Consider the following 65,789-nt stretch of genomic DNA (forward strand, 5'->3'; position numbering starts at 1 on the left):
GTAAATGTAACTAAGTTAAGGATCTTGAGGCAGGTATTATCCAGGTGGGCCTAATGTAGTCATGAGCGTTCTTATCAAAGAGAGGAAAGAGGGTCAAAGTCAGGAAAAGGCAATGTGATGATGGAAACAGAGAGAGATTGGAAGATAATATGCTGCTGACTCAGTTCATGAGCCAAGGAATGGAGATGGCCTCTGAAGAATAGAAAAAGGCAAAGAAATTGATTTTCCCCTCAAGCCTTCAGAATGAACACAGCCCTGCCAACACTTTGTTTTAGGACTTCCGACCTCCAAACCGTGTGATAATACATTTATGTTTTTTTAAGCCACTGACTTTGTGGTCATTTATTACAGCAGCAATGGGAAACTAGTAAATACTTCACCAAAGAAGATATATATGTGACAAAATAAGCACATGCAAAGACATTCAACATCATTAGTCATTAGGGAAATGCAAATTAAAATCATGAGATGCTATTTTACATCTAAAATTTTGCATAGCTAAAATTTAAAAACTGATAATGCCAAGTACTGGTAAGGATGTGGTACAACTGGAAAACTCATATGTTGCTGGTTAAAATATGAAATGGCACAGCCACTTTAGGAAATAATTTGGTAATTTCTTATCAAGTTAAACATATACTTATCACATTACCCAAGAATTCCAATTCTATGTATTTATCCAAATTAAATGATAAGTAAAGTTAACCTAAAATGCTATGAATAGACATGAATGTTTATAGTGTCTTTATTTATAATTGTCCAAAGCTAGAAACAATTAAAATATAATTCAACTGGTAAATGAATAAACAATGATACATCAGGGGTAGGAGCCAAGATGGCCGAATAGGAACAGCTCCGGTCTACAGCTCCCAGCGTGAGCGACGCAGAAGACCGGTGATTACTGCATTTCCATCTGAGGTATCGTGTTCGTCTCACTAGGGAGTGCCAGACAGTGGGCGCAGGTCAGTGGGTGAGTGCACCGTGCGCCAGCCGAAGCAGGGGTGAGGCATTGCCTCACTCGGGAAGCGCAAGGGGTCAGGGAGTTCCCTTTCCAGGGGTGGCAGACGGCACCTGGAAAATCGGACCACTCCCACCCGAATACTGTGCTTTTCCGATGGGCTTAGGAAACGGTGCCCCAGGAGAGTATAGCCCGCACCTGGCTCAGAGGGTCCTACGCCCACGGAGTCTCGCTGATTGCTAGCACAGCAGCCTGAGATCAAACAGCAAGTCGGCAGCGAGGCTGGGGGAGGGGCGCCCGCCATTGCCCAGGCTCGCTTAGGTAAACAAAGCAGCCGGGAAGCTTGAACTGGGTGGAGCCCACCACAGCTCAAGGAGGCCTGCCTGCCTCTGTAGGCTCCACCTCTGGGGGCAGGGCACAGGCAAACAAAAAGACAGCGGTAACATCTGCAGACTTAAATGTCCCTGTCTGACAGCTTTGAGGAGAGCAGTGGTTCTCCCAGCAGGCAGCTGGAGATCTGAGAACGGGCAGACTGCCTCCTCAAGTGGGTCCCTGACCCCTGACCCCCGAGCAGCCTAACTGGGAGGCACCCCCCAGCAGGGGCAGACTGACACCTCACACGGCCGGCCAGGTACTCCAACAGACCTGCAGCTGAGGGTCCTGTCTGTTAGAAGGAAAACTAACAGAAAGGACATCCACACCAAAAACCCATCTGTACATCACCATCATCAAAGACCAAAAGTAGATAAAACCACAAAGATGGGGAAAAAACGGAGCAGAAAAACTGGAAACTCTAAAAAGCAGAGTACCTCTCCTCCTCCAAAGGAACACAGTTCTTCACCAGCAACGGAACAAAGCTGGACGGAGAATGACTTTGACGAGCTGAGAGAAGAAGGCTTCAGACGATCAAATTACTCTGAGCTACGGGAGGATATTCAAACCAAAGGCAAAGAAGTTGAAAACTTTGAAAAAAATTTAGAAGAATGTATAACTAGAATAACCAATACAGAGAAGTGCTTAAAGGAGCTGATGGAGCTGAAAACCAAGGCTGGAGAACTACGTGAAGAATGCAGAAGCCTCAGGAGCCGATGCAATCAAATGGAAGAAAGGGTATCAGCCCTGGAAGATGAAATGAATGAAATGAAGCGAGAAGGGAAGTTTAGAGAAAAAAGAATAAAAAGAAACGAGCAAAGCCTCCAAGAAATGTGGGACTATGTGAAAAGACCAAATCTACGTCTGATTGGTGTACCTGAAAGTGATGGGGAGAATGGAACCAAGTTGGAAAACACTCTGCAGGATATTATCCAGGAGAACTTCCCCAATCTAGCAAGGCAGGCCAACATTCAGATTCAGGAAATACAGAGAATGCCACAAAGATACTCCTCGAGAAGAGCAACTCCAAGACACATAATTGTCAGATTCACCAAAGTTGAAATGAAGGAAAAAATGTTAAGGGCAGCCAGAGAGAAAGGTCGGGTTACCATCAAAGGGAAGCCCATCAGACTAACAGTGGATCTCTCAGCAGAAACCCTACAAGCCAGAAGAGAGTGGGGGCCAATATTCAACATTCTTAAAGAAAAGAATTTTCAACCCAGAATTTCATATCCAGCCAAACTAAGCTTCATAAGTGAGGGAGAAATAAAATACTTTTCAGACAAACAAATGCTGAGAGATTTTGTCACCACCAGGCCTGACCTAAAAGAGCTCCTGAAGGAAGCGCTAAACATGGAAAGGCACAACCGGTACCAGCCACTGCAAAATCATGCCAAAATGTAAAGACCATTGAGACTGGGAAGAGACTGCATCAACTAACGAGCAAAATAACCAGCTAACATCATAATGACAGGATCAAATTCACACATAACAATATTAACTTTAAATGTAAATGGACTAAATGCTCCAATTAAAAGACACAGACTGGCAAATTGGATAGACTCAAGACCCATCAGTGTGCTGTATTCAGGAAACCCATCTCACGTGCAGAGACACACATAGGCTCAAAATAAAAGGATGGAGGAAGATCTACCAAGCAAATGGAAAACAAGAAAAGGCAGGGGTTGCAATCCTAGTCTCTGATAAAACAGACTTTAAACCAACAAAGATCAAAAGAGACAAAGAAGGCCATTACATAATGGTAAAGGGATTAATTCAACAAGAAGAGCTAACTATCCTAAATAAATATGCACCCAATACAGGAGCACCCAGATTCATAAAGCAAGTCCTGAGTGACCTACAAAGAGACTTAGACTCCCACACATTAATAATGGGAGACTTTAACAACCCACTGTCAACATTAGACAGATCAACGAGACAGAAAGTCAACAAGGATACCCAGGAATTGAACTCAGCTCTGCACCAAGCGGACCTAATAGACATCTACAGAACTCTCCACCCCAAATCAACAGAATATACATTTTTTTCAGCACCACACCACACCTATTCCAAAATTGACCACATACTTGGAAGTAAAGCTCTCCTCAATAAATGTAAAAGAACAGAAATTATAACAAACTATCTCTCAGATCACAGTGCAATCAAGCTAGAACTCAGGATTAAGAATCTCACTCAAAACCGCTCAACTACGTGGAAACTGAACAACCTGCTCCTGAATGACTACTGGGTACATAAGGAAATGAAGGCAGAAATAAAGATGTTCTTTGAAACCAACGAGAACCAAGACACAACATACCAGAATCTCTGGGATGCATTCAAAGCAGTGTGTAGAGGGAAATTTATAGCACTAAATGCCCACAAGAGAAAGCAGGAAAGATCCAAAATTGACACCCTAACATCACAATTAAAAGAACTAGAAAAGCAAGAGCAAACACATTCGAAAGCTAGCAGAAGGCAAGAAATAACTAAAATCAGAGCAGAACTGAAGGAAATAGAGACACAAAAAACCCTTCAAAAAATTAATGAATCCAGGAGCTGGTTTTCTGAAAGGATCAACAAAATTGATAGACTGCTAGCAAGATTAATAAAGAAAAAAAGAGAGAAGAATCAAATAGATGCAATAAAAAATGATAAAGGGGATATCACCACCGATCCCACAGAAATACAAACTACCATCAGAGAATACTACAAACACCTCTACGCAAATAAACTAGAAAATCTAGAAGAAATGGATAAATTCCTCAACACATACACCCTCCCAAGACTAAACCAGGAAGAAGTTGAATCTCTGAATAGACCAATAACAGGAGCTGAAATTGTAGCAATAATCAATAGCTTACCAACCAAAAAAAGTCTAGGACCAGATGGGTTCACAGCCGAATTCTACCAGAGGTACAAGGAGGAACTGGTACCATTCCTTCTGAAATTTTCCAATCAATAGAAAAAGAGGGAATCCTCCCTAACTCATTTTATGAGGCCAGCATCATCCTGATACCAAAGCCTGGCAGAGACACAACCAAAAAAGAGAATTTTAGACCAATATCCTTGATGAACATCGATGCAAAAATCCTCAATAAAATACCGGCAAACTGAATCCAGCAGCATATCCAAAAGCTTATCCACGATGATCAAGTGGGCTTCATCCCTGGGATGCAAGGCTGGTTCAATATACGCAAATCAATAAATGTAATCCAGCATATAAACAGAACCAAAGACAAAAACTACATGATTATCTCAATAGATGCAGAAAAGGCCTTTGACAAAATTCAACAACCCTTCATGCTAAAAACTCTCAATAAATTAGGTATTGATGGGACATATCTCAAAATAATAAGACCTATCTATGACAAACCCACAGCCAATATCATACTGAATGGGCAAAAACTGGAAGCATTCCCTTTGAAAACTGGCACAAGACAGGGATGCCCTCTCTCACCATTTCTCTTCAACATAGTGTTGGAAGTTCTGGCCAGGGCAATTAGGCAGGAGAAGGAAATAAAGGGTATTCAATTAGGAAAAGAGGAAGTCAAATTGTCCGTGTTTGCAGATGACATGATTGTATATCTAGAAAACCCCATTGTCTCAGCCCAAAATCTCCTTAAGCTGATAAGCAACTTCAGCAAAGTCTCAGGATACAAAATCAATGTACAAAAATCACAAGCATTCTTATACATCAATAACAGACAAACAGAGAGCCAAATCATGAGTGAACTCCCATTCACAATTGCTTCAAAGAGAATAAAATACCTAGGAATCCAACTTACAAGGGATGTGAAGGACCTCTTCAGGGAGAACTACAAACCACTGTTCAAGGAAATAAAAGAGGATACAAACAAATGGAAGAACATTCCATGCTCATGGGTAGGAAGAATCAATATCATGAAAATGGCCATCCTTCCCAAGGTAATTTACAGATTCAATGCCATCCCCATCAAGCTACCAATGACTTTCTTCACAGAATTGGAAAAAACTACTTTAAAGTTCATATGGAACCCAAAAAGAGCCCACATCGCCAAGTCAATCCTAAGCCAAAAGAACAAAGCTGGAGGCATCACACTACCTGACTTCAAACTATACTACAAGGCTACAGTAACCAAAACAGCATGGTACTGGTACCAAAACAGAGATATAGATCAATGGAACAGAACAGAGCCATCAGAAATAATGCCACATATCTACAACTATCTGATCTTTGACAAACCTGAGAAAAACAAGCAATGGGGAAAGGATTCCCTATTTAATAAATGGTGCTGGGAAAACTGGCTAGCCATATGTAGAAGGCTGAAACTGGATCCCTTCCTTACACCTTATACAAAAATTAATTCAAGATGGATTAAAGACTTAAATGTTAGACCTAAAACCATAAAAACCCTAGAAGAAAACCTAGGCATTACCATTCAGGACATAGGCATGGGCAAGGACTTCATGTCTAAAACACCAAAAGCAATGGCCACAAAAGCCAAAATTGACAAATGGGATCTAATTAAACTAAAGAGCTTCTGCACAGCAAAAGAAACTACCATCAGAGTGAACAGGCAACCTACAAAATGGGAGAAAATTGTCGCAACCTACTCATCTGACAAAGGGCTAATATCCAGAATCTACAATGAACTCCAACAAATTTACAAGAAAGAAACAAACAAACCCATCAAAAAGTGGGCGAAGGACATGAACAGACACTTCTCAAAAGAAGACGTTTATGCAGCCAAAAAACACATGAAAAAATGCTCACCATCACTGGCCATCAGAGAAATGCAAATCAAAACCACAATGAGATACCATCTCACACCAGTTAGAATGGCAATCATTAAAAAGTCAGGAAACAACAGGTGCTGGAGAGGATGTGGAGAAATAGGAACACTTTTACACTGTTGGTGGGACTGTAAACTAGTTCAACCCTTGTGGAAGTCAGTGTGGCGATTCCTCAGGGATCTAGAACTAGAAATTCCATTCGACCCAGCCATCCCATTACTGGGTATATACCCAAAGGACTATAAATCATGCTGCTATAAAGACACATGCACTCATATGTTTATTGCAGCATTATTCACAATAGCAAAGACTTGGAACCAACCCAATGTCCAACAATGATAGACTGGATTAAGAAAATGTGGCACATATACACCATGGAATACTATGCAGCCATAAAAAATGATGAGTTCATGTCCTTTGTAGGGACATGGATGAAATTGGAAATCATCATTCTCAGTAAACTATCGCAAGAACAAAAAACCAAACACCGCATATTCTCACTCATAGGTGGGAATTGAACAATGAGAACACATGGACACAGGAAGGGGAACATCACACTTCGGGGACTGTTGCGGGGTGAGGGGAGGGGGGAGGGATAGCATTGGCAGATATACCTAATGCTAGATGACGAGTTAGTGGGTGCAGCGCACCAGCATGGCACATGTATACATATGTAAATTACCTGCACATTGCACACATGTACCATAAAACCTAAAGTATAATAATAATAATAAAAAAAAACAATGATACATCCACACTATGGAATACTATCCAGCAATAAAAAAGATACACACTAACATGGGTGACTCTCAATTGCATTATGCAAAGTGAAAAAGTCAGCCTCAAAGGCTCGTACAGTATGATTCCACTTATATGACATTCTGGGTGAGAAAAAATATAGACAGTAAAAATACCAATTGTTATTTGGGCCTGAGAATGGGGGAAACAGTTGGCTACAAGACACGAGGGTATTTGGGGAGATGATAGAGATGCTCTATGTCTCAATTGTGGTGGTAGTTATATAACTGCATGTGTTTGTTAAAACTCACAGAATTGAGCATCTCACAGCAGTATATTTTACTGCTTATAAATTATACCTTATTTTTTAGTGGATAAAAGTGAGATTAAAGCCAACTCCAAATACGTGTAGATCTAAATGTGAAAGGGGGAAAACAAAAGTTTTAATGAATAAACATGGGGAAAGATATTTAAGAACTTAGGTTAAGCAAAAAGAAATATAAAAAATTAAGAAATAGAATTATATTAACATTAGGAACTTCTGTTTATCAAAAGACATCATTGAGAGAATGAAAATACAAGTTACAGACTGGGAACAGGTAGTGGGAATATATTTAGCCAACAAAGGAATCATATCCAGAATATACAAAGAATTCTTACAAATGAATAAGAAAAAATAGACTTTTTTTAATTTGCAAAAGACACAAACAGGTACTTTTTACAAAAGAGAATATTTTAAAGGCCTGTTAAATTTATGAAGGAAAAACTCGATCCCATTAGTCACTATGGAAATGTAATTTAAAACCTAGACATAAATTAAAACCACAATGAGATACCATTACTCACTCACCAAAAATGGCTAACATTTCAAAGATTAGCAATCACAAATGTTGACAAGAATGTAGAGGAACTGGAAATTCTTGTACACTGATGGGGGGGATGTAAATTAGCAAAACAATTTTGGAAAGCTATTTGGCGATATTCGCTAGAGCTGAACATTTGCAAATGCATCCATATGTTCACCCAAAAAAAAATGGTATAGAGTTCATCACTGTAGTGCTAGCTAAAAGGCAGAAACTGCCTACTTTCCCTCAACAGTAAATAAATATACCAAATAAATGATGGTAGTTTTATTCAATGGAAAGTCTATATAACATATGCACAGATAGCTGCCAAACATAGTAACAGGAATGAATCTAACAAATACACTTATCAAAAAAAGCCAGACAAAAGAATTCACACAAATTCCATTCACACAAAGTTCAATAGCAGGTAAAACTAATTCATGGTGTTAGACATCAGGTTGGTGGTTATCTTTGGGAAGGAATATGTGAGTAATGATTAGAGGAGTTTGGGGGACATTATTTTATTTATTGATGTTAGTGACAGTTACATAGTGAGAATTCATCAGCCTATACCCTTACAATTTTTGCACTCTTTGGATGTATTGTATATTTCTATATAAAAGCTAAAAATAATTATAAGGGAATCCTTAAGGACATAGAAATATTGAGAAATACTAAGTTTTAAAACACTGCCTTAAGGCCAGGCACAGTGTCTCACGCCTGTAATCCCAGCACTTTGGGAGGCCGAGGCAGGTGGATCACCTGAGCTCAGGAGTTCGAGACCAGCCTGGCCAACATGGTGAAACCCCATCTCTACTAAAAATACACAAAAAAAAAAAAATTAGCTGGGCATGGTGGCATGCTCCTGTAATCCCAGCTGCTTGGGAAGCTGAGGCAGGAGAATCACTTGAACTTGGGAGGCGAAGGTTGCAGCGAGCAGAAATCATGCCACTACACTCCAGCCTGGGCAACAGAGTGAGATGCTGTCTCAAAAAAATAAAAATAATAAAAAATAAAACACCTCCTTAAAACAATATATAGAGGATGATCTTATGTTTGTTATTTTGGATGGCTCATTATTTCCCCTTGTTTTCGTGGGGAAATAACTGTCCCCTTACAATCTTCCCTCCAAATATACACATACTTCTTTGGTCTGGGTGCCTGCCCTTGTCACATTCCATGTATTTAGGGGGTTTCCTAATACAGTGCTCCATGCCTGCTAATACGCACCTTTGCTGGGATTTTAGATCTGGAGTGTAACCATTCAGGAATAAAAGTTGTTTAAAGATAAAACAACCTGAGGAAGGGTCCTAGGGAAATTGCTCATGATTTTGTTGCTGAAAGCTTGAAAGCTGAGGGCCACCAAGGTTCCTGTGTACTCTGTGGCCTGAGCATTCTGCTTGATTTGCACAAGGCTCTGTAGTACTCTTCTAATAAATAATTTTCATTGTGTGTGTCTGTATGTGTGTGTGTTTTGTTTTGTTTTGTTTTGTTTTTGGCAGAGTTTTGCTCCTGTTGCCCAGGCTGGAGTGCAGTAGCTCGATCTCAGCTCACCATAACCTCCGCCTCCCAGGTTCAAGCGATTCTCCTGCCTCAGCCTCCTGGGTAGCTGGGATTACAGGTACTCAACACCATGCCCGGCTAATTTTTTGCATTTTTAGTAGAGACGGGGTTTCGCCATATTGGGCAGGCTGGTCTCGAACTGCTGACCTCAGGTGATCCGCCCTCCTCGGCCTCCCGAAGAGCTGGGATTTCAGGCGAGAGCCACCACGCCCAGTCTTTTTGTCGTTTAGGTAAGTCGGAGTCAATTTTCCTTACTGGCAACCAAATAACAATAATGAAGTTAGGGCATGGCAGTAGGCTGTAGAATCAGATAATATACACTAAGATTTTAAAAGTAACAGTTGTTTTTCTTTTCATTTTCTTTGTCTATATTTCCTACAACAAATAATGAATATTATTTTTATAATATGAAAGGATAATAAAACTATTTTTACAAGCAGAATTAGAGACAGAGATGGCATCAGGCACCTAGAATGAGGTAGTTACTTACCCCAGCTGAGCTCTTAGTGTATATCTGACTTTACTAGAATTTTTATAAATATCTCCTCACACTCTATAGATTGTCTTTTCTCTCCTTTATGCTGTCTTTGATGAACAAGCATTCTTAATTGTAGTACAATCCATTCTAATAATTTTCTGTACTTTTTCATTTTTTTTTTTTTTGGTTGTTTTTTGTTTTTTTGAGAGGCAGCTCTGATATATTGCTTACTGATGGATGTGGTCAGATGAGAACAACATAATCATCCTCATTGGTGGGAGTGCGGGTCCCTGTCTGGCTTTTTTCTTTGCTTTTATCATGTGATACATATACAGAGTAGTACGTAAAATGTGTAAACACTTTAAAGAAAAATGATGAAATGAATATGTGTGTAACGACTCGTTAAGAAATAGAATAGTTTTAGCGTCCTAGAAACCCCATGTGCCTCTCTCCTTCATACATTCCTCCCTCACTCACTCGCAGTGATGACAGCTACCTTGATTGCAAGATAATCATTTATTGATTTCCTTTATCATTTATGTGCACATATAAACAGACAAATATCTCTAACTGGTATCATAATTTACTTGTTTTTAAAATATATGGGATCCTATTATTTTTATCCTTGAAGATCTTGTTTCTTTAGTTTAGTATTGACAGATGCATTCGTATTATAACATATAGCTCTAATTGGATCGTTTTCAATAATGCACGGTATTCTATTGCCCATAATGTATTCATTCTACTGCTGGTGGATGGTTGATTCTTTCCCCAGCTCTGTAATGTTTGGAAATGGATTGCTGCTACCTGGTCTCATTGAATTTTAAATTATTTTTTATAGCTACCTTAGCATATTTTGTAGTCTCATGACCTAACTCATCTTTGTGGCTTCATCTTGTATCTCTTTGAACATTTCATCCATATTTTATAGCTGGTGCTCTAATAACTGAAGTCATTAATGGTCTAAGTGTGTTGCTTATTGTTTGTGTGTAATCTTATTCTTTTTTCTTCTATATGGTTCTGGTAATCTTTGATCATGAACTGATATTTTGCTGAAATTCATCAGTTGAAAAATGTTTGAGCTTAAATCAAGAATTCTTCCTCCAGAGATGATTTTTATTCACTTGGTCAAAGAGTTGGGGGTGTTACAAACTTGCAACCATTTTTTTTTTTTTTTTTTTGATACGGAGTTTCGCTCTTGTTGCCCAGGCTGGAGTGCAATGGCGAGGCCTCGGCTCAGGGCAACCTCCGCCTCCCAGATTCAAGCACTTCTCCTGCCTCAGCCTCCAGAGTAGCTGGGATTATAGGCTTGCGCCACCATACCTGGCCAATTTTTTTGTGTTTTTAGTAGAGACGGGGTTTCACCATGTTAGTCAGGCTGGTCTCGACCTCCCGACCTCAGGTGATCCGCCCACCTCGGCCTCCCAAAGTGCTGGGTTTATAGGTGTGAGCCACTGCGCCCAGCCTGCAACCGCTTTTAATCCATATTTGGAGCATCTGGGGTTTTCAACGTGTCCCTTCCCCCAACTTCCCTCATCTTACCACTGGCCATCAGCTGAGTTTCTGGATTGCAGGGCTGATCTCTTAATTTTGTTTGCTCCCTCTTTAACTCTACCTTCTCAGAGGCACTTAAGACTCACTGGGTGTCTGTTGTTGTTGTTATTGTTTTCCTTTGGAAAGTTTCCTATTTTCTGTGATACAAGCAATATTATAAAAATTAGGTTTTGTGTTGGTTCAAGTTGTTTGGTAAGAGAAGAGCTCTTTAAGACTATATGGTTCACCATCATGTCAAAAGCAGAAGTCCCAAGATAATATTTTTTGTTAGGTTGGTAAGGCATTAATGGCCTTGTTTGAGAACAATAAATGGAAAGTATTCTACTAACTAAACCATACATTTTTATTAAGTAAGGTAGGCAAAAGCTTGATTGTCCTTAGTTGAGGCCAAGAGGTGAACTTGGATCAGAGAGGATTTATAGAAATTTGGGGATGAGAAAGAGGTGAAAAGAGATAACTGGGAAGAAGACCCAACTCGACTGGATGTGTTTGATTAAATTTCTGCTGTTCAGTGAGGAATGTGCACAAACTAATCTCAAATATATCCACTTGTGAAGAATAATGTTGTGTTGGCCGGGTGCGGCAGCTCACGCCTGTAATTGCACCACTTTGGAAGGCCAAGATGGTCAGATCACGAGGTCAGGAGTTCGAGACCAGCCTGACCAACATGGTGAAATCCCATCTCTACCGATAATACAAAAATTAGCTTGGCGTGGTGACACGCGTCTGTAATCCCAGCTACTCAGGAGGCTGAGGTGGGAGAATCGCTTGAACCCTGGTGGCGAAGGTTGCAGTGAGCCGAGATGGCGCCACTGTATTCCAGCCTGGGCGATAGAGTGAGACTCCATCTCAAAAAAAAAAAAAAAGAAGAAGAAGAATGTTGTGAATTGGACATACATTGCAAGAAGTGAGGCTTTAAGGTAAGTGAAAGTAAGAGCTGGGATTTCCCTGCATTAGGTTGGTACCTGAAGAATGAAATTTATCTGACCTTATTATTTTGGTCTCTTGCATAGACATCTTCATTATGTTAAGATTTACTGTGAGTCTCTTAGTTTTTATACCATACTAATATAAAAATCCATTTGAAGAACACTCTGTCTTTTGTAAAACCACATTTCAAGATAATAGGCGTTAAGTTACTCTATGTATCTTATACAAGAACCCACACATGTACAAGATTTCTCCTTAAATTCAGTGCCAGCAAAAACCTCGCCTCTTTAGCAAAATATGTTTTCTTCTTTTTGTCAGACTAAATAACCCATATGTTTCCTGTCCCAAGTTTTCTCCTTAACTCCCAGGAACCTTAGAGCCAAATTCAAGGCTCAATTGTGGTAATCAACAAATCTCAGATGCCTGGTTTTATCTCTGTCTTCAATCCTGGTAAAAGTAGCTTTATTATCCTTTCATTTGATAGTATAAAAAAATACATATTCATTATTCATTGTAGAAAATATAGACAAGAACAATTTTAGAAAACAACTGCTACTGTTAAAATCTTAGTATATATTTTCTGATTATACTGCACCCCCGACCCCAACTGTATACTGTAATTATTTGATTGCCAGAAAGGAAAATTGACTCTGACTTACCTCAACAATAAAAAGTATTTATTAGAAAGATACTGAGCTGGATAGAATAGCGTGTGCCTGTAGTCCCAGCTACTTGGGAGGCTGGAGGATCACTTGAGCTGGGGAGTTCGAGTCCAGTCTGTGCAACATAGTGAGACCCCATCTCCAAAAAAAAGAAAAAATAAAAAAAGGATATTGGAAAGCTGCCATTATTCAAATAGAATGCCCAGACCTCAGAATGCACAAGAACCTTGACAGCCCACAGCTCCCAGCTCCCCTCATGAAAATCACAGACAATCTCCTTATGACCCTGTCACTGGCTGACTCATCTCCATACTATTTTTTTCCCTGAGTGACAGCCAGCACAAAGCACTGTGTTCAGCATTTCCACTAAGACTGCATGAAATAGGGCAAGACCAGACAGCCAGTACAAATGAGTAAGAGACTGGTTCTGCCACTATAAAAGTGGGTTAATAAAAGGGGGTATTGCAAACTCCCTCTCTGAGCTGGGAAACATCTTGGGCTTGTCATATGCCTATTTTTTCTTCCTCTTTTCTAGTCATGACCAGGGTTAATGAATTTGTATTGCTTCAAGAAAGGACCCAGGGACTCATTGTCTTGGTGGATTTCCTGAGTGGGCCTCAGTTGCTGAGGTCTGTAGCTGTCTGTTGCTTCCATTGTTCTTCCTGCCCTCATCCCACCAAAGATGGCTGGGTCTTCAGAGGAAGGAGAAGAAGAAGGAGTTCACAATGAGCAGAGGTCATGATACCCCTAAGTTTATTACACATAATTACAGCAAGATACAGGTTGATTATGCTTATTTGAAAGATTAATAGTAGATGGTGTGCATCTGTTCTATACTCTCAACAAGTGACACATAACAGGAAATATGTATGGTATGTATCTAATGCAACATATCTCAACACTTATGGGAACAGTAGTTGGTGGAACACAAGTGCCCTCAGTGATATTAACATTAGTTTTGAGGAAAGAGTTTTGGCAGTTGAAAAACATTTAGAAAACATTGCACTGTTTTCTGTATTGTTTACTGTATCAAACTAAAAGCTCTAGAAAGTTCTAGTTGTGTGTGTGTGTACACATACATATGTATACACACATATATGTTAATATTTTTAAATTTTGGATTTCCCACAGTTACTTGACCACAGATCATTTCTCGTGGAACACCTAATAATTCTTGTGAGATCAATGTTCTGTTTAAACAGTTTATGAAACATTGGTTTAATATGTTAGAGATACTTAATATTACAAAATTTGTTCAAAATTTGACTGTGTTCCAATAAAAAATTATTTAGTGGACACTGAAATTTGAACCATGTAGTTTTCCCACGTCATCAGTATAGTTATTGTTTTGACTTTTTACCAACAATTTAAAAATATGAGGCTGGCTGCGGTGGCTCAACCAGGTGTGGCGGCTGACACCTGTAATCCCAGCACTTTGGGAGCCTGAGGCAGGTGGATTGCTTGAGCTCAGGAGTTTGAGACCAGCCTGGGCAACGTAGCAAAAACGTTGTCTCTACTAAAAATACAAAAAAATGAGCCAGACGTGGTGGCACGCTTGTGGTCCCAGCTACTTGTGGGGCTGAGGCTCGAAGCAAGAATGGCTTGAACCTGGGAGGTGGAGGTTGCAGTGAGCTGAGATCGCACCACTGCACTCCAGCCTGGGTGACAGAGTGAGACTCCATCTCAAAAAATAAATAAATAAATAAACAAATACATAAGTAAATAAAAATATGAAACCATTCGTATTTCATGGACCACACAAACATAGGCAGCCTTATTTGGCCCAACGGCTATAGTTTGCTGACCTCTGTTTTAAATATTTGTAGAGCAATGATCGCACGCACACACACACACATACAAAATATTATTTATTCAAACCAAAATATGTCTGTTCTTTTGGGCTTTCTTGTTAGGAATATTTCAGATTTGACCTGGCATTTCTGAGGGAGAACAATCTTAATGGATGCTTTTGTGCCTGTAGTACCCAGGCTCCAACTTGGCCCCCAACAATCCCTGCCTCCTGGTCATCAGTGTAGTTCCTTGGGTAGTCAGTCCTCTCCCACAGTGCAACAGCATACAGTAGAAACTATAACATGTTACTTCCGAGTTGAGGTTATAAAGACTGCAGCTTCTGTCTTGAGTGCATGTTCCTCCTCTCTTTCCATCTCTGCCATGTCATGTGGTGAGGCCCATATGACAAAAAACTGAAGCCTACAGCCAACAGACACAGAGAAACTGAGACCTGCCATCACCTATGTGAGTGAATTTGGCAGCAGATGCACCAGCCCCAGTGGAGCCATCAGAAACTGCTGCCCCAGCTAACAGCTTAAATGCAACCTCATGAAAGACCTTGAGCCAAAACCACCCAACTGAATGCCCCTGGACTCTTGAACACCCAGAAAGTGTAGGATAATAGATGTTTGTTGTTTTAAGCTGCAAAGTTATGGGGTCACTTTTTATGCATCCACTGATAAGTAATAACGCTGCCTACGTTAGAACAAGACCTGTTGGATTCGTAACACTAACTCCTGGCATATTGCTGCTCTCAAGAGCCTTCTGCTCCACCTCATAACCCAGTCCCATGTCTGGACACCCAGTCTGTGAACACTGCTTTACCAGACGGTCCCTGAAACTGACACTTAACTGCCATCTTTGGAATGTCTATGTGTAACCCACGGAACTAGTAAAGGAAGAGGGGGGAATTTCCTGCACATTATTTTCCATAAAACACTGGTCAGATTTTCTGAACCCTATAACATAATAGCATCTTTTCCCCTCAAAAAAAAATGTAAGTTTATTCACTGTTTCCTAGTCTACTTATGGAACTCCCCATACTTTCCTTATTCCCACTTTTTAGGATGTTCTCAAACAGTATATTGCACTTTAAGTGACAATTTGATCTTTGGGAATTGTGCTTTGTTTTTCAATCAGTCATCTGATTTTCCTCTAGAGCACACATTCTATTCCACTGTTTGTTAGTTCTTACTTGTCAGTATTGTAAGTCTTGTGATTATTCAAGAATGATATTTTGTAAAACATAATGCAGGACAAGCAAGAAAATAACGGTCACTCTGCCAAGCCAATCACATGATCCCAACAGCAGCTGGGAGCCAGACCAGTCATCATTAGTAGGAAATCTCATTATATTTTGTAATTTAAGGGCATTGGGATTTCTTAATGTCAACAAATACCTCCTATACATTTAGGCAAGTGATGGGGATTGTGCATGCTACTTCAGTGTGGGGGATTCCCAGCACCTGAGTATGTGGCCACGCACGTGGGTGTTGGGAGGAGAGGTTGGAGGTGGGAAGTGGAAATATCTGGATACCCTAACTTCCCTTATTCAGCTTGTTTCTTAGTTAATCACAGAACTCTAGTTGTAGAAAAAACTTCAAGAGATTGTTAAAAAAAAAAAACAAAAAACTCCCATCTGGTCTTTGAACTCCATAACTATGTCTTCTATAAGATGAGACAGGATTACAGTTATTTGACTAATACAATAAGGTTTATCAGTGATGGTGGGCTTGGCAGGCACTGTGCTTGGAGTTCAGGCACTGGAGTTGGACCATCTCAGCTCAAATCCCACCTCTGTCATTTATTATTGTTTTTATTTTTTCTTTTGGCTTCCCAGAACCTTCACTGGTCCCTTCCTCGGGAAATAGTACCCCCTTTTATAGAGCAATGATTCTCCCTTCCCACTCATTTGGCTCTAAAGTTTCTAGTTCTGGTTATTCCTGAGGTCCAGCTGATCCTTTCTGTCTCTTGTGTATTGCTTCATCACCTCTTCCTTTTGTCACATAATACACCCAGGTAATCATCCCCTAAGCTGGTTAGAACTGAATTTTTATACTTACAACCACTTGCAAAAGAATCCTGACTAATTCAGCTGTGCTAGGTTTTGTGACGTATATAAAAGAAGAGGAAATTATAGTCTGATTGAAACATAAGGCATATGAAAAAGAAAAAAACAGAAAATCATATAAGATAGTATATAAATATAATTGTTATGGTAATCAATTACTAATTATTTGGTGGTATATTAATTGGTTTGCAACATAATTGCATTTAGAAAGCAATATTGCATCTGTGGAAAAATATTAAAATTGCCATAACACCTGCATATTTAAAACATCTGTTAGTTAATACCATCTGCTAAGCATTAAACCCCTCACCAATTAGATACAACCTACTGTGCCACAGCCTGACATTCTGCCACTGTTCTCTGGAAATCTGAGCTATATGCTGTTGTTAAACATTTGAAAGTTTAAGTGTAATTAAAATAACCTCAGTAATCAAAACGTCAGCATCTTAACAATGTTTTAAATATTTGAACAATTAGAAAAATGGGGGGAGGGGCACATGGTAAGCAACCTGAATGATTGTCACTTGCGTTTAACAGAGTAAAAAAAAAAAAGAAAGAAAGAAAGAAAGAAAGCGTTATGGAAAATTGTTTTTCTTGGAAGAGAAAAAGATGTAATGGATTGGATCCATCACAGGAGACTCGGAAAATGGCCCTTGTTTGGTTTGATCTGCACTAAACAAAAAATATTTGCAGCCTTAAGAATAGAAGACAACTTTGGCCGGGCACCGTGGCTCACACCTGTAATCCCAGCACTTTGGGAGGCCGAGGCGGGCAGATCACGAGGTCAGGAGATCGAGACCATCCTGGCTAACACGGTGAAACCCCGTCTGTACTAAAAATATAAAAAATTAGCTGGGCGTGGTGGCGGGCGCCTGTAATCCCAGCTACTTGGGAGGCTGAGGCAGGAGAATGGCGTGAACCTGGGAGGCGGAGCTTGCAGTGAGCCGAGATCGCGCCACTGCACTCCAGCCTGGGCGACAGAGTGAGACTCCATCTCAAAAAAAAAAAAAAGGAATAGAAGATAACTTTAATGTGTTATTTTGCTCAATAACCATATTCACACAATATCATTAGTTTTTCAGAGAACACTCTGAAGAAAATGTCAATGACCAGTGGCTTAGATCCAATGCATGGAAACCTTGTTTGCAAAGACTGAAAAATGACAGCTTTGTGAGTTAGCTCAGTGTGAAGATGGGAAATGATGGTGTTTGGAAAGCAGAGAGCAAAAACAAAATTGAGCTCAATATCTCAGACTATGGCTGGAAAATACAGAACTCTGAAAAGACAGTTTGTTCATTGATATACTCATATGTCATGGACCTCGCTGTATTATTTGAAAACCAAAGAAGACTTTGCTATTTTTTGGTTTAACAATTTATGTAACATTTTGTGTTCCTAAAAGTAGCTGTATCATTTTTACCTTTGAAAGAAATCTATACAGGGAAAATATGCCCTAAAAATTAGGTATGTTATAAATATTATATAAATTTTGTACTGGATTTTTTGCTAATTCTATTTTTATCACAAATTTGGATTATCCATGCCGCCTTGTCTTCTCCCAGCCCTCCATGACCCCCAACATTTTGATTAATTGAAAGTTGCCCATACCATGATTGCTGTAGGACTTCAAAGGAAGTGAGTGTTGGTGAGGGCTGGACAAGTTGGTTATAGCTTCAAGGAGAAGGAAGAATTTGACCTGGGCCTTGGTGAAGGAGAAGAATGACAATCTTGAATAATTAATGTATCTGTACATTCATTGAACCAATATAAGCACCCCTATACAATGGGGTCAGTTCTAAGTACTGGGAATATAGTTATAAACAGAATATAATCTCTGCCCTAAAGGTATTTATACACTGGGGTTGCAGAGGACAGTGGGGGTACAATATACAAGTAGGCAAGTTTCTTTGGTAATTACAATGAGTGACAAGTGCTCTGAAGAAAAATAAAGTGAGTGAGGACCTGGAGTATGATGCAGGCGGGGAAATATTCACAACAGACTGTAAGGGGAAAGAGTGGGAGTGGGACGGACATCAGGATGCCATGTGCAGTGTTCTGCATGGGGGTGATAGTAGCCTGTACCGCAGTGGTTAACAGTAGGAATGGTGAGAAGTGCCTGGAAACAGCTTGCTTGCGAAGAACTGATAGGACTTCCTGATAGATTTGATGCAAAGGGTTAAAAAGACAGGGATCAAGAATAAACCAATATTTTTTTTACCTGAGCAACTGAGTAAACTATGATGCCTCTTACTGAGATAAGAAACCTTTGGCGGGGTGTGGTGGCTCATACCTGTAATCCCAGCACTTTGGGAGGCCGAGGCAGGTGGATCTCTTGAGGTCAGGAGTTCAAGACTAGCCTGGCCGACATAGTGAAACCGCATCTCTACTAAAAATGCAAAAATTAGCCAGCATGGTGGCAGGCGCCCGTAATCCCAGCTACTCAGGAGGCTGAGGCAGGCAGATCACTTGAACCTGAGAGGCAGAGATTGCAGTGAGCCAAGATCACGCCACTGCACTCCAGCCTGGGTGACAGAATGAGTGAGACACTGTCTCCAGAAAAAAAAAAAAAAAAAAAAAAAAAAAAAAGCAACCCTCGGGGAGAATGAATTTGAGGTTAAAAAAAAAATTGAGAATTCACTTTTAGCCATGTTATGCTTGGGACACCTGTTAACCTATTAGACACGCATGTAGAGATATTCTGTCAGGAGTTGGTTATGTGAATCTGGAACTTAGACAAATGTTTGAACCTGGAGACATAAAATTAGAAGTATCAGTGTGGTGGAAATAATACAGATATTTCCACCTAATGTAAGGAGGTTTGTGTTCTTTTTCAATGGAACTCTAGCCAGCCTCACAAAAGGAGTCAAGAACAGGAAAAGTAGAAAACTATCTTCATGGAATCTAGTTTTAATTGAGTATTTACTTTCATTTGTGGAGAAAAAGTGAGTGGAGCTGTCCTGGTTGTTCAGGAAAGATAACATTTATGTCGGGAAACAGCAAAAGTATTATTTGGAACATAAATTGCTATGCTAAATTGGCCCAGAACGAAACACAAAACTGACATTACGATCGCCATCACCTGACCAAGGTGTATGTGACTGTATAAGCAGGTAACCAAATCCCCTAAGAGCCTAGCAGACAAATGAGGCCTATTGCTCATTGCCATGGCTACAAAATCCTTTGGGTCTAAGGGAGGGCCTAGGTTCTTCAGAATTGGTCCAGGAGGATGGCTTTGTCTTTATGTCTGTTAAATCTAGCCAGAAAGAAAGCCCTGATATAAATGTAAAGTGTACCTGGCTGGACACAGTGGCCCACACCTGCAATCCCAACACTTTGGGAGGCTGAGGCAGGTGGATCACTTGAGGTCAGGAGTTCAAGACCAGCCTGACCAATATAGTGAAACCCTGTCTCTGCTTTAAGAAATACAAAAAAATTAGCTGAGCATGGTGACACATACCTATAATCCCAGCTACTCAGAAGGCTGAGGCATAAGAATTGCTTCAACCTGGGAGGTAGAGGTTGCAGTGAGCTGTGATTGCACCACTGCTCTCCAACCTGGGTGACAGAGCTAGACTCCATCTCAAAAATAAAAGTAAAATAAAATAAAATAAAATGTAAAATGTACCAGTTAAGATCTCTAATGCTAAGACATTCTGAGGTAGGCAAAGGGAAGGAGTCAAGCACATCATAAATCATTGACACTAATTTAAAAATAAAAATAAGAAATAACTCCTGCAGATGTTAAACTGTACCTGAATACAAACATGAATAAAAAGGAAAATACATTGGTAAATGTGCTGGTATTATATTGTGTATATGTGTTTGTGCGTGTGTATAACCCAAGCCCAGAACACATTTTGACACATGACATAATTGTGTGTATACATATGTATGTGTATAACCCAGTCCCAGCACTCTTAACTACTTTTTTTAATATACGTGCACACAACTATGTACTGTGTCATAATGCTAACTGTTTTTGAACTCTATAATATGGATTCAGCGGAGACTGGAACAGCGAATATGGAATGGTTGTTAGCACAATGTCTTAGTCTGTTCAGGCTGGATAATTAATAAATACCTTAGCCTGGATAATTTATAAACAACACAAGTTTATTGCTTACAATTCTGGAGGCTTGGAAGTCTAAGGTCAAGGCACCAGCAAATTTGGTATCTGGTAAGGGCTCACTGTCTGCTTTATAGATGGCAACTTCCCGCTGCATCCATACATGGTAGAAGGGGGCAAACGAGCTCCCTGAAGCCTCTTTTACAAGGGTACTACTAATCCCATTCACGTGGGCAGAAGAGCCCTTATGACCTAATCACCTCCAAAAGAACCCACTTCTTAATACTATTGCTTTGTGGATTTGGTTTCAACATAGCCATTTTGGGGGAACACAAGCAGTTGGGAGGCTGAGGCAGGAGGATTGTTTGAACCATAGCTTGTGATTCCTCTGAATGACAACTAAGTCCATCATTCACTTGGGCTCAGTTTCACAATTTTCAAAAGAATGATAATAAGCATTGTCCATTAGACAGACAATGTTTAAGATCACCAATCTGAGGTAATAATCAAAGAATCTACAATAAGACTGAAAGCACTAGATACCTTAAAAATATATAGCAAGAAATGAATTAATGCAGGAAGAAAAAGCCAAATACCGCATGTTCTCGTTTTTAGTGGGTGCTAACCATTGGGTACCCATGGACGTAAAACAGTTTTTCGACCCTTACCCGTCTCCCTCCCTCCCTGGCTAGTAGTCTTCATTCCATTGGTAACAATAGACACTGAGGACTTCCAGCTGGGGAGGGAGGAAGAGGAGCAAGGGTTGAAAAACTAACTGTGGGGTACTATGCTCAGTGCTTGGGTGATGGGATCATTTCTACTCCAAACCTCAGCATCATGCAATACACTCCAGTAACAAACCTGAATCTAAACTAAAAGTTGCTATATATTCAGCAAGTATATTTTTAAATAAAAATAGTTACAATGTATTGAGTGTCTATATGGGCCTGATATTCTTGCATGTTTTACACAATTTCATTTGGTTCTATGAGCATCATCTATGTCACCATCATCACTTTACAAATGAAAAAACTGGGGCTCCAAGAGACTAAAGCAGCTTTGCTCAAGGTCACTCAGCTTGTAATCCACAGATCTGGCAACACAAACACAGATCCATCAGACTCCATATTCATATTCTGTGCACATATGTATCAGTGATGATAAATTTTCCAATTACTTTTACATTTATTAATTTCATTTTAAGACATTACATTGTATGGTCCTGAAAATGCTATTCCTAATGGATATTGCCCAGCATTAGTAACACCTCGTATTTGAAAAGTAATTTTTTTTTTCAAACAATTTCCATTTCCTCATTCAATTCTCACAATGTTGGGAAGGAGGTATTTTAACCCTCATTTTACAAAGGATGAAAATTGAAACATAAAGATGTTAAGTTATTTGCATAAAGAAACTAAAAAGCGGCAGAGTTAGGTTTTTTATTTTATTTTATTTATTTATGAGATGGCAGTCTTACTATGTTGCCCATACTGGCCTCAAACTCGTCGGCTTAACTGATCTTCCCACATTAGCCTCCCAAGTAGTGGGGACTACAAGAGTGCACTACCTAGCCAGGGTAGAACCAGAGTTTTTTGTTTTTGTTTTTGTGTGGGGTTTTTTTTTTTTTTTTAGATGGAGTCTCACTTTGTTGCCCAGGCTACAGTGCAGTGGTGTGATCTCGGCTCACTACAAGCTCTGCTTCCCCAGCTCAAGCGATTCTCATGCCTCAGCCTCCCAAGTAGCTGGGACTACAGGTGCGCGCCACCACGCCTGGCTAACTTTTTGTATTTTTAGTAGAGACAGGTTTTGCCATTTTGGCGAGGCTGGTCTTGAACTCCTGGCCTCAAATGATCTGCCCGCCTTGGTCTCCCAAAGTGCTGGAATTCCAGGCATGAGCCACCATGCTAGCCTTAGAACCAGGTTTTAAAATGGAGTCATCATCCTCTAGGTCCAATGCTCTGTTTGATACACAGGTGGAAGTTGGCTTGAGATTGTGGGGTTGCTAAACGAAAGGTTGAGGAAAAAAGGCAAAATTTCCAAAAAGGCTTTTAAATGACCCCAAAAAGATACTCACCCTCTTTCCACTACTCATACACCACAATAACCAACATTAAGTTTACTGTGTAACTCTCTCATTCTTTTAAAAGAGCTAATACAAACATACACATTTATATTCTTTTTAAATTTTCATTGTTCTAAAACACTAGAGATGCTACTTGCAATTAGATTTCTTTTCATCATTCCAGGTAAATCACAAGGATCTAATTAATTTTAAAGATATGAAAGAATTTACATATGGACATGATTAAGACCACAACCATAAGTCAATTCAACAACGATTTCTGGAGCACCTACTATGTGTCAGGCACTATTTTGGCATGCTGGGGAAACAGCAACAAACAAAACAGACAAAATGCTCGCCCTCAGTCTTTGTTTCCCAGCCATCCCACTTTTATCATTAACAGTTTTTGCCTATGTGTTTGCCAATGCAACCTATATTTCATTATTTTGATAGTTGTGTAACGTTCTATAGTATGGGTATATAAGAATTTATTCAGCCATTTATTTACTGGTTAACATTTCATTTAGGTTTTATTTTTATTTTTGCAACCAATGTTGCAATAAACACCCATATTACATATATATTATATGTATGGCTTATTATTTCGTTTATTTATTTATTTATTTATTTATTTATTATACTTTAGGTTTTAGGGTACATGTGCACAATGCGCAGGTTAGTTACATATGTATACATGTGCCATGCTGGTGCGCTGCACCCACAGCTTATTATTTCTTAAAAAAAAAAAAAAAAGCAGTCTAACTTGGGTAAACAAAAACTACCAAGCAAACGCATCCCTACCCATTTGTTCTCACTAGCCCACTTCATTTCCCAGGTGTGCTCTCTGGCTCTGGTACTATCCACCTGGGTGGTGCTGAAGCATGCTCTCTCTGCTCCGGGAAGCCATTCCCAGTACAGTCCTCACCCCCTGAGTCTCCCCTCGCTTCCAAAAGTCAGCTGTCAACCGACCTCTGCCACGAAAACTGTCTAATCACGCTTAATATGCGATTCTAAACTCTGCGGTGTCGCATAGGGCGCCCTGCCAATAATCCTTTGACCCATCCCACCTCTTGGCCATTTTGTCACCAGAATGCCTTAGGCTCATGTCAGTTGCCTTTTACAGGGTTAATAGCTCACCCTTCAAAATCTGTGTAAATATATGTGATTCATTACATATATTTATGTATGTGTCATTTTTGAGACGAGCATACGTATAATGGAAATGTACACCCACAAGAAGATGTAGCTCCTTGAATATGGTTATTTTCTTTCTCTTGCATCCACTCCTAATCCAGCGTGGCTCCATCACGTGGAATTGCGCCTTTCCTCGGCCATTTCCCCTAAGCTTTGGAAAGACTCATATTTCCTGAAATTTAAATCACCGGCTAGCGGTTTCCTGTCCCCGCTTCCCGCCTCCCTTTCCCCCCCTCAGCCTCCTCCCGTCTGGCTGGCGCCGGATCCGCGAGCAGCAGTGTCCACCTCACTTAGTTGGCCGAGGCGGTATCCAGATTCCGGGAGTCTCGCTCCTTGGCATAGTGGTCGCTTAACTCCAGCGCCTTCCCCAGTGCCTCCCAAACCTCTCGTCCTCCTGCCTGGGGCTGTTCTAGGAGGAGCCTAAATGTCCGCTTCCCCAGCTGAGGGGGATTGTGGTGCGTAAACAGGATTAACTCCCTCGCCCCCAGCTGCACGGATCTGCGCGGATCTGCGCGGCGGCCTGCGGGCCAGAGCGAGCCTTCGGGTGCATGGAGGGCGCCGCAGTGGAGCGGGGGATGGGGAAGCGCGCGGCCTTGGAGCAGTCTCTTGGGCCCGCTTCCTCGCCGAGTGGGGAGGGGGGCCACAGCCTAAGGAGCTGCTCCTCAAAAGCCCGGGCGGACGGCGGCGACGGCGCGAGTTCCTAGCGGCAGCCTCAGCTCCACCACCTCCCTCACCCTCCCTGCGCTTCCTCTCCGCCCCTCGCGCTCCAGCCACTCGGCCGCAGCCCGCGCCGTCCTCCGCCCCCCGGAGCCGCCGCGCCAGACCCTCGCCCAGACATGGGGGACCTGCCGGGCCTCGTGCGCCTCTCCATCGCGCTGCGCATCCAGCCCAATGACGGCCCGGTCTTTTACAAGGTGGACGGGCAGCGCTTCGGCCAGAACCGCACCATCAAGCTGCTCACCGGCTCCTCCTACAAGGTTGAGGTGAAGATTAAGCCCAGCACGCTGCAGGTCGAGTGAGTGCGGGGCGCCTGGTGGCAGCAGGGTCCCCCATGGGTACAGGCGGAGGACTGAGGCCCCCAGGACAGCCCGAGCTTCTCAGGGGCCTCTGGCCTCGCGCCGCTCCCAGCGGGCCCGGGGGTTGGAGGAAGAGGTCACTCCCTGTCCGCCTTCGTCCCCTTCCTTCCCTTTGGCTTGTATTCCTCCATTCTCGCTTCCCTCCACCCATCGCAGTGACCTCAGTGGGTTCTTTAAAATTAGTGACAAGAAGCCAGGGTTTTTGCTTGTTTGTTTCTTATAAATTTCTCCTGCCTTCTGTCCAGCCTTGGGCGCAGAACCGCAGGCGGTCGCGGTGGAGCAGATAGGAGAGGTCCACAGGGTTCACCCACCGCAATCCCAGCCCTCCTGCGCGCGGTCCAGGCGGCCCACTGGGTCTACCCGCAAGGCTGAAGGAGGCAGAAAGGAGGAATGAGGTGGAAAGGCAGGGGAGGGGTGGTTACTGGGGCTCCCTGAGGGATGCTCCCCACTCCCTTCGCTATTCCGTGGCTGGGACCCTGGGGTGGAGCAGCAGACACTAGTAAGAGAGCGGCCGCCCCTTCTCTGGCCTAGTTTCACGGTTTTCCATGCCGTATGCTTTTCTTTTTCTCCTGAGTTGTCTGTTCAGGCTGCAGATGGTGCCTGGGATTAGCAACATCCTCACAGAAAGAGGATGTTTTTTGGTTTATCCATGGCAGGGACGATTTCTTCCCAGCGACCGCTGGATGTTGCACCCAGTAGACCTCTGGCGGCAAAGTGTGTGGGAGCATGCAGTAGCCTACAGGGAAGAACTGCGGGTGGAGCCCTTTACCTCTCGCTTCTACCTAAGCTTCTACCTACCAAAGTCTAGTCTGCAGAGAGAAATTAAACCAGCATTTATTGTATCTACTACATGGTGGGCATTATTGCGGGGGTGGAAGGACTTTGAATTCATCAGATACTACTTATAGCTTACGTTTTAATTCAATAAACTTGTATTAGCCTTCCAAGGTGCAAGGACCTAGAATCAAATCTGGATGGTTTCTGGTACTCCTGGTTCATCTATTTGTCAGCATCCCCCACAGCTCCATCCGCCGTTTATTCTCACATTTCCCAGTGTTCTGTGCACCTGGATATAATCCAGGCTTTTCCTTTCCCTTCTTTCCTGCCAACCTTATCCCCTAGTGTTCAAACTAATCTAAAAGTTAATTTGTTAGGAATAAAAATATTTTTTCTGGTTACATTTTAATGCTGTCAAGGATTTCTCAACTCTAACCCTGTGGTTCTCAAACCTGAGTATACATCAGAATCACCTGGAGGGCTTGTTAAACCACAGATGCTGGAGCTCTCCCTAGAGTTTCCAGTTTAGTCTATGGTAGGGCCTAAGAATTTGTTTTCTAAGGTCTGTAGGTGATGCTGATACTGCTGGTCCAGGGACTTGGCTTTGGGAACCATTATCCTAACACAAAAGAATGATGCCAGTGAGAATTTCTGATGGTGTGGAAGGCTTGAGGTACTCCAAATCATAGGACCCCTGATTGTTGAAACAGGAGAAAAAAATATTAGAGGACGAGTTCAGTGTTCTCAATCCTACCCGCATATTAAGATCACCTAGATAACCTTAAAATAAATGTACCAGTGTCCAAACTACATCCCAGGCCAACTGAATCCTAATGTCTGGGGCTGGGGATAGGTAGGTTTTTAATTCATAAATAGGAGAATCACTGCCTCCTGAACTTGCAGAACTTTCTCCCACACCACAATGCCCCCCTTAGCGAAACCCTGTAAGTTTCCTGCCTAGAGTTTTGGTCCAAAACAGGACAGGGTGCCTAGGCTAATTTCAACCATATGTGGTCAACTCAAGTCTATTGCAGGAATATTTCCATTGGCGGTGTGCTTGTCCCACTGGAACTGAAGTCCAAAGAGCCTGATGGGGACAGAGTTGTTTATACGGGTACATATGACACAGAAGGTGTGACCCCAACCAAGAGTGGAGAACGGCAACCCATCCAGATCACCATGCCGGTAAGGCCTGCTTGGGGGTATAGGAGTGTGGTGCCATGGAAAATGGAAACCACAGAAAAGAAAACAATCACTATCTCTCTCTACGAAAAGGTGTGTTGGGAGCCAATTACTGTGGAAATTGAGTTGTGGATTTCCTTCAAGTATCTGCTGGAGAGAGAACTACTTAATTAATGCTCTTTTGCATGACAGACTGACCCTGTAGATGCTGAAAAGACATCATAAGTAGAAGCAGATGGTTCTGGAAGAAACAGTACCTATATTGCCATTTTCCCAGTTTAGTCTACATCACAACTGGTTTAGATAATTGGCCGTGAAAAGTTTCTGATTCCAAGTAGGCCACAATTTTCTGGTTAAGAGAAAGCTGACTTGAATGACACTTTGCTACTTAAAGCTAAATGGAGGAGCCAAAAAAAGTGTCATGGGAAATAATACACCTCTTATATATAATATCCTATAATACACCTATTATATATAATATACACCTATTATATATACACCTATATAATGTAAAATATATATACACCTATATTATATATAATATATGTATAATATATAATATACCTATTATATATAATATATGTATAATATATAATATACCTATTATATATAATATATGTATAATATATAATATACCTATTATATATAATATATGTATTATATATAATATACCTATTATATATAATATATGTATTATATATAATATACCTATTATATATAATATATGTATTATATATAATATACCTATTATATATAATATCTGGTAATCCTATCAGATATCATATATAATAAAATGATATACCCTGGTAATATGGCCCCAAGTAAGAAAAAACAAATTGGTAGAAAGGATAGAGTCAAGACATAGATTTAACTATATGTGCAAACATAATAAATAGGTGAGGAAGCAAGCTTGCTAAAGCACAGGAAAAGGAAGGTTCACCTAAACTGCTGCTTGCAAACTGGGCAGCCTTTTCCCTCTGCAAGAACAACCTTCAACTGTCTGCCCTCTAGCTTTATAGGAAGTATCACAAGGGTTCTCAAATGTTGGTATGCATGAGAATCTCCTTGGGAGTTTGTTTAAAATTCCAGTCCTAGGTTCCCTCTCCAGTGATCTTAGCTCAGTAGAGCTAGGGTGGGGACAGAGAAACTCTTAGCAAGCATACCAGATCCTGAAGAGGATGGTGTGGGAATGCACTTTGAGAAATGCCTGTCTAACCTTTGGAACCTTAAAGTGTTCCCAGTCCCTAATATACTTTTAAAAACCACAACAGTCACATAAGGAAATAATCTAGCAGCTCATCCCGTTGCATCCGGTGTTTGAATTATTTTTACAAAGTGCTCTGTTCTGTCAAAGAACCTTCAACACAGAAAAATACAAAAATGAGGGAAATGTATAATTCCTGCAAGAGAGAAGTATTGTTAACACGTCAATAAATGTTCTTAGAAAGTTGTTTCTATGTCTTTGAATATATATGTGTGAGCCTGGGCAACATAGTGGGACCCTATCTCTAAAAAAATTTTTTTAATTAACCAGGTGTGGTGATACCACACCTGTAGTGCCAGCAACTTGGGAGGCTGAGGCAGGAGGATCACTTGAATCCAGGAGGTTGAGGCTACAGTGAGCTATGATCACACCACTGCACTCCAGCCTGGGTGACAAGAGTAAGACCCTGTCACTAAATATATATATTTGAGTATCATTCCATATATATACTTTTTTTCTACTTGTATACATCTTTCGATGTCAAATATATGCCCATATATATGGAATGTCATTTTAAAGTCTGTATGGGTATTGCACTTTATGAATGTATCAAATTATCCTCAGCCACTTATTGCTGATTATTTTTGGTTTTCGGTATTATAAAGAAAACCACATTACGAATCACTGAGTACTGTAAAATTGTCTAATGTTTTCTTGATTCCTAGAAGAAATGTGCATGTTAAGGCATCTTATAAGACTGTCTTACCTCCAGAAAAGCTAGGCAATTTACACTCCTATCATCTGTATTTAAGTATCCATTTCTCTCTGCACTAGGTATAGTTTGTCATGTTTACATATTTTTAATCTGATTGAAATACTTTAGTTTTTACTTACTGTTAATTTGAAATCCTGACATGTTCATTTACTATTTGTATTTGCTTCATGGATTATATGTTCATAGTTTTCACCCATTTTTCTGCTTAAGTGTATCTTATTGATTTTTTGAAAAATCTTTATAAATTTAAAATCATCATTTTTATCACATCTTGAGTGTTCATTTAATATTTGAATTTTTACTTTGTTTACAATATAAACTATAAATTTTGTAGTCAAACATCTTAGCCTTTTTCCTTTATTATTTTGCAGTTAAGATTCAGCTTAGAAAGTCTTCTTGACTCCCAGATTAATTAATTACATATAGACATATACACAGTGGCATTTGTGTATTTTCATCTGAACTCTTATTGTCTCATTTGTTAAATTTTAGATGAATTACAGATTTAGATACTATTTCAGATCATACTTTTATATTGGAAAGTATTTGCCCACAATGTCCTAATACAATTATTTAAATAATCTATGCTTCTCCAAAGGTCAGTTTCATAGACATTTCTTATATTGCAAAAATTTTATCTCCTCCTGTACTCCCTAATCTATTCCATTGATCTGTCTATTGTTACACCAATACTCTATTGTTTTAAATACACTGTTTTCATAATATGTATTCATATACTTTGTAACTGACCACCTTACTGAACTAGCTTGCTAAAATTTTTCAGCTAATCATCTTGGGTTTTTCATATAGATGGTCAGAATCTCAATATAACTGTCTTTTTTTTTCCTGGTCATATTGCATTGTCTAATGTTTCTAGAATAATGTTGACTGCTACTAGCAGTCAATTACAGCTAGTAGCAGTAGTTGGAGATAATTTATCTTATTTGATATATTTGATGAATTACGTGAAGTAATACACTTCCAAATACTGAACCGTATTTCTTACAATAAACCCTACTTAAACATGTATTATTAATATATTGCTAAATTCTATAGACTCTTTTATTTAGAATTTTTAGATTTTTTAAATTTGCTTGCTTTATCAGCAAATATTTGAGGATTTCCTGTATATCAGGGACTTGGGGGAAGAGTGGTGAACAAAATAGATAACCCGGGTTTCATAGAACTTCTGATCTCCAGGGTGGAAACATACTTTATACATGATTATCAATAATAAGGCAAATAATTGCTAATATGAAATGTATAGCAAAAAAGTAATGCTGTTAGAGTATATACCAAGGGTCTTATCCTAATCCAAGATTTGCGGGATGGTTTTCTTGAGGAAAAAATGAAGGATGAATAAGAGCTGGGGAAAGAAAGAGCATTTGAGGAAAGAGTAGTTGCAAAAGTCAACAGCTGGAGACAGCATATGTGTTCTAATGGATGAGAAGCCCAACATGGCTGGCAGAGAGTGAGGCAAAGACAGTACAAGATAAAACCAGAGAGGTAAGTAGGGGTTAGATGATATAGAACCTTTTTGCCACTAGATTTATCCTAATGACTATAGGAATTCATTGAAATTTTTGAAATCAACTTTGAGATATGATTAACATAAAATGCACCAACTTTACAGTTACATAGGTTTTGACAAGTAGATTCTACTATATAATCACCACCCCAATAAAGATACAGAACACTTCTATTACCCTGAAAATTATTTGCAGTTAATTCCTCCCAACCTAACCTATCCTGAGCTTGCTGTCTCAATATGTTAGTTTTAACTAAGAATTTCATGTTGGCCGGGCACAGTGGCTCACGCCTGTAATCCCAGCACTTTGGGAGGCCGAGGCGGGCGGATCACGAGGTCAGGAGATCGAGGCCATCCTGGCTAATATGGTGAAACCCGTCTCTACTAAAAATACAAAAAAATTAGCAGGCCGTGGTGGCGGGCGCCTGTGGTCGCAGCTACTCGGGAGGCTGAGGCAGGAGAATGGCATGAACCCGGGAGGCGGAGCTTGCAGTGAGCCGAGATCGCGTCACTGCACTCCAGTCCGAGCGACAGCGCGAGACTCCGTCTCAAAAAAAAAAAAAAAGAATTTCATGTAAATAGAACAGTGCTGTTTGACTTCTTTCACTTAGTGTAATGTTGAGATTCACCTATGTTGCACATATCAGTAGTTGATTCATTTTATTGCTGAGTAGTACATTATATTGTGTGGATGTACCATAATTTCTCCCTTTACCAATAAATGGACATCTGGGTTGTTTTCAGCTTTTGCTATTATGAGTAAAGCTGCTGTGAACATTTGAGTATAAGTCTCAGTGTGAACACATTTTCATTTCTCTTGAGTAAATACCTAAGAGGACAATTGCTAAATCACATGGTAAGTATGTGTTTATCTATGTAAGAAATATCCAGACTGTTGTAGCATTTTGTATATCCACCAGCAGTGTATGAGAATTCTAGTTGCTTTACATACTCAGTGCATGTCTTTTTAATTTGGAAATGCCAAAGGCATAGAAGACCCAAAACAATGTTGTTTGATCTATATTGTAGTCCTTAAAACAGGTAGCATGAATCTTCCAGCTTTGTTTATTCAAAGTTATTTTGTTTATTCTAGGTCCTTTGTGTTTTATATAGATTTTAGAATGAGCTTGTCAATTCCTCCAAAAATTGGGATATAGAGTTTCCATTAAATCTGTAGGTCAACTTAAAGATATTTGACATCTTAATATAGAGTTTTCTATACCATGAACATGAAATATCTCTTAGGTCATCTTTAATTTTCTCCACAATATATTACAGTATTTCCTCTACAGACTTTATACATATTTTGTTAAATTTATTATTTCATTTTTTGAATTCTATAAATGGAATCTTTGCTGGTATATGGAAATAAAATCGATTTTTTGTATACTGGTGTTGAATCCTGAGACTTAGCTAATCTCACTAATCCTAATAGCTGTTTTTGGAGGATCCCTAGCATTTTCTAAATATGCTATCATTTCATCTGTAAATAGTTTCCAATTTGTATTCCTTTTATTTATAGCCTAATTGCAATGGCTAGGACCTTAGCAGTATGCTGCTAAATAGAAATGGTGAGAGTAGACATTCTTGTCCTTCAGTCTGAGGGAGAAAGCATTCTGTTTTTCAATACAAAGTATAGTAGCTGTAAGGTTCTTTATTGTAAATCTTTTTATCAGGTTAAGGAAGTTCTACTCCTGGTTTACTGAGTATTTTTTATCATGAACATATTATGACATGTTTTGAAATAGTTTTTCTGTATCTTTTGAAATGATCATAAGGTGTTTTATTCTGTTTATGGTAGATTACATTGCTTTTTCAATGTTAAAATAACCTCGAATTCCCAGGTTAAATACCACTGGTCATGGTTTATTCTTGGTATGTATAAGTGGATTTGATTCATTAATATTTTGTTAAGGATTTTTGACATCTTTGTTCTGGGGGGATATTGGTCTACAGTTTTCTTATAATGTTTTTGTCTAGTTTTGTGTATCAGAGTAATGCTGGCTACATAAAATAATTTGGAAAGTGTTCATTCTTTTATTTTCTGGAAGAGTTTATATAGAAATGATATTTTTCTTAATGTCAGATAGAATTCACCAATGAAGGCATAGATTATACTTTATTTGAATATTTTTTATTACACATTCAATTTCCTTAATAGATATTGGGCTATTCAGGTTTTATTTCCTGAGTTTTTGTAATTTATCTTTGAAGTCATTTATTTCAATTAAATTGTCAACTTTATTGCCATAAAGTTGTTTATAATCTCCGCCATTCTTCAATGTCTTAGGATCTCTAATAATGTCTACTCTTTTACTCTTTGATCCTTTTTTTCTTTTTTTTTTTTTTCTGGAGATGGAGTCTCACTCTGTCTCCCAGGCTGGAGTGCAGTGGCACAATCTTGGCTTACTGCAATCTCTGCCTCCCAGATTCAAGCGATTCTCCTGTCTCAGCCTTCCAAGTAGCTGGGATTACAGGTGCGCACCACCACACCCGGCTAATTTTTTGTATTTTTAGTAGAGACGGGCTTTTGCCATGTTGGCCAGGCTGGTCTCAAACTCCTGACCTCACGTGATCCACCCGCCTTGCCCTCTCAAAGGACTCAGATTACAGGCATGAGCCGCCGCGCCCGACCTACTCTTTCACTCTTGATATTCAAAATTTTTATTTTTTTCCCCTCTGATTAGTCTAGCTAGAGATTTCAGTTTTATTGGCCTTTTCAATATCCTAGCTTTTTTTTTTTTCACATGCTTCACTCTGTTTTTCTACTTCATTGTTTTCTAATCCTATATTTATTCCCTTCCCTTGTTTGCTTTGAAATATTTTAATTTTAAGTATAATACATATACAGTAAAATGATCCCTTCATAGAGTTCTGCTTGTCAGTAGTTTGGTTATGATGCATCTTAACTGGTTTTTTTCCCTGTTGGGGATCATTGAATTTCTTGAATCTAGAGGTTAATGTTTTCACCAAAATTGGAGTATTATTAACCATTGTTTTGTTAAATACTTTTTAATACTTCATTCTCTCCTTTCTTTGTAGGACCCCATCTAAACATATGTTGAAAAGCTTGGTATTATCCCATAAGTCTTTGAGGACATGTTCAATTTTCTTTCTTTTTTTAATGGATCTTCAGATTAGATCATTTCTACTGATGTATCCTTAAGTTCACTGATTCTATTTCTAGTCTTGTGCTTATCTTCTAAATTCTATAATATTTTTTAGCTCTAGAATTTTCATTTGTCTTTTTTATAGTTTCAGTTTCTCAAGATTCCTTATGTTGGCTAATTGAGACCATGTTTTCCTTAATTTATCTGAGCACATTTGTAATTGCTGGTTTGAAGTATTTAATAAACCCAACACCTGGCTCTAGTTAGAGTAAATTATTATAGCCTGACTTTTTTTTCTTGAATATGGGTCACACTTTTATGTTTCATTACATGTCTGGTAATTTTTGGCTACAAACTTAACATTGTGGATAGTTTATTACCAACTCTAGTTTCTGCTTTATTCGTTTGGGTATTACTGGTTTTTTGTATTCTAGCTGGCAGTAAACATTCCTGCACTCAAACTTCAAGTTCTATCTTCCAGCAGTATGCAGTAGCTGATCTCTTTGCTCAATTTTTATAATTTCCAGTTGCTGCTTTTCTAGCCTGGTCTCCTTTTGTGCCCATGGAGCTTAGCAGTCAGCCAAGGAACTGGACAGCTTATACTGAGATTTTTGGATATACCCACCCTGAGATTCCCCTATTTCTACAGCTGGTCTGTCAATCCAAAACTGTTTTGTCTTATTTGAGATGGAGTTTCACTTTTGTCGCCCAGGCTGGAATGCAGTGGCGCGATCTCAGCTCACTGCAGCCTCCACCTCCCAGGTTCAAGCGATTATCCTGCCTCAGCCGCCAGAGTAGCTGGGACTGCAGGCATGTGCCACCATGCCTGGCTAATTTTTGTATTTTTATTAGAGACAGGGTTTCACCATGTTGGCCACACTGGTCTCGAACTCCTGACCTGAAGTGATCCACCTGCCTCGGCCTCCCAAAGTGCTGGGATTACAGGAGTGAGCCACCGTGCCTGGCCAATCCAAAACTCTTTACTCTGACACCTACTTCTGAGGTTAGGGAATATACTCAAAATACATACATACATACACACATACATACGTAAATATAAAGCAGCTGTTAATCTTAGCACAACTTTATCTTTCAAGGATTGACTTTTTGCTGGTTTGTCTGCTTTTTCAATGGCCCCTGTAGGGTGTCCCTGTCCCACTATCCTTCATATGCAGTTAGCTAGGGATTACAGCAGAGTTTATAGTCAGATTTGGGGTTCTATTCCTTCTGCAGATCTCTTTCTTCCAGGATTTTTCTAGGTTATTTCCAGCTTCTCTGCCAGTCCTGATGCTGTCTTCTGCTGCTTCCAACAGATAGGGCTGTCATTTTCTCCTGCTAGGCTTTCAAGGGGTTGAGTAGTACCCCTTTCTGGTAATGTGATAAGACAGGCACCTTAAAAACACTCTAGTGCCAGTGCTTAGATTAGAAGGGGAGACAGAAAAGCAAAGAACAATTAGAAGGCCTTTGCAGTCTTAAATTTTGGTATTAGGGTTAATAGCTTTGCGAAGTGAATTAGGAACATTTTTTATAGTTTATGCTCTGAAACAATTTACATACCATAGGACTTAACTGTTACTTGAAAGTCTGACAGAAATTTTCCCATAAAAGTCAGGACCAAAAATAAAGATATTTAGAAGGAATGTCTTGAACTCTCAATTTAGCCCATAACTTTTGCCTTTTGGGGGTTTTATTGAGTGACTATTATGTTTTTCTGAGGAAAACATCCATTTCTACAGAATTTTAAAATGTGTTTTCAGTAGCATATATTAAATGCTACTGATAGACCAGTTAAACCATCAAAAACAACACCCTTAAACAAGTTTAGAAGCACTTTAACTGAGTTGCACATTGACACTGGGCTTTCGAAAGTTATGAAAATTTGCTGTAAGAAATAGCTGTGTGTAAAAACAGCTCACAGCTAAATGCCCTAAATGTTTCATGTGGAGTGTTTTCATTTTTATTTTTGTTTTGTTTTGTTACAAATTAGAGTTAGAAAGGCTTTTTAACTTTTTTTTCTTCTGGGAAACTGAGAATATTTCTCTCCGTTCTAATGATGAGATGATTTAACCCCTTCTTTTTCAGCCTGTTTTCTGAAGTCTGGGTCCACCTGAGATATTTCAGTGCTCTCACTGAAAGGGGTGGGGAGAGGGCAGGCATCTCTCTTGTTCATCTAGTCATGTGCTACCTTATTGGGTAGAAAAAAAAAGTTCTACAAAAACTTTAAAATCACTGATAATTGACAATCTGTGTTTTTTTAATTTTTGCACCAGCAACCAGACAGCCCAGCATCAAATCTAAGCTCAAACCAAGCATTATGTTTAATATGCTTATATTTCAGACCATCATTATGTGTGTTTTTTCATTTTATATAAAATGCTAAACACCTTCTTAAATTCTTTGTAAAATGATATAGGTATAAATATATAAATTAAGGTTAAATAAGGTGGGAAAATTAAATTATAAAATCTAAAATTATGGAAAAATCAAAATAGAGTAGAAAAATTAACTTGATTTTCAAATAGAAATAATAAAAATAAGAAATTATGTCTCTACACAGTATAAAGTGAGAATAAAACAATAGAAATATGACACTTCTTTAAGAGTCTGTGATATTTTAAAAATACCAATCTTCAACAGAAATATTGACAAAACATTTTCCAGAAGAAGAAACTAAATTAAAATGTAGAAATGTGCATTCTTGTAAATGGTAATGAAAAGTAAACTAGGAAATCTATTTTTTAAAAGTAATTCCCAATGACATCCTTTTTTTTTTTTTTTTTTTTTTTGAGAGACAGAGTCTCACTCTGTAACCCAGGCTAGAGTGCAGTGGCATGATCATAGCTCATTGTAACCTCAAACTCGTGGGCTCAAGAGACCTTCCTGCCTCAGACTCCTGAATAGCTGGGACTACAGCCACATGCCACCACGGCAAGCCAATTTTTAAATTTTTTGTGGAGATGGAGTCTCACTATGTTGCCCAGGCTCATCTCAAACTCCTGGGCTCAAGCAGTCCTCTCACCTCGGCCTCCTAAAGTGCTGGGATTACAGGGGTAAGCCACCACACCTGGCCCAATGATATCATTTTTCTAAACAATGCTTTCTTTGCTGTTAACATTATAAAATAGTTTGTATACTTTAAAAGGACCAAAATGGCCATATGTGGGAACAGCCATAAAGATTCATTTCTTTTGAACAAATAATTCCACTCCTATTAAAGTAGACATATATACAAAATTATTTATTAAAGCACTTTTTGTTAGAGGGCAGCTGACGTATCTAATATCTGAGGAGTAGTCTAATTGTCATGATACATCATGATAGAGTCCTATGTCATCATTAAAATTGGAACAATGAGGCCAGGCACAGTGACTCACACCTATAATTCCAGCACTTTGGGAGGACAAGGCAAGAGGATCGCATGTGGGCAGGAGTTCAAGACTAGCCTGAGCAATATAGCAAAATCCTATTTCTACAAAATAAAAAATAAAAAATGAGCCAGGCGTGGTGACATATGCCTGTAGTCTCAGCTACTCCAGAGACTGAGGTGGGAGGGTTACTCTAGCCCAGGCATTCAAGGCTGCAGTAAGCTGTGATCAAACCGCTATACTCCAGTCTGGGCCACAGAGTGATCCTGCCTCAACAAACAAGGACAAAATTGTAACAATATGTAGTTAGACAATATATACAATCGTATAACATTTTGACAAAATTGCAACAATATGTAGTTAGACAATATATACAATTGTATAACATTTTGACAAAATTGTAGCAATGAATAGTTTGACAATATACACAACTGTATAACATTTTGACAAAATAGTAACAATGATATGTAGTTAGACAAGATATACAATTGTATAACATTTAATGTTAAATAATTGCAACTGTAAAATATGTATATGTGAAGGGGATCTGAAAGTCAACTGAATCAAAATGTAAGGATTACTGCCACCTTAAAAATTTGCTCAAATTTATGAATCTTATTTCACTTTTTAAAATCATGCAAATCATCTAAGATGCTGGGACACATTCCTAGCCTTCCCCTCTGTGCCCAACCAAAAGGAATTCTACAGGGACTTGAATGGCCTTCTGTCCTGTTTGGTGTGATTGTAAATGACAGTATTCGAGAATCTGACTTTCTTCAAAAAATAACTAATGCAACACCCTTAAGGGTAAGCTTGTAATCTTTTTTTTTTTTTTTTTTTTTTTGAGATGGAGTCTTGCTCTGTCACCTGTGCTGTGGTGCAATGGTGCAATCTCGGCTCACTGCAACCTCCTCTTCCCAGGTTCAAGCAATTCTCCTGCCTCAGCCTCCCGAGTAGCTGGGATTACAGGCACCCGCCACCACGCCCAGCTAAGTTTTGTATTTTTAGTAGAGATGGGGTTTCACCATGTTGGCCAGGCTGGTCTCAAACTCCTGACCTCAGGTGATCCTCCCACCTCAGCCTCCCAAAGTGCTGGGATTACTGGCGTGAGCCACTGTGCCCGGCTGCCATTTGTCATCTTTATACCATGTTAGAGCTAAAAGTGGCTTTAGAGATTAGATAGTGGAATACACTTTTCATTGAAAACTCAGGCCCACCAAGTTCAGATATGTCTAGGATCACACAGTTAATTAGAGGTAAATAGCATCCTGATACTCTTTTTTTTCTTTTTCTTTTGAGATAGGATCTCACTATTACCAGGCTGTTATCTCACTGTTACCCAGGCTGGAGTGCAGCAGTGTGATCATAGCTCACTGCAGCCTTGACCTCCCAGACTCAAGCGATTCTCCCACCTCAGCCTGCTGAGTAGCTGGGACTACCACTGTGTACCACCCACACCCAGCTAATTTTTTTTTTTTTTTTTTTGTAGAGGTGGGGTCTCTGCTGCCCAGGCTGCAATGAAGTGGCATGATTCTAGCTCACTACAGCCTTGACCTCTGGCAAGTGATCCTCCCACCTCAGCCTCTCAAGTAGCTGGGACCAGAGGCACGCACCACCATACCCAGCAAAACTTTTTTATATTTAGTAGAGACAAGGTCTTGCTATGTTGCTCAGTCTGCTCTTGAACTCCTGGCCTCGAGTGATTCTCCTGTCTCGGCCTCCCAAAGTGCTGGGATGGCAGGCATGAGCTACCATGCCCAGCCTTAATACCTTCTTTACTTCCAGGTGTGTGTGCGTGTTTTTTTTTTTTTTTTTTTTTTTGGCAGAGTCTTTCTCTGACGCCCAGGCTGGAGTGCAGTGGCGCGATCTCGGCTCACTGCAAGCTCCACCTTCTGGGTTCATGCCATTCTCCTGCCTCAGCCTCCCAAGGAGATGGGACTACAGGCGCTCGCCACCACGCCCAGCTAATTCTTTTGTATTTTTAGTAGAGACGGAGTTTCACCGTGTTAGCCAGGATGGTCTCGATCTCCTGACCTCGTGATCCGCCTGCCTTGGCCTCCCAAAGTGCTGGGATTACAGGCGTGAGCCACTGCGCCCGGCCTACTTCCAGTTTTAATTCTGACATTTCTGACTTTTCTTAGGCACCCATACTGATGACATTTCCCTTGACGAACTCTGAATAATCCAGGGACTTGCTACTTAATTGATTGGATTTACCTGGACATGTCAAGTTTTCACAATTGTCCATGAGAATGTGGTGTCTATATATATTTAAATATATATTAAATATATATTATATATGTTTTATATATATACACACACACACATATATATATTATATATATTATATATATATTTTTTTGAGATGGAGTTTCACTCTTGTTGCCCAGGCTGGAGTACAATGGCGCAATCTTGGCTCACCGCAACCTCTGCCTCCCGGATTCAAGCAATTCTCCTGCCTCAGCCTCCCAAGTAGCTGGGGTTACAGGCATGCGCCACCATGCCCGGCTGATTTTGTATTTTTTAGTAGAAACAGGGTTTCTCCTTGTTTGTCAGGCTGGTCTCAAACTCCGAACCTCAGGTGACCCACCACCCTCGGCTTCCCAAAGTGGTGGGATTATAGGCATGAGCCGCCGCACCTGGCCCAGTGTCTATATTTTTTAATACATAAGTTTGAAGTGTTGGTGACTTTAAAATGTCATTGGATTGTGTTGGCTATCTGAAAGCTTCAAGACTAGAATAAAAAATTTGAACTTAATACAGGAGCTGGTGACCTTATCAGAAAACCTATATTTTCAATCATTTTCTTTATTATCAGCCTATTAGAAATAAGATACAAACACACCTGTAGTCCCAGCTACTCGGGAGGCTGAGGCAGGAGAATGGCGTGAACCCGGGAGGCAGAGCTTGCAGTGAGCCGAGATCGTGCCACTGCACTCCAGCCTGGGCGACAGAGCGAGACTCCGTCTCAAAAAAAAAAATAAAGAAAAAATAAGATACGAACAGATGACCAGTGCTCAAACCAAAACCTATGTGATCATGGTGGGGAACAATCAACTGTCAATCAGCTGCTGCTTCTAGATGTGAAAATTCACATATAGAAACCTAGCCTTTACTGCTGGATTCACGAGTTACAGTTAGGGACCACAGACCTTTTTCTTAAAACATACCCTCAAATCATCTAGTAACTAAGCTAAGGCTCTCCAACTTTTTTTTTTTTTTTTTTTTTTTTTTTGGGATGGAGACTCACTCTGTCACCCAGACCAGAGTGCAGTGGCATGATCTTGGCTCACTGCAAACTCCACCTCCCAGGTTCAAGCAATTCTCCCTGCCTCAGCCTCCTGAGTAGCTGGGATTACAGGCACCCACCACCACACCCATCTAATTTTTGTATTTTTTTTTTTTTTAGTAGAGATGGGGTTTTCACCATGGTGGACAGGCTGGTCTTGAACTCCTGACCTCAGGTTATCTGCCCGCCTCAGCCTCCCAAAGTGCTGGGATTACAGGCATGCACCCCCTCCACCTGGCTGGCTTTTTTATTTTTGTTTTGAGACAGTCTCGCTCTGTCGCCCAGTCTGGAGTGCAGTGGTGTGATCTTGGCTCACTGCAGCCTCTGCCTCCCAGGTTCAAGCAATTATCATGCCTCAGCCTACAAGTAGCTGGAATTACAGGCATGCACCACCATACCCAGCTAATTTTTTGTATTTTTAGTAGAGACAGGGTTTCACCATGTTTGCCAAGCTGGTCTCGAACTCCTGACCTCAGGTGATCTGCCTGCCTTGGCTTCCCAAAGTCCTGGGATTACAGGCGTGAGCAACTGCGCCTGGACTCTCCAACCTTTTAATGGATGCCTGGACAGGCAAATAAGAATTATGGTAAGTAATAATATCTTTGTTTTAATGACTAAGTCTGAATCATTTTCACATTAAAACAAAAGAAGACCCTGTGCTTCAGCTATTCAAAAAGATATAGAAATTCTCACTTTACAGATCCAAATAGGAAGAAGTTTTGAATCGAGTGTTTTTGAAACTGTTTGAATTAATCTTCTTTCCTAGTGTTCTGTTTACATCTAGAGCAAAAGAAGCGTGAATCCAACCTGCTAAGACCAGAGGCCCAGAGGGAGCAGTAGTAGCATGAGGAGGTGAACAGGAAATTACAGCTCAGGTCTCCCCAAGCCAGGTCAGCTCCAGAGAGGAGTTGGGGAGGTCTCCTCTCTGCCCTCTGAGTACTTGGAATAGAAGGAAGAGTCTCATTTATGATGACCTCCTCCACACTTACCCAGTGCTCAGGATATTTTAAGTGAAAGGCTTATTGGCCCTCTAAGACCTCATTAAAATTCTGGCAATTTTAGTATTTGCAGTTCTGCTTTAAGTTAATATTTCCTTTCAACTCTGATGACATATCCTAGCTATTATTGTCTTTTGAGTCTTGCTTAAGAGTCCAAAGTTGATATCAAGTAGTTTAAAATGTTTTTCGGCCGGGCGCGGTGGCTCACGCCTGTAATCCCAGCACTTTGGGAGGCCGAGGCGGGCAGATCACGAGGTCAGGAGATCGAGACCATCCTGGCTAACACAGTGAAACCCCCGTCTCTACTAAAAATACAAAAAATTAGCTGGGCGAGTAGCAGGCGCCTGTAGTCCCAGCTACTCGGGAGGCTGAGGCAGGAGAATGGCGTGAACCCCGGGGGGCGGAGCCTGTGGTGAGCTGAGATCTCGCCACTGCGCTCCAGCCTGGGCGACAGCGAGACTCCGTCTCAAAAAAAAAAAAAAAATTTCAAATCACTGAATACATGATTCTGGGATAACTGGCTATTTGGGGGAAATGTTACTGTTCTTTTCTGATATCACACTTCAAAGTGAACTGGTGAAAAAATCATTGGTAACATGTATAATCTCCTAAACTGTGTTGCTTTGATTTGCCACTGCCCATAGTGACACTGCAGCTACTGTCAATGACATTTCACAGCCCTTTACTGCCTGCTGAAGCTGTGAGTGGCCACTGAAGTCAGGAAATAGTCAAATGCCATCTGACTTAGATTAATGGCAATGATCTTCAGATAATTCTAGAGGCCCTGGTACTGGGAGCTAATAAAGTGATACCCAACTTTATGCCTCTCAAACCCCATTTCACAGAGCAGTGTGACTAATTCCCAATCAGTCCCTCCAAGGAGAAAGGCCAGATAGAGAATCTATCTGCACGAATCATCATCATAATCCCTTTTGTTGGCTCTCTTCACTGGGAGACTGGTGAGAGTTTGGAGGAAGAAGGCAGGGAGGTATATGAGGTGGTAATGAGGCTGAGTATGTGTGAGTGGAGGGAAATAGCCTTCCATATATAGAAACTGGTCCTCGTGACAGCTGTCTAGTCTAGTATTTGGTGAAAGCTGTGACTTTATACAACAAATTATTAGAAATGAGTAAGAGATAATCATAAGATGTAGGAAATTAAGAATAAGCAAAAGATATAAATAGGCAATTTATGAAAGAAATACAAGTGGCCAATAATTATATGAAAAATGGTTTTGTCTCACTATTGGTAAGTAATACAATGTCAACATTCATGTAAAATTGGTGAAATAATAAAGATAATTGTTCAGGGCTGGTGTATTTCTTTATGAAATATGAATTTTATAAGTTAATATTATATCCTGAAGCCTTGCTAAATTCACTTATTCTACTGGCTATTTGTTAAGATTGCTTAGTATTTTTAGCGGACACAGTTGTTCACTGGATAGACCGTTTTATTCTCTCCACCACCCTTTTCTTCCTCTTGCCTTAAGGTACTGGCTAAGACCTCAAATGCAATGCTGAATAGGGGCAGTAAGAATACATATTCTTGCCTTGTTTCCCATCTGACAGGGAAACCACTCGGTCTCTCGCCATTAAGGATAAAGTTAGCTATAGGTTTTTTGTCAATGCCCCTTAATGAAGTTGAAAAACTTTCCTTTGCTGAGAACAGAATCAATGATGCACTGTAGGGTGCTCTTTCTCCATCTATGGATATGATTATATGGTTTTTCTCCTTTATTCTGTTAATATGGTAGATTTTCAAATGTTGAACCACCCATGAATTCAGAAGATAAATCCCTGTTGGTTTTGACATATTATTTTCAGTATATATTGCTAGATTTGATTTACCAATACTTCAAGGAAATAAAAATTATAAACAAATTTTACATATATGCCCGTGAGGAATCTGTCTATAATTTCTCTTGTAATATTTTTGTCAGGAATTAGGGCAATATTGGCTTCATAAAATTATTGGAGAACTGTCTGCTGTCTGAAAGAATTTATGTGGAATTGGTGGCTTTTTCCCCTTGTATCTCTGAATTTATCAATGCAGCCATTTGGGCCTGAGAGATTTTTAACTACAAATTCAATTTCCTCATTAGGTAGATGTCAACTCATAGTTTGTGTCTTTCAAGGAAGAACTTGTCCATTTTGTTGAAATTATTAGTATAAGGTTTTCCTAATTTAAGGTCTATAGGATCCATGGTGATGTCCTCTTTTTCATTCCTAATATTCGTATTTTTTCTTGCTCAGTTTTGTTAGGGGTTTATCAATTTTAGAGACATTTTCAAAAAAGACTAGATTTTAGTTTCATTGTTTTCTCTGTAGTCTTTCTTTTCTAATTCATTGATTTCTGCTATTTCTTTTCTTTTCTTTTTTTTTTTTTTTTTTTTTTTTTTTTTTTTTTTTTTTGAGGCAGAGTCTTGCTCTGATGCCCAGGCTGGAGTGCAATGGTGTGATCTCAGCTCACTGCAACCTCCGTCTTCCAGGTTCAAGCGATTCTCCTGCCTCAGCCTCCGGAGTAGCTGGGATTACAGGCACCCACCACCACACCCGGCTAACTTTTGTATTTTTAGTAGAGATGGGGTTTCACCATCTTGGCCAGGCTGGTCTTGAACTCCTGACCTTGTGATCCACCTGCCTCAGCCTCCCAAAATGCTGGGATTGCTGGCATAAGCCACTGCACCCAGCCTCTTTAATTCCTTTCTTTGTCTTATCACCATATAGTCACCAGACTGGCTAAAATTGAAAGGACTGGCAATGCCAAGTGTTGGAGAGGATATAGAGCAATTGAAATTCTCATTGCTAGTGAGAATATAAAATGGGCACAATCACTTAGGAAAAGTTTAACAGTTTCTTATAAAGACAAATGTACTTTATAAGACCTAGAACTTTTAGTCCTATTTAGTGAAGAGAAATGGGAAACATTTACTAATAAAACCTCAAACAATTCAGGAATAGAAAGGCTTGAAATTCAGCGGAAATTGATAGGTCACGCCACACTAAAAGTCACAGGTGCATATTTGTACTGAATTTGTTTACTAATGAAGTAACATCATGTTTCTATGAATAAGATTGTTCTGTCCTCCCAAGTCAATGGATTTCTAAGTGATCTTGATTAATTTCATGTCTGCAGTAGAAGTAGGTGGCATGGTGAATAGAAGTACAGTGGAGATTATGCCAATGGGTTGTAAGACCACCAAAATTGTTTAAAACAAGCTCTTCAGATTCCTCATTTGTTATTGAGGACAAGAGACGAGTCTCCTCTCCTTGGAATCAGATGTGTTCTCTTCCACATTAGTTGTGAAGTAAAAAGTGGACCAGGCTTGCAACTCGTAAGGACACTACGGCAAATAAAATGTCCAGGTAGAGTGTCTGTCTCCGCTGGGGCTGCTAAAACAAAATACCATAGATTGGATGGCTGAAACAACAAACATCTATTTCTCAGAGTTCTGGAAGCTGGGAAGTCCAAAAATCAAGGCAGTAGTCTGATAAGGACCCTCTTTTTGGTCCATAGATACTTTCTTGATGTATTATCATATGGCAGAGAAAGAAATCATCTTTCTCTTGTCCCTTAAGAGGGCACTGAACCCATTCATGTGGGCTCCACCCTCATGACCCTCATACTTCCCAAAAGCCCTACCTCCAAATACCATTACAGTTAGGATTTAGGCTTCACCATATGAATTGGGGTTGGAGGAGGGCATAAACATTCAGTCCATAGCAATGCCCTAAAGCATTCTACCTGTGACAATTCATGTAATTTCTCATTCAGGGAGAAAAAAAAAACTGTCCACTATAACCATTTATATCAGCAGTTTTGAACAGTGATAAATAGCTCCTAGCTAGGAATTAGGAGACCTAGGTTCTTGTTCTGCTGGCTTTGGAGTCTAGACTGAGGGCAAATCATCTAACCTCTCTGAATCTTAGTTTTTTTTGTCCATAAAATGGAGATAATAAAACCAGGCACAAGATTAAAGTGGAATGATGTATGTGAAAGTATCACATAAAATAGAGTGCTATACAAATATACAGAATTATACCTGTGCATAAATTGTACCACCTAGGAGCCTGCCTGGGTAGATTCTCCTTAGAAGGGACAGATGCGTGGGGAGGGAGTGAAGAGCCTGTATAGTTGTTCCTGTTTTTTAAGAAGAATGTCAGCTTTCAAGACCCCATCTGTTCCTAGCCAGACAAGAAGAAATTCTGAGCTAGATAGTAAGAGGCCCAGGAAATAGAGCTCCAAAAGAAAGAATAGGAAGATGGCTAATAAGAAGTATAAACAGCTAAGGCATCGGGGAGAGGAAGACATATGCATAGTTACCAGCAGTTACATTTACTTCAATGTGACCTTAGGGCCAACATTAATAAACCAAATATGAAATTTTAATATGAACACTTAAATATATCTTTAGCTGTGACTGTTGCTATCAGCAGATTTTAACTTTGGTCTCCTTTGTTACTGAGAATTCTTAGATTGAGACTTTTTAAAATTTTTTTAGACATAAGCCTTACGTTTTTCTTGTCTGTGGTTGTAATCAGCTTTGTGGGCTTTTTATTTTTATAACCAACTTTTATTTCAAAAAATAAAAGCTCAGTATTGTTTCTCTCACTTACGTAGCATGATTTTAAGCTGCTTCCTTCAAAATATGAGCTGGTATTTGAAAAGTATTATAAAATATTTTTAGTATAAAGTTTATATTTCAGTGTATATTTTATTACAAAATATTTTTATAATTTGGAATTCAAATGTTAATTGAATTGTAAAATTCAGTTGCACTTAAAGTGTGCAATGCCTTGTGCTGGTCAAAAATAATCAATACTAAATCCTCTTTAAAAGTCTTGGTAAATTACAAATGAGATTTTGGTTTATACATACCACCACTAACCTATTGTGAACAAAGTCATAATTTCATTAGAATGTACATATTTTTAATAGAATTTATAAAATCCCTTGGGCTTTCAGGTTGTATATATTATTGTAAGATGATAAATCCAGTTCACCATTTAAAAAATTTCTGATTTTAAAAGTAACACTTATTGTAGAAAAAATCTGAGTAAAGATAGAAAAATTCAATTTCTTTACTTAGAAGGTAATTTTCATTTTTTCCATACATCTTATTTTACATATTTGAGCTCATAATGTATATAAACCATTCCAATTCATTTCCTTTTAACATTGTTCTAAGTATTTCCTTGAATCATCGACAACCCTAAATTCCTAATGGCTCTGTAAGTTTATCATATAGATATGCCAGCATTTTCATATTTTCCTAATGTTGGATGCTTAGATTGTTTCTGGTACTCAGAAATTGTCACTAAGTTGTTAGAGGAATAGCATCTCTTTAAAAGTTTATATTTCTTTAATTATTAATTACATTTGAATGTTTTTGCAGGTGTTAGTCATTTTTTCTTTTTTCTTTTTTTTTTTTTTTTTTTTGAGACAGGGTCTTGCCCTGTTGCCCAGGCTAAAATGCAGTGGCAAGATCTCAGCTCACTGCAACCTCTGCCTCCTGAGCTCAAGCGATCCTTTCACCTCAGCCTCCTGAGTATCTGGGACTACAGACACACACTCCCATGCCCAGCTAATGTTTTTAATTTTTTGTAGCAACAGGGTTTCACCATGCTGTCTAAGCTGGTCTTAAACTCCTGGGTTCAAGTGGTACTGCCATGTTGGCCTCCCAAAGTGCTGGCATTACAAGCATGAGCCACTGTGCCCAGCCTATGGTTTTTGTTTTGTTTTGTTTTTAATGAACCATTCCATTTTTTTATTCCAATGTTCCTCGTAGTACTTACTAATAATGCATATAGTCCTTTATATTAAGGATAATGACTATTAGGAAATACAGTTTTGTTTTTTTCTGGTAAAGTAATCATTAAATTTTGAAAATACAAATGAGAATATAGAAGAAAATCTGCTGGGTGCAGTGGTTCATGCCTGTAATCCCAGCACTTTGAGAGCCCGAGGCTGGTGGATCACTTGAGGTCAGGAGTTCGAGACCAGCCTGGGAAAAATGGTTAAACTCCGTCTCTGCTAAAAAATATAGAAATCGGGCTGGGTGTGGTGACTCACGCCAGCACTTTGGGAGGCCAAGGTGGGTGGATCACGAGGTCAGGAGTTCGAGACCAGCCTGGCCAACATGGTGAAACCCCATCTCTACTAAAAATACAAAAAAAAATTAGCCAGGCGTGGTGGCAGGCGCCTGTAATCCCAGCTACTCAGGAGGCTGAGGCAGAAGAATCGCTTGAAACTGAAAGGTGGAGGTTGCAGTGAGTGCCACTGCACTCTAGCCTGGGCAACAAGAGCAAAACTCCATCTCAAAATAAAATAAAAATAAAAAATACAGAAATTAGCCGGGCGTAGTGGCACATGCCTGTAATCCCAGCTACTCGGGAGGTTGAGGGAGGAGAATTGCTTGACCCTGGGCAACAGAGGTTGCAGTGAGCTGAGATCATGCTGCTGCACTCCAACCCTGGGCAACAGAGCTAGACTCCATCTCAAAAATATAATAAAAATTAAAAAAAGAACATAGGAGAAAATAAAACAGTCCATCAGGATTTCTAACATTAAATACACACACACACACACATATATGTGTGTGTGTGTGTGTGTGTGTATAGTGTATATATATATACATTTTTTTTTTGAGACAGGGTCTTTCTCTATTGCCCAGGCTGGAATGCAATAGCATGATTATAGCTCACTGCAGCCTCAAACTCCTGGGCTCAAGCAATCCTCCTATCTCAGTCTCACAGGGTGTGCCACCACACCCAGCTAGTTTTCAAACATGTTTTGTAGAGGCAGGGTCTCACTATGTTGCCCAGGCTAGTCTCAAACTCCTGGTCTCAAGCGATCCTCTCATCTTGGCCTTCCAAAGTGCTGGAATTACAGGTGTGAGCTGCTGCACCCAGCCAAGTATAATTTTAACTGAATTAATACTTCATGTTCTTCATGGTATTCTGCTTAGTTCATGTAACAATATAAAATAAAAACTGTATTAAATACTTTACATTTAAAAATACTACATAGTATTCCATTATATAGGTATGCCACAAATAGTGCCTTAAAGATGGACCTTTAGTGTTGCATTGTTTACTACTCTAAACTTTGTGATGTTCTTAAGATAAATTACAAATGGAATTGCTGGGCCTGAATGTACTCACACCTTTAACTTCATACAAATGATCCTTCCAAAAGGCTAATTCAATTCCCATTAGCAGCATTTAGAATACCTGTTTTCTTATAGCTCACTAAAAATGGATATTTCTATTTTTCTTAACTTTGAGGTATAGTTTACATGTAATAAATGGACTCATCTTAAGCATACAGTTCAATTAGTTTTGACCAACATATATGTACAGCCATGTAACCACCATCCCAATGAAGATACAGAATGCTTCCATCACCCCTAAAAAGTTCCCTCTTGCACATTTGCATCAGTTCCCCTTCTCACCCCAGGCCCTAGATAACCAGAAATGTTTCCTGTCAGTGTAGGTTACATTCTGTCACTATGTAGATGGATTCATACAGTATGTATTTTGGGGGCCTAGATTGTTTTGCTTAGCATGTCTTTGAGATCCATCACTGTTGCTGCTTGAATCAGCATGTCTTCCTTTATTGTTCAGCAAAAGGCCATTTTATAAATATACCAAAACTTGCCTATCAACAGGTGAATAAACATTTGGGTCAATTCCAACCTGGGGCTATTGTGAATAAAGCTGCTGTATGCTTATATAGGTCTTTAAGCCATGACTCTCTAAAAAGAGGTAATTCACTTTCATACCTGGGAGGTCTGTGGACTTGAGGTATATCATCCACTATTTCAAATCAAGCAAATTTCCCAAAGGAAAGCCTAGATCTTGTTTTGGGATCAAATTAGCAGGATGAGGCAATGGTGCAAGATATAATTTTGAGAGCATCTTGGAAAGCTATCTGGGAAGCACCTGATCACCCTCCTCCTCTATCAGCAAGAAGCATAAGACTCCTAATGCTCACTGCCTTCCTCTGTTCACGTCTTCTGGCTCCAGACAAGTCTAAGAATCCTGCCAAGTCAGTCCCTGTCCCCTCCCATGACAGGGGAGGGTCAGAGGAGAAAATAACGACAGGCATCATGCGGTTTAATGCCAGATCCCCTAAATAGCTCCAGAAGGCAGTAGCAGGGTCAGGCTACCCCACAGGCCACTTGAGCATCTGCCCAGTGGCCTCCAGGGTATTCCATGTACTCTTCTCAGCTGCAAGAGAAATGTGTACTTTATACCTCAGGAGAGTTCTGTGCAGTGATTTACAGGGCCTACCTTCTGGAAGTAGAATGCAAACTTCTTAAGAGCAACAATCCTGCCTTATACAAATTTTTATACATGCAAGGTACATAGTAGATACTCAAATATGGTTCTGGATAATGTATAATCTAAGCCCAAGATGTAGGCATGGACTCCTGACTTATAAGTATTCAATGTTTAATAGTTAAAATAGGGCCTCTAACAAACACTTCCAATGAAATATTTTTGGTTATCACTTTGAATGAAATATTTTTCTTTGGAATTGAAACTAATGATGGAAATTATATCTTATGTAGATGTATTGTAGATAGGTTGTTTTGTACCATTGTATTTTGAGAAAAGCCAGTAAACTTTATTCCTTCTCTTCCCTTCGCCATTCCCCTTCTGTAGCAGGGACCATTTGGGGGGTGAACATGGGGGTTTGTTTTAGAGACAGAATCTTGCTTTGTTGTTCAGGCTATTCTGGAACCCCTGGCTTCAAGCTAGCATCCTGCCTCAGCCTGGGACTACAGGCGTGAACCACTGCACCTGGCCAGCAGGGGCCATTTTAGAGTAAGCTTTAAAATTCTAAGTTTTCAAAAAATTAAACTTGAAAAACAAGATAAACTTTGGAGTTATTTTTATTAAAAGCAATGTGATAGTGAGTGGCACGTTTGCAATGGGAATCAGATTTTATAGAGAAGAATGGTTTACAGACAGCTTTTTAGGAAAATATCTTCCATCATAAAGGAGGGAGCTAGACCACTAAAGGAAAGGCTTCTGAGCCTTGCAGACCAAGAGAATCTGGACCGGGTCTGCTTGATTATCCAGGAGCTACATCACTGATGTTAGCTCTCATCTATTGCTCATGGCAGAATGAGGTTTTTTATCAGGCATGTTTCTCTTCCCTCAGTTCACAGACATTGGGACCTTCGAGACGGTGTGGCAAGTCAAGTTCTACAATTACCACAAGCGGGATCACTGCCAGTGGGGAAGCCCCTTCTCCGTCATTGAGTATGAATGCAAGCCCAATGAGACTCGCAGTCTGATGTGGGTGAACAAGGAGTCCTTCCTCTGAAAGTGGCTCTTTCTGATGCTGCTGGACAATCTTTTCAGAAATCTACTTTTAGATAAACCAGCGCAGGCCTTAAACAAGGCACGCCACACCATTGCTGTTCCCCATCTGGTACTAATGACCTACTAGCCCTGGTTATTTTGAAAGTGTAATTCCCCTCTGACACAATATCCCTCACATACAAGATGGTGATATACCACCCCTGAGAATATTCCCATCTGTATTTTGTGCTGATGTTCCTGCATCCAGTTGTTCTCGGTCATACTTTTGACCACTCGTGACTGGAGTTCAGTGGCACTGGCAGGCTTGTCCTGCTCTTGACCATTCCACTGACTAACTATGGTGTGTTGTTTCCAAGTTAAGTGATTCCTCCCTTTTTTTTGTTCAATGTTAAATTCAAAAATAACAATGTGTATGGGTCCTCCCATGTGTAATATGGTAACATGTAACTTGCAGTGTTTGCCAGCTTTCAAAGCAGGCTTTGTGAAAATGTAATACAAATAGCAGTGAATGGGACTCAAATGTTGTGCTTCCTATAAACAGCTCCGCTCTTTCAGGGAAGGATGATAACAAACTAGAAGGACAAATATGTACGTATTTATAACGTATTAAAACTCTTTTAAGTAGCTTAAGGTATTGTGCAATGGCCTAGCCTAGTAGAAATGGGGGAAAAGCATTGCTGTGGACCATTTTTAAAGTGACAGGAGTTGTAGGGTTACCCCTTTGACAAGCTTCCATAGTCTTCAGACATGCACATTGATGGCATCCCTACAGTCTTCTTCACTTGACTTTGTAAAACTGCATATGGACCTGTAATCAACTTTTGATATTTCTTAATAAAGGCGTTGAAAATCATGCCCTGACTTGCATTCTTAATTTGGGCAATAATTATCTAGCAGGTGGATCCCTGCTCGAGGCCAGCTTCACTCAGGCCTCTATGCTACAGGATGAGGGGGATGTATCCAGAGTAGAATTAGCACACCTATTGATGAATCAAACCTGACCTTTCAGCAGGATTGCTCTAGCCAAGTTTAACAGGGCTAGCACAGGCCCAGGTGCTTGGTGGGCAATCAAAAAATGCTTGTCCCTATCTCGCTCCATTACTCTTTTGGTGGTGACCCCTTCCCAGCTGGTGAGCTATGTGGCTCAGTAGCAGGAGGGCAATGGTGCTATAATAGTGTGTGTACATCATGGTTGAGGCCTCCTTGCCTACTTCCAGCACCTTGCACAAAGCCCATATACCATACAGTTTAAGGATAAATTCCATAAGAAGGAAATAAGCTTCCTCTTGACAAGTAACATGCTATTTTCCAATAATGTAATATTTCCTTGGGCAGCACAAATCCTATTGTGTTGGAAAAAGTTGGTTGGGGATTGTTTGTTTTTGCTACCTGTAAACCTTCTTATAAGAAAATGCAAGCTACTGGAAGTATTTTAAAAAGTTGGTTCATTGTAGAACTGAATTTGAAAGGCTGGCACTCAACACCTTTTCTACCTCCAAATCGCTTACCTGCAGTGATGCTCTACAGCCACCAGGGAACAGCAATGCCTTGCTTTTGGGGATCATAAATGATGTTAAAGGAGTGTAACATGTTTCTCAATAAGCTTGTTTTGTTTTGTTTTGTTTTTTTAAAAAAGTCTTCATTACAATTGCTAAAACATAAGTACTAACCCATTCCTAATCACTATTTTTTAAAACCAACACTCAATTATTTGAGCAGACATTGAGATATTTAAAACAATGGATTTACTACAGAGGCTTTTCTTCCAGAATATCCAATAGAAATGCAGAGTGAATAAAAGGTTTAAAATAAAAAGTGGGAACTACACATTTTAATTTAATATTTACTAATTTGATTAGTAAATATTTTTACTGGCGAAACAGGTTTTCAAGCCAGTGACTAGAGCTTGAGTATTTGTGTTGAGGGTGGAGATATTATCATAACTTTTGCAATACTCCACACTTTCTTTTTTCTTTTTTTTTTTTTTTTGAGACAGAGTCTCACTCTGTCGCCCAGACTGGAGTGCAGTGGCATGATCTCATCTCACTGCAACCTCCACCTCCCAGGTTCAAGCAATTCTCCTGCCTCAGCCTCCTGAGTAGCTGGGATTACGGGCGTGTGCCACCACACTCGGCTAATTTTTATATTTTTAGTAGAGATGGGGTTTCATCATGTTGGTCAAGCTGTTCTCGAACTCCTGACCTCGTGATCTACCTGCCTTGGCCTCCCAAAGGGCTGGGATTACAGGCGTCAGCCACTGCACTGGGCCCATACTTTTTTTTTTTTTTAACTAAAGGCTTTATTTAGAGTTTGAAATGAGTCAAGGCAGACTTGGAGGAAACATGTCCTGGGATAGCTGCACTGTTATCACTGTCCCACAAATGAGCCAGAAGATGAGCCCTGGCAGAGCACCTGGAGCGTGGGAGTCCTGCTCACATCCTGGATGGTTACCAAACCTTTCTCTGCCTCAGTCTGCTTATCTCTAAAACAAAGGGTTAGACTAGTAGAATTCTGAAGCCTTTTAAGAGTTATGGTTTGTTCCTCTATTTTATACTCCTTTAAAAAAAAAAAAAAGGCAAAGTGTGTGTGCATATCTATGTATGTTGTATGTATATGTGTTCCCTTAGGGCCAGAAGTAAGGTTGAATCAAGGGAGGTGGGGAGGAGATGGAGATGAAGTAACAGAAAAACTTAACAGCTAATCTGCACGTTAAGTGATCTCTCCTGGCATATACTGTTCTTCTTATGATTGGGCTCCAGCCCAGTCTCTCTGGCTACTTCTCACATAGCTCTCCTCCTACTCCAAAATTTGAGTGCTCAGCTATATCGAGCTGCTGAGTTGTAACTTTGCCCCTCAGCCATCTGGAAGGGCTATTTTTATACAAGTTGTAGCCACGTCTCTCTACCTCCAAGCATCAGATGGCTACCCAGAAGCTTGAGGAACTAGGCCATCCTTCCAATTATGATGATGACTAAAACACTTTTGAACAGGTGGAAGAATAGAAATGCCTGGAGTTTATATTTTGTGACACCTCACTTACTGAGAAGTCACTTATCCAGCCATCTAAACCATCTGGATCACAGTTAAGAACAGAAAACATGCCAAAAAATAAAGATCCCTGTCACAGATGTCACAAAGTCCATTCACTAAAGGCTTGGGTCTTCTCTCAAGGCCTCTTGACTCCTATTTTAGACACAATTCTAACATGTGGGGTGATCTGGTTTCTGACTCTTACGAAATTGGAAGTAGAACATTAGAGGGAAGAAGACAATTTGTAGAGGTAGATACACTGAAAATATTCTTTTTTTCAGAGAGGACAGAGAAAACTATAAAAAGCAGACAAAGTAAGTCAAAAGAACAGTAGATGGGGACATCTCTATCCTGTAGGTACATAATCCTGTATTAAACCACAGTAGTTTCTGTATATATCAAATAAAAATTGATAAACATAACGATATTCCTGATTCATTTAGAAAGAGGGCCCATTATCATCAGTAATGTATCATGGTTCAGTGTTTAAAAGCTCAGATTCTCCGCCAAGCACAGTGGCTCACGCCTGTAATCCCAGTACTTTGGGAAGCTGAGGCGGGTAGATCACTTGAGGTCAGGAGTTCAAGACCAGCCTGGCCAACATGGCAAAACCCCGTCTCTACTAAAAATGTAAAATTTACCCAGCATGGTGGTGCATGCCTGTAATCCCAGCTACTTGGGAGGCTGAGGAAGGAGAATCACTTGAACCCAGGAGGAGGAGGTTGCAGTGAGCCGGGATCACGCCACTGCACTCCAGCCTGGGCTTCAGAGGAGACTCCTTCTCAAAAAAAGAAAAAAAGTTCAGATTCTGGGCGAAAATACCTCAATTTAAATCCCGGCTCAGCTGTTTATTAGCTGTGTGGTCTTAGGCAAGTCACTTAATACCTCTGTGCCTCAATTTTCTCATTTGGAAAATGGAGATAATAGTATTTACCTTGCAGAATGGTTATGAGGATTAAATAAGTTAATGTACATTAAACCTTTAGAACAGTTCCTGGCACATAACATCATTATTTGGTATACTTCATTAAAAAAGAAAGGGAGCCTGGGCACAGTGGCTCATGCCTGTAATCCCAACACTTCCGGGGGCCAATGCAGGTGGCTCGCTTGAGCCCAGGAGTTTGAGACCAGCCTAGGCAACATGGCCGAACCATGTCTCTATGAAAAACACAAAAATTAGCTGGGCGTGGTGGTGTGCAACTGTGGTCCCAGCTACTCAGGAGACTGAGGTGGAAGAATCTCTTGAGCCCTGGAAGTGGAGGTTGCAGTGAGCTGAGATCCTGCCGCTACACTCCAGCCTGGGTGACACAGCAAGACTTGTCTCAAAAAAAAAGAAAAAGAAAAAGAAGAAGAAAAAGAAAAAGAAAAGGAGCGATACGTTTTCAAACAAAATTATTTAAAATGCCAAGAGAAAAACTAAAGGAGTTTAAAAAATAAAACTTATTTTCCTAAAATATTCCATGAATGGATTTCAGATAATGGCCAAAGGTTATACTCTATTTTGATGCTTGGAAAGGTAACATTTTTAATTATTTAAAAATAGTTTAAAATAATATATTTTAAGATATGCTAGAAAGACTTTTTCCACAAACAGGCATCTTAAGTCTCCTATATAAAGACATAGTTTTAAAGAATATACAAACATCAAGGCAGAATCAGAAAACTTAAGATTTTCTGATTAAAAAGGTCAAGGTCAAGAATGATGTCAATTTCTTTTGTTATTTCTTTTAATCCTCTTAACAACCCTGTGAGGTAGGCAGGATGTGTCATGTCTCCATTTTACAGAGGAAAAATGTCTCAGAGATTCAAAAATAAGGCTCAAATTTAAACAGCTCATTTTATAAGAAGCTACTTTATTGGATCTTTAGTTTTCACATTTTGAAATGGTGATAATAACATTCACTTCACAACATGTGAAATGGTGATAATAACATTCACTTCACAACATGTGTTAGGATTAAATGATATATCACACGTAAATCTTGTTTTTCTTCTCCCCATCACTGTTCTCTTGACAAATGTATTTCATTTAAAATCACCTCATTACCTGCCCGGTCTCCTGCAGTGTTTGTTTTTATAACCTGGTAGTTTTGCCTTAATTTGTTTGCAGCCTAGTAGGTAACTTGTTTTCCCAAAGAAAGTTACTGTGGATATAGTAATTGTTGCCAACAATTGTTGCCAACAAACAGAAGTATTCAGTTGCTAGAAACTCATTTGCCTATAGTTCTCTTTAGAGCAAATTACTTGCATATAATCTTTTCTCTTTGAAGCCATGTTAACTACTGTTAGAGCACTAGCTAAGACTAAAATTCTTCCTTAACAAGTAGGGTATTTCATTTCCCACTTGCTAACAAATGAAAAATACAGTATTTTTGGCCCTACGCTAGTACTTTAACAGTAATCCTGACAGGCATTCTAGTCTCTGGTCACAGTGAATTTCTAATTCTCCTGCAAATCTACCAAGTCCAAAGCAGTTTCCTTGCCACTGCACAGCCTGTTCCCTCTGCTTGGAACGCCCTACTCCATTTCCTACCTTGCAAACGCCTTCAAGTGCCAGCTTAAATGTCACCATGAAGTCTTTCCTGACTCCTTTAAAATGTTGAGTCAAGAAAAATATTGAAATATTGTTTACTCAGATATTTTATTATCCTATTTCTGAAAAGCTTTACCACCCTCAACCTAACTTCTGCTTTTCTTAAGATCTCTGGACGGCTTCCACATCTTCTTACTGACTCAGGGAAAATGAGCTGACTCAACAAAAAGGTGATGAGATTCTAGAAAGAGCTGGCTGGCTGGCTGGCCGGCTGCAAACCAGCCAGCAAGAAGTTTGCAATCTGTTAGCCTTTATGGGGTTAGTTCTGCTCCCTTTAAAGGAGACTAAAAGAAGGAAAGTGGATGAGAAAAAAAAAAGTTTCTGAATTCTTTTACTGATGTTGCTTCCAGTGAATTTGCCTTGTCACGTTCGTATTATTAATGATAATCCTAAGGTATGTTATTCTTTGAAGTTTATGAAGTTGTTTATTTTCATCAGGGTAATCACTTGTGCTGCTTACCAAATGTTTCCAGCCCTCCCCCATCGAGGCACATGATAGGATCTGACCTCCATGGCCTGGGCTAAGGCCATGTGCTGGTAGCTCTGGCCAATGAGTTGTAAGCAGAAGTGACACATGTCATTTCAGGCTGAAATTATCCAACAGTCTGTGCAATGCCAACAGAACTCTCTTTCCCTTTGCCATGGCAAATAGCCACTTTCAAGATGATTGATCACCTTAGGTCCTGGAGTGAGAAGATATGGCATGGAACCCTAGCCACCTTTTGTTGGACCCATAGCATAAGTGAGAAATAAACTTTTCTCCCAATATTTTATCATGAAAAATGTTGAAATGTATAGAAAAGTTGAAAGACTTGCATAACACACATTCTCATATCTATCACCTGGATTTCACAGTTAACATTTTGCTGTATTTGCTTTATCCCTTATCTGTCCTTTATGCTGTATCAATCTGCTTTTTTGGGGTGGAGAGATGAACAAGAAACTATTCTATAAACCATCACTAAGATTCTGGGGTTGTTCATTACTTCAGCATAACCTTGCCTTTCCTGATCCACATCTGGGGAATCCAGACCACCTACTCTCCTTTTCTGCTGAAGACAGTAAAGTAAAACTCCAAAAAGAAAAAAGTAACGGTTTGAAGTTGGTTCTAAGAAATCATTTCCTGCCAGAGAAAGTTAGAAGTCACAATGTGGATTAGGAGAAGGATTAAACCATCTTTTTTTTCCTTCCATGGTCTTAAAAAATAAGATAAATTATGACTGACCTAGTTTTGATGAGGCTGTATTTGGAGGTAGAGAGATGAATTAAATGAGGAAAGGAAAGACAAAATTAGCATTCATTGACTATCTTTTGTATGGCAGACATTTTATATATATGATCTCATTTAATTTTCAAAATCACCCTGAAAAGTACATATGATTTCCATTTTTAAAATGAGGCTATTAGCTCAGAGAGGTTAGGCTACCTGCCCAAGGTCATATAGCTAGTGTGAGTAGAGGAGACAGAATGAAAATCCAAATGGGTATGACTCCAACACACTTACCCTCATCTAGAAGTTTATAGACCCTTGGCCTCTGACAGCCAAGGGTATTTCATCCCACTGAAATGACCATCCCAAGGTGGACCGTGGCCCAAGAGGTAACAATGGTGTGAGTGGCAACCTCCCTCCATGCTTGAAGCAGAATTTGAAATGTCGAAATTATTTGACAAAAATATTTTTTGAATGTTCAGGAAAGTTCAACAAGCCCACTAAACAAAAGAGCATTGTGAATTTCCCAAAACTGAAACAGCTGATTTTTCCTTTACCTTTATCAGATAGTCACTTTCTTTGACAAAACATATATTTTAAAATACTAATGTTGCTTTTTCCAACTCAAAACCCAGTTGGAATCTTGATCTTCTCCCAGTTTATTTTTTATGCTTGTGTTTGGTGTGAAGTAGATCCATATAATGTGTATATGAGTGTGTGTGTGTGTGTGTGTGTGTGTAAGGTCCTTAATTTCCCCAAATCTAGATGGTTACACTTTGAAATGTAATTCATATGGCCACACTGAGAGTCTATTTTCAGAATTTTCATGGCTACAAGCTAATGATTTTGGATTCCTATTGTTAGTCTAAAAATAATGGGTATGGTAGACATAACTTTAAATCATCAGGCTTCCACTCAGAGAGTTTATCCTGGGCTAGATAGCTGCTGCTTGACAGGGTAGGAGGGGATAGCTAGCCAAATTTGCCTGAAAAGACAACCTAAGTACCTATATAGGTAATGGGAATTTGTCCTCACCCTATAGAAATAATCTAACCCTGAATGACAAGTTTCTTCAAATAATTGAACACAGACTATCTTTAACTTTTCTATAGCATTTCACCTTTCCCTGGAGATTTTTATAAGATTAAAGCCTTAAAATAAAGCTTGGATACACTCAAAAAGGTAACAGGAGGGAGCTTTCTGGGGTGATGGAACTGTGCTGTATCCTGATAGCGGCAGTGGTTGAATGAATCTATACATGTATTAAAACTCATATGGCTGTACACACACGTGCACATGCACACACATGCACACATACCTCTGGTGGACATCTGCTGCCTAAAGGTTCTGCCTTTCTTTCTTTTCTTTTCTTTTTTTTTTTTTTTTTTTTTTTGAGACAGGGTCTTGCTCTGTAACAGCCCATGCTGGAGTGCAGTGGTGCGATGTTGGCTCACTGCAGCCTCAACCTCCCAGTCTCCAGTGATCCTCTCACCTCAGCCTCCCAAGTATTTGGGACCACAGGCGGCCACCATCACATCCAGCTAATTTTTGTAGAGATGGGTTTCACCATGTTGCCCAGGCTGGTCATGAATATTCTGCCTTCTGATCAAAAGCCACGTTTACCATTGTCTCTGCAAAATCCCTTAAGATTGATTGTATGAAGGCATTGCTTTGGCCAATGTGGTCTTTGGCAGTTCTGCATTGTGTAGAACCTGTGAATCTTTTTGGAGCTTATCTATCTTGGGAGGGAGATTGTCTGAGCAGACTTGAAGGCAGGGGTGGAAGCCACCTGCTGAAGACAATAATGAGCATTTGGGAGAGTGGGTGGGGAAGATGAGACAGCGCAGAGGGGAGGGGCCTGGAAGGGATCCCACTCCCTCGCTCCTGCCTGCATCTGGTGCCCCAGGAACTGCTCTTGAGCAATGCCTCTCTAATGAGTTGGCGTGAACTTGTGCTTGTTCCTGCCTCAGGGAAAAAGGGAAGACAGGCTTAAAGCTGCTAAAATGCTTGGAGAACATCCAAAGAGAAGCTTGACACAAATGCAATGTATTAGTGAAAACAGCTTGGGCCTGGCTAAATAGTGGCTATTTTAACAAAACAAACATATGGGAGTTGACGACAATTGTCCTTACAAAGAAACAATCTAGCCCTTTACACAGAGCTTGATGCTTCTTTATAGTCTTCACAGAATTCACTTCCCTGTTGTTTTCCTTTTTTTTTTTTTTTTTTTTGAGACAGAGTCTCGCTCTGTCACTCAGGCTGGAGTGCAGTGGCACAATCTCAGCTCACTGCAACCTCTGCCTCCCAGCTTCAAGTGATTCTCCCGCCTCAGCCTCCCAAGTAGCTGGGACTACAGGTGCACCACTACCACAGCTGGCTAATTTTTGTATTTTTAGTAGAGATGGGGCTTCACCATGTTGGTCAGCTGGTCTCAAACTCCCGACCTCAAGAGATCCACCTGCCTTGGCCTCCTAAAGTGCTGGGATTACAGGCGTGAGTCACTGCACCCAGCCAACTGTGGTTTTCTCAAACTTATTCTAGTATCTATTTATTTTCAGGAGTGCCTGGAACAATGACCCCAAGAGATCTCTCTTACATGTGAATGTGAAGAATAAGCACATTCTTCAATGTGTGCCATCATGAGGAACAAATGTTCTTTTTTTTTTTTTTCCAAATTATTTGCTTTGCATTCTAGGGGAGGGCTTCTCACAGGCCATCAGAATTATTGGGGATGCTTGTTAAAATGTAGATTCCTAAACTCTACCTTTTTAGACCTGTTAAACTGAGCAAACTCTCTGAGAGTAAATCCAAAGCAGCTGCATTTTATTAAGCACTTTAGGTGATTCTTATCATATTAAAGTTTGGAAAACACTACCCTAGGGTTTACTCACTGTACACCTTCTTATTAAAGTTCAGTTATTCATTCAATAAGCATTCATGTGCCAGGTCTCCTGGGGGCAGGAGATGGCAATAGGAGTGTGATAAGTAATTAAGTTGCTTATAGACAAATAATTACAATAAAATGAGGCAAGTGCTATACTAGAAAAAATAAAAAATACATCAAAGCATAGAGGAGGAGTCTGTGGGAATTGGAGGCAGCTTCATAGATGATATTTGAGCTGCTTTCAGGCACAGAGAAGGTACTGCAGGGTATTGGCATGTGAAAATACATGATCCACTCTGGAAGAAGAAACTCTGTGTGGCTGGAGCATAGGGAAGAGAGAGGCATGGGCTGGGGCGGGGCTATGAGGAGCCTTCTACACATGCTGAGCAGTTTAAGTTTATTTCTACAGAAAGTGGGAACCAGAGGAAGTTTTTAAATATTAAATGATAGAATGATATTTGAGTTATGAAGCAATATTCCTGGAGGCAGTTTGGAGGCAGGAGATAAGAACAGAGTCTTCTGCAGTGGTGAGGGGTGGGGAAGTTAAATGAGGATGATGGCAGCTGGGGTCTCTGAGGTGGAGTAACAAATGATGAGAGGACAGGAGGGAAGGAGGAGGTGGGAAGCTGACCATGTCTGATAAAGGGTAGTCTGAGTCAAGAACCTCATCCAGGGAAGGCATTTTCAATAGCCAGATAACTCTTCCAGCTCAGAATCTGAAAGCAGACCTGATACTTGAGCTTATGAGCAAATCCTAGTGTCTGGGCCCATTAGCAATAGTTTCTACTGTGCTAGAGAATACATTTAAAGATATTTGTTAAGTGAAAAACATCACCCATAAGATATATGATTAAATGATTCCATTTATGTTTTCAAAATGTTAAGCGCATGGAGAGAGAGAGAAAAAATGGGGGAGAGAGAGAGGCTGAAATTTGAGGAAATGCATAGGAAAGGCACTATTAATAAGGAAGAAGAGTGGGGTTGGGAGAGACTGGAATTGAAGGACCCTTGACAATTTACTCTGAATTCTTGTGCATGTTTCAATTGTTTTAAACAATGAGTTTTATTGATGCATTGCTTTTAAAATTTTTTAAAGCAATTTTTAAAAAGATGCTTACACATCTTCTTGGCTACCACTAGGTGGTACTAGTGGCAGGACAGATTGGACAGCTTTTAAGCTTCCTGTGTTCATCCATGACACCTGCATATCCATCGAATTTTAGACACCTGCATGTGGGTTTAACTTCTTAACTTTATAGAGTAAAACAAATACCTTTGCCAATTATTATTAGCATGTGTCTTCAGAGCTTAGGGGTCAAGGTCCACAGACTATTTTTCTTTCTCCTTCAGTATAACATATAGTATTTTCTGTATTTAATTTGTATCAAAACATTTGCAAGTGTAAAAAAGTGTTCTTTCTGCATCAATCTAAGCTGCACACAGTTTGGTTCACATATATCTAGATATTCCTCAGGCTCTCCACTTTACAATGATATTCCCAATCCAAATCTTAATCACATGCACAAAAAGAATGAAACTCTGTGCTGGCACCATTCACCTGTTTTCCCTAATTCCAAGACTGGCTTTTCTTTCCTACCACTTACTTTTAATTATTTTAGGCTGTCATGTTTTCCATCACCTCGGTTGACATGGCAGGAGACAAAAGTGTTGCCACAGCCTCTTTCTACACACACCCATGTTTATTGCAACCCATGATAATGCAGCATTTGTGATTTCACTTCTGGGGGCTTTTTTTCCTTTTAAGCAGGGTTTATTGCCTCTTATATCATGGAATAGTCTGAACTAGCTACCGTATTTTCCTTTGTATGAAAACAACACTTCATTCCAAAACGAGATTCCCAATACTAGAGTTTCCATAGTCTAAAAGGGACACAGTGACAACACTCACATGATCTACTAAGGATACCCACGGGGCCAGCCTGGCACACACAACGCTACTCAGTCCTAATAGGTGCAAAGCCAAGAGGTGCCTGCAGTGGCTCTGACTTGGCTAAGACATGCTCCTGGTTGTAATCCTCACTGAGTACAGCATGATTCTTCACCCCCTTACCCCACCCCACCCCCAAACCCCGTCACCTCCAGCAGGGGCAGTTTGCAGAGTCAGTCTTTGGATGGAACCCAAGAAGAAATTGACCAAGGTTATACAGTTGTATTTGACATTCCCTGAGTGGTCACTTGAGCCACCAACAAATACTAGAGAAGAAAGTCAGGAACATTCCATGCATAGGATATTAGCTATTAAATGGCTATTAGCCACTATCCATCATTAATAATAATGAAGACTATTTTTTGTTTGTTTATTTGTCTTTTGAGACAGAGTCTTGTGCTGTTGCCCAGGCTGGAGTGCAGTCGTGCCATCTCAGCTCACTGCAACCTCCGCCTCCTGGGTTCAAGAGATTTTCTCATGCCTCAGCCTACTGAGTAGCTGAGATTACAGACACCCACCACCATGCCCAGTTAATTTTTGCATTTTTAGGTAGAGATGGATTTTCACCATGTTGGCCAGGCTAGTTTCAAACTCACAACCTCAGGTGATCTGCCCACCTCAGCCTCCCAAAGTGCTGGGATTACAGGCGTGAGCCACTGCACCTGGCCATGAAGACTACTGTTTACTTGAACTGTTGCTATTTGCCAAGCCCTGTGCTAAATTCTTCATATATTTTCTCTTACTCAATTTCTTCAACCGCCCTGAAAAGTAGCATTGTTGCTACCATTTTACAAATGTGAAAACAGGGACTTGGAAAGGTTCAAGTGATAGGTTCAGGCTTATCTATTTTCAAACCTTGTCTTCTTAATTCCTATCCTATTCTGAAGACAGTTAAGGGCTCTAATTGTTCAGAGATTTTTGCGTATCCCCATTTAAAAGACTGCTGAGGACCTTACTTTCTTCCCCCTTATCCCCTAGTTCACTACTCTTTTCAAAGGACAGAGACAAGGTCAAAGCAAAAAAGTAAATGTAAACCTATCCATATGCTTTGTACTGACATTCAGCCTTAGTTATACATTTATTTGAACACAAGAACTATACTTTTCTATATTACATTTGTCTCCCTTCAGCACCTCCCATAATGTTCTGCCCACAGCAGTTTCTCAACACTCTGTTGCTTCAGTAACTGGCTGGCCCCTTGTTCACATTTGGGGTCGAGAAGGTTAGTGATGGGATATAAATCAAAATTTGTGTTTTTCTGTAGGTCAGATTATTTTGACCATCTGATTTTCCTTACCATGAATCCCTGAAAATTAAAAGTAAATTGATCTCCAAATTTAAATATTATTTTATTAGATGAGTCTAATTTTATTAGCTGAGTCTCATTTTATTGTTTTGAGAAAAATTAATCAAGAGTGCTTGGGGCTGAAAGTAGTAAACAAGAATAAATCTGTCACGACCTTCTCTTTTCTAAGAACTATGAGCTGGAACTTGTTTTCATGATATAATTAGGTAGGGATTTCTGTGACTTAATTTAAAAACCTGATTTATAATCACTTTTATTTTCAAAACAGTTTTTTTTCCACTTTCTCTCTCTCTCTGCTACCCCTGAATGAACCTGGCTCTGCTTCTCCAAATTCAATGATGTCACGTTAGCAGGGAGCAAATTTGAGACTGCACAATTCCCATCAGCTATTAGTTAGGGAGATCTTTTGATCTCCAAGGTCTAAGTTCAATTCTAAAGGCTATGTTTTCTTTTGGACCTATGTGGTAACTCCTATTAACAGTAATGGGTGTTACACATGAACGTACAGAAGACTGTATACCCCTAAGATTTGCCCAAGCATGAATTTCATGAGGCCAAAGTAAACACATTTTTTTACTTTGGCACCCTTCCCTTCCAGGTTAGGATAAATGTTGGCACTTGGATAAGATTCTAAATGATGAAATGCCAATGCATGTTGCTTCTGCATATGTCATCTAAAGTATGTGGCTTCTCAAAATGGATGCCCTTCTTCTCTGCTCAATGCTTGGCCTGGCAAGCCATTGTAACCCTGACAGAGGGGTAAAAAGACATTTCTAAACAAATATTTTCCCTTTCAGATATCATACAGCTTGTGTCAGTGAGTGAGATAAACCCAGTCCTAATGTGCTAGTCTGAAATGCTTGTATCCCAGTCTACTTTCCATTGATTTGATCAATATCAGATACTCTGACATCCTGAAATGAAAAACAGGTGTGAAAAAAAGAGGACTGAAATATGAATAACAAACTGTTCAAGACGAGACAGCCAGTTCTAGAGAGCTGGCCCCACTTGCCTAAGAGATGTGTACCAACGCCAAATAAGCCAAAGTAAGAGGCAGACTTGTTTGTATAGTATTTAATAGGCCCCAGAGGGAAAGGGAAGCCCGCTGAAACAATTTTTTTTTTTTTTTTTTTTACTTTAAAAAAATACCTGGCACATAATATGTACAAATGAAACAATCTTGCCTAATTTGTTTTAGGTTCTTTATTTCACGTAACTCATGATTTAGAAAGGTCTCTAAAATGTGATGATTATAAGAACACTCATCTTCCAAGACTCTTAAAATACATTCTAACAGCTTTAATCCTGTTGCAGATAGAGCTATCAGTAGCAGCAATTAGCATGTATTTAAATTCAATAATTTCTGCATAAAAAGGACTTTACTGACATTTATAAATTCTTCCTCTGACAAAGTAGTGAGAAAGAATGTGATTAATAGTAAGATGAAGACTCTTTAATTTCTTCTGAAATTATTTTTAAGGACATAAACAACTTGCCCTTTTCTCTGCTAGTATTAACCTACAAAACACAAAAAGTCAACTCATGGTTACCTTTTCAATACTGTTGGCCTCAATTCCTGACTCAGGAAATAATATAAAGCAGTTCAACTGGTTTTGTCTTGTTTGAGAAACTAAAATTAAAATCTGAGGAGTTATTTAACTTTAAACAGGAAAGAATGTGGTCTTTCAAAAATAGTCATACAGACAGTTTTCCAAATGTGTAAACCTTTTAAACTTAGTACCAATCTAAAAAAGAAAAGAAAAGGAAAAAAAGGTCCTTAAAAAAAGTGCATGTGTTTTGGGTTTTTTGTTTTTGTTTTTACATCTTTCTCTAGTTGCAACTGGAAACTGTAGGTTTTATTCTCATCTTTCAGATACTGGCATGTCATAATCTCCTCTAGTGAATGACTACCTAAATTACTATATCCATAAATACTCTAGTGGAAAAACATTTGCAAGGCTTATTTTCAGAAGTACACTGCAGTACCTCGATATTGCCCAAATTCAATTTTATTTTTCTGTATTATAACTAGCAATTTCAAGGTGTTATTTTATACATCAAAACTCCAAAAGTATAGCAGAAAGGAGCTTATACATATGCTAAATAAACCAGTATTGCA

The 65,789-nt window shown here is 39.7% G+C and overlaps 1 protein-coding gene across 3 annotated transcripts; it reads left to right on the forward strand.

The window, feature by feature from the left end:
* The first annotated feature begins 24,227 nt into the window (after nt 1–24,227).
* Nucleotides 24,228–51,552, forward strand: CNRIP1 (cannabinoid receptor interacting protein 1). 3 transcript variants are annotated; one of them, XM_054476275.2, is made up of 4 exons: nt 24,284–24,512; nt 24,828–25,072; nt 26,945–27,095; nt 50,536–51,552. In XM_054476275.2, the coding sequence occupies exons 2-4, from the start codon at nt 24,894–24,896 to the stop codon at nt 50,698–50,700; spliced, it is 495 nt and encodes a 164-aa protein (XP_054332250.1). In that variant the 5' UTR covers nt 24,284–24,512; nt 24,828–24,893; the 3' UTR covers nt 50,701–51,552. The 3 variants fall into 3 exon arrangements, with proteins under 3 accessions (XP_054332249.1, XP_054332250.1, XP_054332252.1); XM_054476277.2 differs by having other exon boundaries at nt 24,300–24,512; nt 24,828–25,040; XM_054476274.2 differs by having other exon boundaries at nt 24,228–25,072.
* Nucleotides 51,553–65,789: the final 14,237 nt, after the last annotated feature.

Source organism: Pongo pygmaeus, chromosome 12 (assembly GCF_028885625.2).
Source record: "Pongo pygmaeus isolate AG05252 chromosome 12, NHGRI_mPonPyg2-v2.0_pri, whole genome shotgun sequence".
Taxonomy (NCBI): domain Eukaryota; kingdom Metazoa; phylum Chordata; class Mammalia; order Primates; family Hominidae; genus Pongo; species Pongo pygmaeus.

Coding starts and splice junctions, on each gene's coding strand:
- CNRIP1 (XM_054476274.2), top strand. CDS start 24,894: ATGGGGGACCTGCCGGGCCTCGTGCGCCTCTCCATCGCGCTGCGCATC. Junction 25,073..26,944: donor CCCAGCACGCTGCAGGTCGA/GTGAGTGCGGGG, acceptor AGTCTATTGCAG/GAATATTTCCATTGGCGGTG. Junction 27,096..50,535: donor CCATCCAGATCACCATGCCG/GTAAGGCCTGCT, acceptor CTCTTCCCTCAG/TTCACAGACATTGGGACCTT.